Below are 60,948 nucleotides of genomic sequence, written 5' to 3'. Positions count from 1 at the left end.
ACATAAATCCATGTTGCATCTTTGCTACTTTATGCCACACACACACACACACACACACACACACACACACACACACACACACACACACACACACACACACACACACACACACACACACACACACACACACACACACACACACACACATACACACACACACACACACACACACACACACACTACACAAGACACTCAAGCAGAGACCTGGGAAATAACCTCAGATTGAAGAACAATAATGTATAAATTACCAGCTTTATTTCCTTAATCGTGAACTTTTCTTGATTAAATTGAGTCGTGTAAAGTCGAACAGGTCAGACCCCCGCCCCCCCATGCTTGAATTACACGTTCAGACGATCTTCCTCCTCGACAAGTGGCGTAGTCTGATCTATCTTTAGCGCTGCCCACAGGAGACGCCGTTACCTAACTCTACACACCGCTCACGCCTCGCCACGGCCCCGGGAAGAAGCCTCAACATCGTGTCCTGCGATTGATCCAGACACGCCAGTAATGGCCTCCGAGGAGAAGGAAGGGGGAAAAAAATGTGCAAAGGCAAGAAGATTGGCACCGTTGGTCTTGAGGAAAAGAGCTGATTGAACAGCAGCTGGGAAGTCACCCCCTCACCCCGCCATGTGGGGGCATCTCACCTGTTTCTACACACGGCTGCTGCTCATGAACCCCCCGGTTAGAAACCACTGTTGGGTTTTCACTCACTCAGGCACACCGTTGGTCTTGTATGGATTTAGTTTCATCCTGTGAAGAATGGATGTAATTTATCGGGGTGAGGATGTATAAACAACGATGATTACAACGTTTGTGCCTTGGGATTTATAGCACAAAAAAAAGTCAATGCGTTCTCAGAATTTACACAACTGTCATGCGAAAAGACGCCAAGAGTTTATTATTGTAGGTGTTTTACAGTAATGATGACAAAAAATGAATGAACGAATGAGTCAGTCAGTGAACGAATGAATGTGTGTGTGTATGTATATATATATTTATATATATAGAGTTGTGGAAAAATAATAGCCGAAAAAAAACAGGTGACCGCCCGCGGAGGGCGAAAGGGGAATTTATATATATAAGCAATGATATTTGTTAAAACCAACCAACCAGTCTCATAGAACCAGATCCTTTTAAACATGATGTTTGATTTCCATGTTTATGTCACTTCCTGTGTCGGTCCAGATGAGCCATCGTCGAGGTTTCGATCATCTACAGGGTATTGGATATATGTGAGTATGACAGGAAGTAGTGGTTGTGTGACGGCGGTCCGAGGTCCCGCCGTCACGGTCTATTCGTGGACTGGCCGTATTGTCTGTTCGGACCACGCGACACTCCGGGAGCTGAATCACGGTCGAAGATCACCCAGCTGCTTATTTCAGTCTGTGACAGCAGCTGCTGGGACCCTGAGCTCTGATTCGGCCACTGCAGATTCCATGGGAGCTGAAGCCAACGGGTGAGGGCGGGGGTGGGGGGCAATGTGGGGTTATATTTAGAGCAGAGGGGCAGGATTAAATTGCACTGTCTTCACACCGGGAACCTTTTCCACGCTCTGCCTTTTCCAGCCAGGACCGACTCCCCAACAGGACCCGTGGTCGTACCCGTCTCCTTCTTCTCCTGGGATTCTCCTTCTCGGCCTAAAGCTACCCCTCCCGAGTCACCATGGACCCCAACGCCATCAAGGAGGAGCTGCGCCTGTTCCAGAGCACCCTGCTCCAGGACGGCTTGAAGGAGCTGCTGAGCGAGAACAAGTTCGTGGACTGCACGCTGAAGGTGGGCGACCGCACCTTCCCCTGCCACCGGCTGATCATGGCCGCCTGCAGCCCGTACTTCAGGGACATCTTCTTCACTGAGGATGGGAAGGAGGTGGAGAACACCAGGGAGGTGGTCCTGGACGACGTCAACCCCGCCGTCCTCGACATGATCGTCCAGTACCTCTATTCGGCCGAGATCGACCTCACCGACGACAACGTTCAGGACATTATTGCCGTGGCCAACAGGTTCCAGATCCCGTCGGTCTTCACCGTGTGCGTGAACTACCTCCAGAAGAAGCTGTCGTTGGGAAACTGCCTGGCCATCTTCAGGTTGGGCCTGGTGCTCAGCTGTCCCCGGCTCGCTGTTGCCGGCCGCAACTTCATCGCGGACCGCTTCGAACAACTCTACAAGGATGAAGAGTTCCTCAAGCTGGCGCCCCACGAACTGTTCGCCATCATCGGCGGGGACACCCTCAACGTGGAGAAGGAGGAGCTGGTGTTCGAGGCGGTCATGGCCTGGGTCCGCTATGACAAGGACAAGCGCATCAAGGTCCTGAAGGATGCGTTCAACTGCATCCGCTTCCGACTGCTGCCAGAGAAGTACTTCAACGACCGCGTCCAGACGGACGAGTTCGTCAAGGCCGACCCGGAGATCCAGAAGATGATCCAGGTCGTCAAGGATGCCTTCAAGGGGAAGCTTCCCGAGAAACCCCAGAAGAAGGATGGGGCAGAGGGGGAGGGGGACGAGGAGGACAGCCCTTTCCCCGGCTTCCTCAACGACGGCCGCCGACATGGCATGTATGCGCGGGACTTCATCCTCATGATCAACGACACAGCGGCGGTGGCGTACGACGTCAGCGAGAATGAGTGCTTCCTGGCGGCCATGTCGGAGCAGGTGCCGCGGAACCACGTGAGCCTGGCGTCGCAGAGGAACCAGCTCTACATCATCGGGGGACTGTTTGTGGACGAGGACAACAAGGACGCTCCCCTGCAGTGCTATGTCTACTTGGTAAGTCTCTTTTTTTTCTTTTATCTTGAATTATCAAGTTGTTCCGGTACATTTAAAGCCACTAACATCCATTCATTAACAATTATTTTGGATGGGTTATAGAGTGATACCTACCTAAGGCAGGTATGGCCAAAGTCCTGTAGCCTCTGTCATAAATATCAATAATTGTGGACATACGCGCATACAAAAAGATTATTTTATATTTCGCCAGAAGATGGCAGTAAACCTGTGGTTGCATGGTTGTGTGATGCTTGCCAGTTTATTATTCCCATTTCAGCAATTAAGATTACGTAAGTAAAATCAAAAATAGTTAAAATGGAAAATCTGCAGGACTTATACAGTTGTATATAAGTTGTATATATAAGTAAGTAAGTAAATACAACTTTTTCCAACTCCCTTTTTTTTTTTTAGGTCCAGCGCGTTCATCCGGTATGACAAAATGAATAGATAATTGTCAAATCACACAGGAGAGGTTGTGCCAAACATTCAAGCGAAACAGCTTTAAATAGTTAAATATAAAGGTCAAATCAAAAGTTGTCCAAATGGAAAAATGTACCTGTCGACCGACATGTGGCTCTTTGGCCCTTTTGCAGTGACTCCCTGAAGCTTCCATGTGAAGTCACATTTTAAAGAGCTTTTAAGAAAGGCACAACTCAATGGCTAAATGGAGGGAAAATAGCTAAAACCACAAGAACCTGGGATAAAAACTGCTAAAACAGCTTTTGAAAATTCAAATTCATTACAAAAAAAGGGCCAAAAATGACGAAATTGTCAACAAAAATGCTGAAAAAGAAAAGTGAAACCTCTAAAATCAGCTGAAACAGCTGAAAATGTAGTGAAATGTCCAACATCCAAAATTGTAGTTGAAACTTCATGAATACAACATAAGACACAGCTTATAAATAAATCCAAACTACATACGTATGAAACTTGTCGGCCTCATCTTAAAGTTTGGATTTTAGTGTTTTACTGTCCATGTTTTAACAAGGACACATGGGATTTTCCTTTAACGTTCCTCTCTCTCTCTCTCTCTCTCTCTCTCTCTCTCTCTCCTCCCCAGCTGGACCCACTCTCTTCTGAGTGGGTCGCCCTGCCGCCGATGCCGTCGCCACGGTGCCTCTTCAACATTGGCGAGAGCGACAACCTGCTGTTCGCCGTGGCCGGGAAGGACCTGCAGAGCAACGAGTCGCTGGACTCCGTCATGTGCTACGACGTGGAGTCAGTGCCGTTATCGCTTCACTGCATTTATTGTTTATATCAGTAGTTTTTTTCATCTATATTGGTAGTTTTATCATCCATATTAGTGGATTTATGGTCAATATTAGTATATTTTTTCATCCATATTGGTAGTTTTATCGTCCATATTATTTTTTTCATCCATATTGGTAGTTTTCTCATCCATATTAGTGGATTTATGGTCAGTATTAGTACTTTTATCGTCTATATTGGTAGTTTTCTCATCCATAATAGTAGTTTTATGGTCAATATTAGTAGTTTTTCATCCATATTAGTGGATTTATGGTCAATATCAGTAGTTTTTTCATCTATATTGGTAGTTTTCTCATCCATATTAGTGGTTTTATGGTCAATATTAGTAGTTTTATCATCCATTTTAGTGGTTTTATGGTCATATTGGTAGTTTTTCCTCCATATTAGTTTATTTATGGTCAATATTAGTAGTTTTTTCATCTATATTGGTAGTTTTCTCATCCATATTAGTGGTTTTATGGTCAATATTAGTAGTTTTATCATCCATTTTAGTGGTTTTATGGTCAATATTGGTAGTTTTTCATCCATATTAGTGGATTTATGGTCAATATCAGTAGTTTGATCATCCATATTAGTGGTTTTATGGTCAATATTAGTAGTTTTTCCTCCATATTAGTTTATTTATGGTCAATATTAGTAGTTTTTTCATCTATATTGGTAGTTTTATCGTCCATATTGGCAGTTTTTTCACCCATATTAGTGGATTTATGTTCAATATTAGTAGTTGTATCATCCATATTGGTGGTTTTATCATCCATATTGGTAGTTTTCACATCCATATTAGTGGTTTTATTGTCAATATTGGAAGGTTTTTCATCCGTATTGATAGTTTTCTTATCCCTATTAGTGGTTTTATGGTCAATATTAGTAGTTTTTTCATCTATATTGGTAGTTTTATCGTCCATATTGGCAGTTTTTTCACCCATATTAGTGGATTTATGTTCAACATTAATAGTTGTATCATCCATATTGGTAGTTTTGTCATCCATATTAGTGGTTTTATGGTCGATATTAGTAGTTTTTCATCCATATTAGTGGATTTATGGTCAATATTAGTAGTTTTTTCATCTATATTGGTAGTTTTATCATCCATATTGGCAGTTTTTTCACCCATATTAGTGGATTTATGTTCAATATTAGTAGTTGTATCATCTATATTGGTGGTTTTATCATCCATATTGGTAGTTTTCACATCCATATTAGTGGTTTTATGGTCAATATTAGAAGTTTTTTCATCCGTATTGATAGTTTTCTCATCCATATTAGTGGATTTATGGTCAATATTAGTAGTTTTTTCATCCATATTGGTAGTTTTATCGTCCATATTGGCAGTTTTTTCATCCATATTAGTGGATTTTTGGTCAATATTGGTAGTTTTTTCCTCTATATTGGTAGTTTTATCGTCCATATTGGCAGTTTTTTCACCCATATTAGTGGATTTATGTTCAATATTAGTAGTTGTATCATCCATATTAGTGGTTTTATGGTCAATATTAGAAGTTTTTTCATCCGTATTGATAGTTTTCTCATCCATATTAGTGGATTTATGGTCAATATTAGTAGTTTTTTCATCCATATTGGTAGTTTTATCGTCCATATTAGTTTTATCATCGCAGTTGGTAGATTTATAGTCTATATTGGTAGTTTTATCTTACATATTAGTGGTTTTATGGTCCATATTAGTAGTTTTCTCATCCATATTGGTCATTTTCTCATTAACATTAGTGGTTTTATGGTCAATAGTAGTTTTTTCATCCATATTGGCATTTCTATCGTCCATATTAGTTTTATTGTCCTAATTTGTAGATTTATAGCTTACATTCGTAGTTTTATCGTCCATATTTGGACGATAAAACCCATCACCATCAGTGTGTCTGCTGCTGCAGTCTAAACATTTCTTTTTTGAACGACCAAGGTGTCATGTGAAACGTTGTCGTGGAAACGGGGCCTTAAATAAAAGCACTTTATTGCGACCTTTACGTTCATTTTGCTTATAGAAATGACGCCGTTCATAAACGACGGAGTGTTTTTCATGTTTTTCTCAGGAAGATGAGGTGGAGCGAGAGCAAAAAGCTTCCTCTGAAGATCCACGGCCACGCAGTCATCTCCCACAGAGGGCTGGTGTACTGCATCGGAGGCAAGACGGACGACAAGTAAGAGCATGTGTAGCGTGCGTGTGTGCATGTGTGTGTGTGTGTGTGTGTGTGTGTGACCTTCTGCCGTGGGCGGCAGCTGTTTGTGGTCGATCATGCTGCCAGCCTGCGGCAGCGCTCGGTGCGTCACGGACAACAATCACACTGCGGCGGTGGGGAAATGTCCCGAGTCGTTCTGCCTGTGGGTGGCGCTGGTCTCCAACACGTCTTCTTCCCTTTCCCCTCTCTCAACATCGTATAATTGCCATTAATTTTTTTCAATCGACGACAGGAAAAAAAAAAGAAAAAAAAGCAGAAACAGTTGAGTAACATTGAGATATATCATACATACGAGTACCGCCATTCTTGCATAATGTCAACACCACCATGCATGAACTACGACCACCACAACACTTTATGGAGGGCATTTGTCAATTGAACATGCAAAATTATGTTTATGCTTCATTTTCATGTAAACAGACCAAAAATAAATAAAAAATCAGTCTGACTTATGTATCATTTAAAAAGCCATCATGAGAAGGGTATTTGAATTGACTGTGGCTCCATGTATAATGGTGATAAAGGATAATAAAACGGCTGAGTGATCCAGGCCGTCGCTGGAAACAGGCCGTTAATCGGCAATAGGAAACAGGTTGCATGTCTTTCAATCTCCGCTGGGGGAAGGAAAGACGGGAACGCTCTCTCTCCACTGCGTCAACAGGCGATTAATAAGCAGCAGGAAATGTGTTCTTGTAGCCTCCAATGCAAGCAGTCTGTGCCAGGCGATGAGTCGCGGAGGCCCACAGCCACAGATGGAGTCGGTGTTTTACTCCAGGAGGCACAATCTAAAAATCGAGATACATCCCTGAGTCAGTCATTTTCATATTGAACTATATTTACTTCTTTTTGGTTGAATGCTGCACATTGCTATATTGGCCATATTATATGACATTATAAACACCTGTTGGGTCCACAAGTAATAAAAAGCAAGTATTTCCAAGCCTTGTTTTTAAAAATCCACTTCAATGATAGAGCTTGAAAAATATTTTGTTTTTCTCTCTTTAGAAACCACCGGAAATCTTTGCTTTTGTAAAACTGCATAAAGTATATATTTTTTTCTGTCTTTTTTTAATCTACATTCCAGCAAAGCTCTGAACAAGACGTTTGTGTACAACCACAAGCAGTCAGAGTGGCGGGAGCTGGCGGCCATGAAGACGCCCAGAGCCATGTTCGGCGCCGTCGTCCACAACGGGAAGATCGTGGTGGCGGGCGGAGTCAACGAGGAAGGCCTCACCGCCACCTGTGAAGCCTTTGACTTCACAACCAGCAAGTAAGACTCCACGTCAGAAGTTCAATATTAGTTTAGCTTGTTTTCTTTTATTTGCATTCCACACCGATGGAAGGGAAAAAAGAACAAAGGGGGGTAAAAGGAAAAAAAAGATTATTGAAAAAGATTAAAAAGCAAAAACAATAGGAGAGAAGGGGAAAAATAAGAAAAAGGCACAAGGGGGCACTCGGCGGCGCGCTAAGGGGCGCTAGGCAATGCTAAGTGGCTCTAGGTGACACTAGGTGGCACGAAAGGGGGCTAAGGAGCACTAGGTGGCACTAGACATCACTAAACAGTGCTAAAGGGCACTAAGGAGCACTAGGTGGCACTAGGCGTCGCTAAACAGTGCTAAAGGGTGCTAAGGAGCACTAGGTGGCACTAGGCGTCGCTAAACATTGCTAAAGGGCGCTAAGGAGCACTAGGTGGCACTAGACGTCGCTAAACATTGCTAAAGGGCGCTAAGGAGCACTAGGTGGCACTAGACGTCGCTAAAGAGTGCTAAAGGGTGCTAAGGAGCACTAGGTGGCACTAGACGTCGCTAAACATTGCTAAAGGGCGCTAAGGAGCACTAGGTGGCACTAGACGTCGCTAAACAGTGCTAAAGGGTGCTAAGGAGCACTAGGTGGCACTAGGCGTCGCTAAACAGTGCTAAAGGGTGCTAAGGAGCACTAGGTGGCACTAGACGTCGCTAAAGAGTGCTAAAGGGTGCTAAGGAGCACTAGACGTCGCTAAACATTGCTAAAGGGCACTAAGGAGCACTAGGTGGCACTAGGCGTCGCTAAACAGTGCTAAAGGGTGCTAAGCCTTGCTGAGGCGCACTAAGCAGTGCTAAGTGGCTCTAGGTTGCGCTAAGCAGCTCAGTCAAGGTTTACAAAGTTTAGAGTAAAAAGTGATGCTAAATGGCTATAGTGTTAGTGCCTGGAAAGCGATGATCATTTAGTATTTTCTAATGTTTTGGCAGTTTATGCCTCCACACTTCCTTTCCCCCACAAACTCTTCTGAAAGTCTTGGTCCTGACCTCCTCCTCTCCTCAAGGTGGGAGCCGTTCGCTGAGTTCCCTCAGGAACGCAGCTCCGTCAACCTGGTGAGCACCGGCGGCTCGCTGTACGCCGTGGGCGGCTTCGCCATGGTGCAGATGGAGAACAAAGAGGTGGCGCCCACGGAAGTCACCGACGTCTGGCAGTGAGTTCCTCGAATTTCCCCTGCCGCGGCGCTGGTCGGACGCGCGGCAGAACATGACTCCTTGTTCTCGCTCCCGGCAGGTACGAGGACGACAAGAAGCAGTGGAGCGGCATGCTGAGGGAGATGCGCTACGCCGCCGGATCCTCCTGCGTGTCCATGCGCCTCAACGCCGCCCGAATGCCCAAACTGTAGATGGCAGCAGTGACACCCCCCCCCCACCCTTCTCCACCCGTTTTCCCAAGCTCTGTTTACATCCTTTCTAGCTCTTCTTTTGTAAAATAAACATTTGTAAACTCCCGTCTGGTGCACTGCTTTTCAATTCTGTGTGAAACGATAGGGACAAGTAATGCTCCGGAGGTGAGCAGCAGTCCTGGTTTATTTTATTTCTTTTCTTTTCTCTCCTATTTTGGTTTTTCTTTTCTTTGTTTTTCATTTTTCATATTTGTTTTCCTCTTCTATCTATCTATCTATCTATCTATCTTGCTGTCAAATTGAACTCTTAATTAATTGATTAAAAACCTTTAAGAAAAAAAAATCAATGCAATCAATGCAGTTTTCTTTACTTCCGGTTTTGTTTTAGTTTTTTTAACTCCTACCTTTTGTCACATGAGCAGCCGTCGCAGCAGCACTGAGCCTCCCGGCTGCAGAGCAGCGATAAAAACCTCTTAATGATGGGGGGACAGTTTATAAGACAGAAAGTTTCACTTTTTTAAAAAGTTCCCTGATGGATCCCCGGAGAAAGTTAAAGTCGTAAATGAAATATTCAAATTCTCAAAGTGTTGGACCTGCACTGTTAACTTGGAGAGAACTAGTGTTCACCAAGCGAAAAGCAAGTGTTTTAATGTACTTATGTATAAATATGCTCATACATGTGTTGAGTCTACATTAAGTCCATGATTTTCCCATGAATAAATATTGATTACAAGCTTCTGTCTTAAGTAGAAAAAAAATGCAATTATGATCTCTGGGACCCTTCCAGGAACCGCTGGTGTGTGACGAGAGAGAAACACCAACACTTCCTCGCAATTGTCTCGACTCCCTCATGATTTTAATCACAAAGCCTGGTCTGTGTGCCAAATTTAGAGCGTCTGTCTGGCGGCGGCGACGTCTGTTTGAAGGAATAACAAAGACTTGGGCAGGAATCTCTTCAGGTGTTAAAATCAGAGCAGTGGCAGGAGCCGAGTTTACTAAAGAGAACGGTAAGTCGAATTGAAACTCTACCTCAATGGATTAATCCTAAATGAAAGTAAACGGCGTGTCAACCTGGCCGAAGTAGCTACAGCGGATTAATAGCGAAGGCCCGCCTTTTTATAAACGAAGGTCTCATTTACACGAAAACAAGCGTAACTTCAACACTTCCTTGCATTAGCGAGGCGGGTACGGACAGGCCTGCTGCGTGGCTGACGGTATCGGAATCATCCCTCTCCGGTGAGGTCATTTCACACGGGACGCTTCCAGAAGCTTCTTTTTATAAGTTATGACTAACCCCGAAGCAATTCCGTCAAACTTCTCCAGTTTGCCTTCGTCTGCGTTCTTCCACCCTGATGTGTAACCGGAGCCTCGAGAAACGTCGACAGACAACGTTTGTTTTTTGTTGAACTGGATTCAAACGGACCCCAAAAAAAAATCAATGCTGTACTTCTGAAGGAGGAAAAACAATGTTGTGAAGGTAGACACTAAAATAAAGTAGTAAAAATTCAGTTTGTTTTCTAAAGTTTTACACAGTTTTTACTCCTCGACTGATTTACCCTTGATTGTTTTCAGCTGTGCCTCATTGTAGATCGATATTTCCGATACCAGGGGTGGTGATAAGTGGGGCTAAGCAGCACTCGGTGTGTTTTTTAGATTGCCGATATCGACCTGAATTTTACTCAGTATTGGATTGGTATCGCTGGATATCATCCTGAATTTTATCCGGCTTCGGACTCGTGTCATTGGTATCGGCCTGAATTTTACTCAGTATTGGATTGGTATCGCTGGATAGCATCCTGAATTTTATCCGGCTTCGGACTCGTGCCATTGGTATCGGCCTGAATTTTACTCAGTATTGGATCAGCATCACCAATGCCGGCCTGAATTCTACTCAATGTCAGATTGGTATCACTGATATCGGCCGAAATTCTTTGTCAGTATCTGAATGGAATCAAATCGGTATCTGATCAGTATTGACAATACTGGTTTGAATTTGATTCGATATCGGTATCCGCAATATTGGCCTGAATTTTACTCAATATTGGTTCAATGTCGCAGATATCGGCCTGAATTTCACTGAGGATCGCATCAGTATTGCTGATGTCGGCCTGAATTCAACTCAGTATCGGATCTGTATCACCAATATCAGCCTGAATTTTACACAGTATCCGATTGATATCGCTGCTATTGGCTTAATTTCACTCAATCTCACATCAATATCGCCGATATTGGCCTGAATTTCACTCATTATCGAATCAGTATCGCCGGTATTGGCCTGAACTTGACTCAGTATCGGATCAGGACTACCAATATCGGCCTTAACTTGACTTGGTATCGGATCAGGACTACCAATATCGGCCTTAACTTGACTTGGTATCAGATCAGGACTACCAACATCGGCCTTAACTTGACTTGGTACCGGATCAGGACTACCAATATCGGCCTTAACTTGACTTGGTATCAGATCAGGACTACCAATATCGGCCTTAACTTGACTTGGTATCGGATTAGGACTACCAATATCGGCCTTAACTTGACTTGGTATCGGATCAGGACAACCAATTTCGGCCTTAACTTGACTTGGTATCGGGTCGGGACTACCAATATCAGCCTTAACTTGACTTGGTATCGGATCGGGACTACCAATATCGGCCTTAACTTGACTTGGTATCGGATCAGGACAACCAATTTCGGCCTTAACTTGACTTGGTATCGGGTCGGGACTACCAATATCAGCCTTAACTTGACTTGGTATCGGATCGGGACTACCAATATCGGCCTTAACTTGACTTGGTATCGGATCGGGACTACCAACATCGGCCTTAACTTGACTTGGTATCGGATCGGGACTACCAATATCGGCCTTAACTTGACTTGGTATCGGATCGGAACTACCAATATTGGCCTTAACTTGACTTGGTATCGGATCGGGACTACCAATATCGGCCTTAACTTGATTTGGTATCGGATCTGGACTACCAATATCGGCCTTAACTTGACTTGGTATCAGATCGGGACTACCATTATCGGCCTTAACTTGACTTGGTATCGGATAGGGACTACCAATATCGGCCTTAACTTGACTTGGTATCGGATCTGAACTACCAATATCGGCCTTAACTTGACTTGGTATCGGGACTACCAATATCGGCTTTAACTTGACTTGGTATCGGATAGGGACTATCAATATCGGCCTTAACTTGACTTGGTATCGGATCAGGACTACCAATATCGGCCTTAACTTGACTCGGTATCGGATCAGGACTACCAATATCAGCCTGAACTTGACTCAGTATCGGATCAGGACTACCAATATCAGCCTGAACTTGACTCAGTATCGGATCAGGACTACCAATATCGGCCTGAAATTGACTCAGTATCGGATTGGGACTACCAATATCGGCCTGAAATTGACTCAGTATCGGATTGGGACTACCAATATCGGCCTGAAATTGACTCAGTATCGGATTGGGACTACCAATATCGGCCTGAACTTGACTCAGTATCGGATCGGTATCGCCGATGTAGATATAGAAAAAAAATAAAACAGTGTCCATGTTCAAATAGCGTCATCCGACACTGCTCGTATGACATTTTTGAAGTTTGTTATCTGCAGGTTGCATCAGGAGGATTTGCAAGAAGAAGCAGGCACATGTGTAGACGTCACATCTTTTATAACGTTAACGTGCAGGAGAGGTACAAAGCAACATCTCTGCATTTCTTTTCTTCTCTTTATTGAACACATATCCTGCTTCCTGTGAACGCCGGCAGCCCGGTCGGAGGAGAAAACAGAAACGGTGTCAGATTGCACACGACACGGAGGATCGTCCTTCTCTGGATAAGAAACATTCACAGGAGGACGTTCAAAGCAACGGAGAAGAAGTACAGCGCTGCTCACTCTCGTTCATGTCGTCACAAGTAATGCGACTCTTCTAAATCACTATAATTAACCTCCAGGCATCGTTCTTTTGCAATTAAGTCTTTATTTCTGCTCCAAAACTGAAACTCTTTAAATGCCAGTTTTATCATCTATTGGTGAGTTTTGATTGTTTTAATTCAAATATAAAACGATGTGTTTCAATTATATAAAGAAATATTTCCTGCAGTTTTGTGTATTATTTAGGATAAGCACAAGCCTGGAAAAAGAAAATAAGATATGTCTTTTAATAAAAATTACAAATTAAAAAAACAATACAGAATGTATGATAATATTTTATAATAGCCTTGAGATTTTAAAATATTGATAAAATATAAAACATTAATTTAAAAAAAGAGCAAATGTTTTTTAAATTGATTTTTTTTTAAAAAGGCATTTAAAGAGTTAAATCGAGATGATTCTGAAATCATTATAAAATATTTGTATTATTCTTGCAGCATTTTGTTGGACCTGGACAGTTTGGTCTCTAACCACCTAAAATGACGCTAAACTCAGCTGATGCCTGAAGGTTAAGCCCATGTCAGAACACTTATTGTGAAACAGGAAATGCACCCTGGACGTAAAGATTTCAGTTTGGTCGTAAAAAGCTTTGGAGAGAACTCTAGTACCAGAAATGGTACGAGCACTTCAGTACCAGTAGTCCTGTACAGGAGATGGTACCAGAGGTAGTAGAGTAGTCCAGTACCAGAGGTAGCGCCAGTGCTCCAGTACTAGAACTCCAATACCAGAGGCAAAAAAGTACTCCACTACCAGAGGTGGTAGCAGAGCACTCCAGTACCAGAGGCAGCAAAGTACTCTAGTACTAGCGGGGGTACCAGTATTCCAGTACCAGGGGTAGAAGAGTACTCCAGTACCAGCAGTCCAGTACCAGAGGCTGTAGCAGTATTCCAGTACCAGAAGTACACCTTGCCAGTGCTTCACTACCGGAGGTATCCGAGTAGTCCAGTACCAGAACTCTCATACCAGCACTATCTATACCAGTATTCCAGTACAGGAGATGGTACCAGAGGTAGTAGAGCAGTCCAGTACCAGAGGTAGCGCCAGTGCTCCAGTACCAGAACTCCAATACCAGAGGCAAAAAAGTACTCCAGTACCAGAGGTGGTAGCAGAGCACTCCAGTACCAGAGGCAGTAGCAAAACTCCAGTACCAGAAATGGTACCAGCACTCCAGTACTAGAGGAAGTTGCAGTATTCCAGTGCCAGAGACCTTGCTATTGCTTCGGTACCAGAGGTAGTAGAGTCGTCCAGTACCAGCACTCTAGTAACAGAGGCAGCAGAATACTCCATTACCAGAGGCAGCATAAATGTATTTTTTGAAGTAACATACTAATAATAAGTGGACCGTCGTGCTCGGGGGGGTGGATGACGAGATTTACACCACTTGAGTTTAAATAATCCAGGGTACTTTTCATGTGTCGTTAGTGAAGACGTTGAAGAGAAGAAGCGCTTCGGAGCAGAACCGTCGATACATTTCAGCCAAAAATAGCCGTAGAGAGGGGGAGAGGAGAAGAAAAGAAAATGTCTGACAAATACATCCATCATAAATATTAAGACACCGTCGGGCAGGCGGACGGAGAGACGGGGGAGGGGGAGGGTGAATCACCACCGCACCACCTGGCTGCTGTAGTCCTCTGTGGTGGCTGCCACCTCTTCCTCCTCCACTTCCTCCTCCTCGTCCTCCTCCTCCTCCTCCGCCCCTCCGCCCAGCCTCAACAGCCGGCTCAGGTAGGTCCTGTGGCGGCGCTGGCGCTCCCGCCGCCGCCTCAGGCGCTCCTCCCGGTGCCGCCGCTGCCGGTCGTGCTGGTAGCGGCGCAGGAACAGCTCCCGGGCGTACTCGTACAGCTCCACGTCCAGGGCGTTCAGGCCCTCGATGCGCCAGCGCACCTTCTCGCCGATGCCCACGCTGGCGGCGCGCGTGCTGTTGATCTGCGTGAAGGCGCGGATGAAGCGCAGGCCGAACGTCCGCTCGAACAGGTACTGCGTCTTGCGCTGGAACTCGGTCAGGCCGTAGAAGGCCATGTTGCGCAGGTTGGCCTTGGCGCTGGCGAGCAGCACGCGGCCGCGCTCCAGCTCGCTCATGGACGACATGTTGTAGCAGCCCACCAGGCTGAGGTCGGCCAGCATGCGCACCTGCCGGTTGTTGGCCAGGTTGGACGGGCAGTTCATGAAGTCGGCCAGCGCCACGCCCGTCCAGTCCTCGCCGCTGTAGCAGGCGGGCAGCTCGTCCTGCGTGGGCGGGCGCCCGTCGCACATGTGCAGCGCCGTCTTCCAGGTGGCGCCGCGCTGCACGTGCTTCCACTCGCTGAGGTAGCGCGATACGGGGTCGCGGAGCATCGTGATGTAGTAGAAGTTCCTGCGGGAGACGGAAACACGAAACGGGGTTTAACCGTTTGTTTGAAGCATCGAGACACATGATCATTTTGGATTGAAACTGCAGATATACAAACATCTAACAGTTTTATTTTTATCATAACCATGGGAACGTGGAGATGGATAAACTAAAAAAATGTAAACGTACTATTTAATAGAATTATTTTTAAATTGTAATTTAGTTTAAGACATAAAATTGATTTTGAAAAATTTATAAAAATGTGCAAAACATAAACATTATTTCATAATTATTAATAATCAAAAGAACTTGCAGCGTTGACATTTGTGTTGCAACTTTTGCATTTTGTGCAGCTTTTGCTTGTGTTACAACTTTTGCAGCTTTAGTAGTTTTGCTGCAACCTTTGCATTTTTTTATTCCAACTTTTGCATTTTTCTGTTGCCGTTTTTTGCATTTATGTTGCATTTTCTGTATTTTCAGAGCACTTTTAGCATTTGTGTCGCAGCTTTTGCACTTTCAGTGCACATTTTGCATTTGTTTTGCAACTATGGCATTTTATTTAGCAGCTTTTGCATTTTTTTTTATGCAGCCGCTGCATTTGTGTTGCAGTTTTTTAACAAACTTGTCATCCAACTTTTGTATTTTTCTTGCAGCTTTTGCATTCGTGCAGGAAAACTTCGGTTCGTGTTGCAGCATTTTATTAAAAAAATCTCCCAGCTTTCGCATTTTTAATGCAACTTTTTATGCGTGGCGACGTCTCTGGACCAACGCTTCCTCTTTCGCTTTCTATCGAAGCACAGCGTGTAAATGAATCTTCGTGAATCCTCAAACGCGGCGTCGCCACCCCCCCCCGCCCCCCCCATCGTGACCTCACCTCCGTCCCTGACACCGGTAAGACGAGAGATCTGACATTTGCGGCTTCTCTGTCGATAGGTCACCATGAAAGCGCGGCCATATTGATCGGCGGTCATCCGCTACAGACACACGAAGCAGAGTCGTTTTCCAGGAAGTGCAACAAAGCGCCGCTGGTGTGTGTGTGTGTGTTCACTCGAGCCGTGCGTTAGACGGCGAGGTAATTGATTTAACCCACGCTGCAGCGGAGCATTATCTGTCTGTCGGCCATGATACCATCAGCAGCACTCACTTAAAACATGGCCGCTTGTGGAGATCCGTTGTCTGGATGGAATCGCTCTCAGGCTGAGTGGACTGCGCTCGCTTCACTCCGTTACGCTCTCAATTAATCTCATTTCTGTTTGCCAGCCACATTCAAACTGTTGCCATATGCTCCCCGAGTGGAAAACAAACTACAAGTCAGCGTCAGACGTCGCCAATTGGTATATCGAGTTGATTTCAGTAAGAAGATTAAAAGAGAAGATAATGCATTCAATCTTCAATTTTAAATGTAATTTTAATTCAAATCTGAACTTGAATCTACTACTTTGCATCTATTTTATGTCATGTCTGTGGAATTTCAATCTGGTTTGGTTGCCTTTTTTTTTTCCCCATGAGCTCCGGGACGGTTGAATTTCCATTCGAGTGGTTAATAAAGTACTGTCGTCACTGCGGTTTTCACTTCCTTCCTGTATCGCAGTACGGTTGCTAGGCAACCGTCGTCAGCAATGCCTCGTTTTGTTTGATCGCGTGAAAGCCGAGCGGAAGATGCAAAGTCCTGTAGAGAAATAAACTGTTTTAATTTGCAGTCGGTCCATTTGGAAGCGTATTTGGCAATGAAGTGACGATTATGGACTCATTTAAATAAATTGCGCTTATGCTAATTGCCCTCTTTTCCCGCTAATGCGCCGGATGGCGTTGAAGCCTTCTGGGGCCAGGGGCGGCAACGACGAGGGAGCTTCTTCCCCTGCTGCCCCGGACCTCGCCAACGTTTGAGTGAATCTGGTGAAATCAGTTTGTGGCGTTTGGCCGGCGATCAATACGACGCCTCGCCGCCGCTGCCCTTCCTGCTGCCTCTCACCTTTGTTCACACGGCAAGCCTGCAAACACCATCGATCCATTTCTCCCTCCCTCCCTCGTTAATTCACTCACCACCATCAAGGACACCGTCAGACCCGCGTTAAAAGCCTTGATGGAAACTATTTACTCCGCTGAAGAGTCGGCCCGTACAAACAGGGGAAAATAAAAAACAACCTCTGGAGGGACGACGGCTCGATTTATTCAGTTTTGTAAAGGAGTCGTGACATGAAAATCCCATGTTATCTTCGAGTTTTTTTGTTTGGGCTCTTTGTTCAAACCAGAATTGCCCACAAGGGGGCGTCACCCCAAAACGGGAGGTTTTGATTGTCGTCAACACCGGAGGCTATTATCATAAACCCACCTCTGCTATGTTTAGCAGCTAACTACTAACTGCTAGTTGCTCGCTACTAACCTCTAGCCACTAACCGCTAATGGGTAACTGCTAGCTGCTAACCACCTACCGCTAGTCACTAATCACTAACTTCTGCTGAACTACTGCTAACCACCAGCTTATAGCTACTTACCGCTAGCCACTAACCACTAACGAGTAACTGGTCACTGCTAACCACATACCACGAGTTGCCAGTCATTAACTGCTGGCTGATAACCGCGAGTCGTAAACTGCTAATAGCAAGCGGTACGCAAGAACACCAGCTGCTGACTCCTTTAAGGCACTAAAATGAGTCGAGGCTTGACTCGTTCGCTTCCCGACGCGAGTCCACACGGCGGGTCGGAGAGAAAGAGAAGAAGAAGAAGAAGAAGAAACCAGGAAGAACGAGTGCCGGGCGACACATGAACTTCACACCGGAGTCAGGGTGTTGATAACCAGCACAGCCAGAGAAAATCCACTTTGAAGGTGTCTGTGGTCTCGGCGGGGATCCGTTAACCGTCGGCCCCACCGGAGGAGTTCTGCCCGGACGCTTTCTGCACTTCATCCGTTCCTCCAAAGTCACGACTACGATTCTTTCTTCTTCTGAGAAACTCTCTCGATATGAAAAGTCGCGATTGGTCAAATAAGCCACGGCAACCTTGTGATTGCACATATTTACCCAAATTAAAAACTCTAAACAAAGAGTACATACCGAGTGATCGGAATCTTCTTAATTTGGGTCTAATCCCAACACTGCCCCCTAACGACTCGTGTTGGAACTCCAACGTTTGGTTTCTAGTCGTCAGCTTCCAAGATGAAATGAAAACGGAATATCAACAAATGTGACAAATGCAACGCATCGTGAAACCATCAAGCATTTAGCTCGGCTCTAAAGCACGTACCAGTCTTTATTCATTCATAATCTCAACGCTGCCCCCTTCCCACAACTGGAGGTACAGCAACATTTGGTCTGTATCCATGAGATCAATGTCATAAGCCTATAGAGTAGAAGTTACCAGTTTATTTTGTACAGGAGAGTAAGAATATGTAGAGAGAATTTGCCATCTGAAGATATCGTGTTTAGCACCAATCCCCAGCAGAGGAACAAACCGACATAAAACAGAAAAGAAAAATAGTTTGGCTAATACAAGCAAGGGGATGCGGAATGGCTGAGATCCAGAGATGGAGGGGAAAGTGGGGGTGTGAGAGGGCGAGCAAAGTGGGAGTGTCGTCACCTCAGTGTGCCGGACAAGCGGGATCCATTTACACTCGTCTGATTCTCCCTCTTTTGATAATTTAATCTTCAATTACAGGGGAAATGATCCGCAGCCCATCTGCACGCTGCGCCGCCAAGACAAACGGCATGTGAGAATCCGCAACGCCACGCACATGCTAACGCTTCCAATGACAAAAGAAACCAACTTCATTGGTTCGTTCATCACTTTAATTTAGCATTTAATTTTTTAATTTTTTATTTAATTTTTTCTTTTTTCTAATTATAGTAAATTTTTTAGCTTAATCCTTTATCTCATTTATGAATTCATCATCTTATTTACTTATTTTTATTGGTTGATTATTTGTACTTTTTATTTTCTTATCTTTTATTGATCCATTTGGTCTGGTCTGCCTGCGGGGGGCGTCGTCCCGGGGATCGTTCTGGCCTCGGTGGTGGAGCTCAGCCTGTGGTTCACTGACCGTGGTGGGGGCTCCTGGCCGGCTAGGTGGGGGTGGTCCCTGTGACGGGGCCCCCCCATAGCTGTAGGCTGTAGCTCCTCTCGGTGTGGACGGCCTCCTAGGGTGGTGTTTTCTCTCCTGGCTCATCGGTGCCTTGCCATTCTTACATCATTTTTAGATCAGTTTTTATATTCTGTTACGGGCAGTTGGGGTTGGTTGGTGGGTGGGTTTGTGTATGTGTGTGTGGTTGTGTGCGTGTGTGCGTGTTTCTCTTTTATTTAAAAAATAAATTCTCTTATGTGAAGCGCTTTGTGTTGCATATATGTATGTATGTAAAGTGCTCTATAAATAAAGTTTGATTTGATTTAAGGGATTATAATGCTAACGCCTACAGGCTAATGCTAATGTTCTTTCAACTTGCTATCTGTGTTTGCTCAGAGATAATGGCTTTGTTTAGGGATCGTAATGCTAATGGATACAGGCTAATGCTAATGGTAAAGGGTTATGCTAATGCCTACATACTAATGCTTCTTTCAAGTTGCTGTTTGTGTTTACTTAGAGCTATTGTCTGTATTTAGGAATGATTACACATGCCATGATAATGGCTACGGGCTAATGCTAATGACAAGACTACATACTGATGTTCTTTCAAGTTGTTGTCTGTATTCACTCAGAGGCCGAGGCTTCATTTACGAATTATAATGTTAACAGCTACAGGCTAATTCTAAAAGCTACAGGCTATTGTTAATGTTCTTTCAAGTTACTGTCAATGTTCACTGAGGGATAATGACATTGTTTCGGGATTATAATGCTAATGATTACAAGCTAACTCTATCGTAATAGGGTAATGCTATTCTTTCAAGTTGCTGTCTGTTTCCTCACAGATACTGGCTACATTTAGAAACTATAATGCTAATGGCTACAAGCTAATGCTAATGGCTATAGGCTAATGTGAACATTCTTCTTTTAAGTTGCTGTCTGTTAACTTGGGGATAAAGGCTTTATTTAGGAATTATAACGTTAATGGCTTCAGGCTAATGCTAAAAACAAGGTGCTTAAGTGTGACTGATTTGTTAAGGAATTTCCTTTATTTTTATCTTTTCTTAAAAAAAAATTCCCTTTCCCATTTTACATTTTTCTATCCCCTTTTTTCATTTCTGTTTTCCTTATTTTTGCTCCAAATTCAAACTATTTTGTGATTATTAAGACAGAACATGACTTCCCGTGACGATGTAAATTGGCGATGCACCATTTGAACGATTCTGCTGAAGTGTTCCACCGATGTGCCGAGCTGAAAGGAAAAACCCGAGGGAACTGCGTCGGGGCGTGAAGAGCGTGAACACTTTGCTTCGAGACGTTTCAGCAAAACAGCCTGCAGTTTGTTTGGTTTAAGAAAAAAAAGAGGAATTTCTTCTTCGCAGGTAGCTGCGTTCTTGCAGAGTTCTCTTTCAGAGCTGCCCACGAGGAGCACGCCGCCGCCGTGGACCCGCCGTGCGTGCAGCCCGAGTCTCTTTAGCGTCTTAGCCTTAACCTTTGCTTGACATCTTAATCTTGGCGGCTTTGTGAGGTGTCAGCCGGCGCGCTTGTTCGGGTCCGCATGGGATAAATGGAAGACGGTGCTCTGCGAAAAGGTCACGTCTGCCCACACGGCGAGCTCGGCAGGAATCTCTGAAAAGGCCTTTTAGAAATCTGTGAAGGCCGCAGCTTCCATTTCGCTCGGCAAAACCCGCACGCTTCCTGTATTTACCGAAAAGAAAATATCCACGACCTCGATAGCGCCTCTGATGCAGGAAAGTGATTTTCATCGCAGTTGAAACATTCTAGCATCGAGGTGAAAATCACCTGGGGACGTTTCTGAGACGCTACGAGTCGTACACCCAGGAGAGCTGCAGCCTTATTTTTTTTTTCTTCTTCTTACCCCTTGTTTTCCTTTTTTCCTGTTTTTTTTCTTTTTATTCCTTTTATCTTTTCAGCTTTTTTCTTTGTTTCCCATTTTTCTTGTTTTTTTTCCTTTCAGCTTTTTCTAATTTTTAACTTTTTCTTTTTCCCGTTTCTCATTTACTTTCATTTTTTTTCCCATTTTTCTTCTTTTTTTAAATTTTTTTCTTTTAATTCTCTTTTCTACAAATTGGAACAACTGTGATTATTACAGATACCACTTATTTTAAAGTAGGAGTACTAACCCTTATCCACTTGCTGATACGTTGAGCCTAAAACTCTTTAGCATGTAGCAGTTGGCAGGTAACCTTTTAGCATGTAGCATTGCTGGTGTGTGAACCCTAAAACTCTTTAGCATGTAGCAGTTGGCAGGTAACCTTTTAGCATGTAGCATTGCTAGTGTGTGAACCCTAAAACTCTTTAGCATGTAGCCTGGAACCCTTTCACATGTCGCATTGCTGGTGCGTGAGCCCTGAAACTCTTTAGCGTTTAGCCTGAAATTCTTTAGCATGTAGCGTAAACCTCTTTAGCATGTAGCATTGCTGGTGTGTGAACCCTAAAACTCTTTAGCATGTAGCCTGGAACCTTTTCGCATGTTGCATTGCTGGTGCGTGAGCCCTGAAATTCTTTAGCATGTAGCATGTAGCATATAGCGTAAAACTCTTGAGCATGTCTCATTGCTGGTGCGTGAACCCTGAAACTCTTTAGCGTTTAGCATATAGCCTGAAATTCTTTAGCATGTAGCCTAAAACAATCATATTTCCTGATATTTCTTGGCAGCGGCTCACCGGGGAAGTTTGACTCATTCTACCTGCTTCAGTCCATAATGTTTCATCTCTCATGCAAAGCACGGAGCGTCTGACGTCTCATCAAAACAGAATCCGTGAGCTCTTTAACGATCTGTCTTTCAGGATGTAGCACTCGCAGAAATCTCCAGGTTTCTGTAAGAATCTGGATTGTGGATTAACCCCCCCCCCCTCCCCCGTCCCTCCTCCTGCCTCGTATAATAAAACCTTGTCTTGGTTTGTCCCTAATCCCACTGAGGAGTGTGCAGATTACCCTGATCCCCGGAATATCTCGCATTTCTCACAGGAACAGGCGACCGAGTCCACAACATTTATCCGAGGATACGCTCTCGTCTGAACTCACGCCACGTCGCGTTTCCCTCGTTTTACTCAATCCTCCTTTCACTCTAAATGCAATGTTTAATCTGAGCTGGTGAAACCCAATATAAAACAAACACAAACAATCTTTTTTTCTCCAAGTTCTTGGAAAGATTCGATTGCACACATGAAAATTATGTAGTACATATGCCGGGCCTTTAAGTACTGTTGTTACGTTGCCATGGAAATACACCGAAAACAGAAAAGAAGACATAGAGAATACTCTTGCTTCTGAGAAATGCAACATGCGAAAATTAAAGTGACAAGCATCAGTAGCTTCTGCAGCTCCGCCTGGAGGATGCCGTCCGCCATTGTTGTTGTTGTTGTTAATTGATGTCACGAGGGTTGCAGGGTTATTGGGTCAAGAGTTGCGTGATGACATCATTGTTTTCAGCTCTTGTCCGTCCACACGTCAAAGCCGATGCAGCGGTTTTGGCCAATTTGGACACACAAAAAAGTATCTTGTACCCAATACTCAACAGGAAGTTGGCCATTTTCAAAAATATGGTGGCTTTTAGCCAGTTTTAGTCCAAATTTGTTATGAATGTAATTTGTTTTCTATGGCTGTAACAAGCAGCAACAATGAGTTCAGACAGTAACTGTTTTTTTCCTAATAAATGTTTGTTTTCTTTTGAGAAAGAAATCAGCTTTTGTACACTTGAAATGTCTCTGTGTTAATTTTGAGGACTGAACGTTTGCAATAATAATGACATAATCTGTTGGGCTTTTCCCATCGGACCTCACCAATCAGGAATCATGATCACTTCATTATCGTGTTCACATACTTGTTGGCTCTTTATTTTTACCGGCGCGGCAGCAGAAAGTGTGTGTGCTGCTGAAAGTAGATAATTACTTGGAATTTATGATAATTGCCATCAAGGATCTAAGTATGTGACTCGGTGTTCAAGCATCAAGTGGTCTTTTATGATGATAAAACTGCAAATATTTTTGCAAATACTGTTACAGAAAGTAACAGCGGAACTTGGAAGGACACTTTGTTGAAATGTGTAATTCCACTCCAAAAGGTATTTTCAGCCATTTGTTTGAGTATTTTTTTTAGCTTCTTAATTATTTTAGCTATTTCTTTGAGTAATCCTTCATGGCTTTAACTTTTTATTTTTTGTTAGTGTATCAAGTATTTTCTTTAGCTATTTTGAGTTTTTTTTTTTTTTACTAAGGTGAGTTATAGTGCAGGGTGCTAGGTAATAGCCTGGAGTTTTAGCATTAAGCATAATTGTTTTTATTAAAAACTACAGGTGAGTTATAGTCCAGAAAACATGGTAGTAGCCTGGAGTTTTAGCATTGTACACACAACGTAAGTATAATGCTAAAACTCCAGGCTAATACCGTACTTCCTGGACTACAACTTTTTATTTATTTATTTATTTATTTTTTACTAAATGCTTGTTAATAGCCGGTAATAGCCTGGAGTTTTAGCATTAAGCATACATTTTTCTTTTAAACTACAGGTGAGTTATAGTCCAGGAAATATGGTAATAGCCTGGAGTTTTAGCATTGCACACACAACGTTGGTATAATGCCAAAACTCCAGGCTAGTACCGTATTTCCTGGACTACAACTTGCTTTTTTTTTTTTTTTTTACTAGATGCTTGTTAATAACCGGTAATAGCCTGGAGTTTTAGCATTGCACACACAGCTTCCTTAAAGTTATTTATAGAAGTAACGTGAGTATAATGCTGGAACTCCAGGCTCATACCGTATTTCCTGGACTACAACTTGGTTGTTTTTTTGTTTTGTTTTTTTACTAAATGCTTGTTACTAGCCGGTAATAGCCTGGAGTGTTAGCATTATACACACAAGTTACTTTTATAAGTAAACTTGTGAAGTCACTTGGCGCACACTGATGACATCATGGTTGATTTCAAAGCGTAAACGCTTCTTCCACATGATACACATATACATTTCAACACCCCCCCCCCGAGCTATCGTCACCGAGCCGTGTGGTAGAACACCGGGGTCACGTTTCAAACGGCGTTTGGCATCAATCCCGGCGTGCCGAGTCGCAGTTTTAAATTCGTCATTTGCGGGCTGGCGGGGACGTGGTGTGTGAAACGATATAATCGCTTGACGTCCACGACACGTCAATAAGCGCCCGTCTCTCTCTCTCTCGTGCTGTGCTGGCTGAGATTCTGAAGAAAAGGACTAAACTCCGAAGCACCGCAGCCGCTACATTACAACGCATAGGATCCCTCAGAAGACCTGCACATTCACCCGCTACTAAAAATAAAAGTCCACTCTTCCTCCCACTCAAGGTGACGAATTCCAACTTATGAGACACAAAGTTTTACTCAGACATGAAGAAATCTAACTTTTTCCACTGAAATAACTCTGAGAATACACTTGAAATGTTGCTAAAATGTCCTTTTTTTGCCATTTCCTCTTAAAACGTACCAGCATGTGGTAGGAAAGGGAGCGAGCAGGCACTTTTTATAACTTCAGGTACTCTGTTAGCCACCAGAAGCTAAGTGATGCATAAATGTTGCATGTACGTCATTTAGTCCAGGAAGTGAGATTTTGCCAATACAGCCAATGCTACCTGGATGAAGCTAATGCTACAGTGATAAAGCTAATAGTGTTGTGATCGTGTTAATGCTGTGACAGAGCTATTGCTACTGACATTGATGTAATGCTACTATGATGAGCTAATGATACGATGTTAGCAAGCGCTAACATTACTGAAATGAAGCCGATGCTAATTGAGTATTTTTTTTTTGCCATTTCTGGAGTATTATTTAAGCTTTTTATCTCTTTTTTTATTGTCATATTTTTGCTATTTAGGAACATTGTTTTTTGGCATTTTTCTAGCTTTTAGCTTTTGGCTAAATGTTTAAGTATATATATATATTTTAAAGCTTTTTGTGGAATATTCCTGAGCTATTTTATTTTATCTTTAGCTGACTTTTTGAGTATTCTTGGCAAATTTTTTTTAATGTATTTTAGCATTTAATTTTTTACAATTGTATACTATCACAGCAAGTAAAACCCGTAACTCACCGCTGCCCCTCAGAGGTCAACAGTAGTATTACTGAAACCTCACACATTGTAGCTTGAACCCATTCACCACTGTGAGAGTCAGACTTGTCATTGTTCCTGATGATAAAACCAAGGGGGGGTTCTTGTTTGCATGTAGAATAAAGCCAGTGAGTTAATGTGAAATAACGAGGTCAGGAATATGATTACGGACTCTGACTGCTCAGCGTGGCTCCGGCGATGTCGTCCGGCGGACGGGACGGTGTGACGCGTGTCCTCGCAGCAACCGCAGCGCCCGCTGTGATGAGAATGGCGTGGCCGCCGCGCCGCGAGCCGAGCCGGCAGGAGCCCATCACACACTAACACACTTCAATTACTTCATGTGTCGGACGGATCTCCTGTATATGTTCAATTATAGAGTTTCACCGGAGATGAAGTGAGGAAGTGAATCATCTACACCCCCCCCCCCCCCCCACTTTGCTCGTCAAAGCATTTTCTAAAGGAACAAAATATCATCACTCTGATATTAAACCAGGAATGAAACGATAACGGAGATGAACCATTTTCCTCAGAGAAGTAAAGATTTTCACTCTGCTACTGAAGCCAAGCCAGGAGGAAACAAATAAAGGAACCAAAGGGACGACTTCAAGAATCTGAACACTTCCTGTTAATTTAATACATACTCAAGTAGCTAAAAACACGCCAAAATAAAGGCTTAAAAATATATTAAAAAAAAAAAAAAAACATAGCTAAAAGCTAAAAGGTTTCTAAAATACTTATAATATAGTTAAAAATACTTTAAATTGCTAAAAACAAAAAAAACTACAATAAAATTATGTAGCAAAAAATACAAAAAAGAAGCAAAATAATATTCAAATAAATAGCAGAAAAATACTCGAAGTTAAAAATACAAAGAAAATGAGCTGAAAATTCTGAAAAACTAAAAGAAAAAAAAAACTGTCTGATTATTATTAAACCAGAAATACCTTTATACTCTTCTCATAAATATATATATACATTTGATTTCAAACACTAGTTGACGACTCACACTTAAGTTTCCCTATTTTTTTTTAATCTAAATATATCTGTTTTATTCTGCAGGACCAGTGGACATCAGTCATTTACCCGGTTGAAATCAAGCCACTTCTCACAACATCATATTTCTCCGAGCTCAAGTGGCAGCAGAAGTGTTTGGATTACCAGTAATCTTGGTAACCGATGACGCAATTAGTGATTTTTCTTATTTATTTCTTTTTAATCCTTCCAGCACGTCTCGGGAGTTTTTTTGTGAGCCGGCCAGAATCCCAGCAGGTGATAAAATAATCATTAAGAAGACGAGCCGCAGTGGTACTGTGGACGTAGACGCCAGCGTTCTGAGCCTCCTGGCTGGCAGAGTGCGTAGGAAGAGAGGTGGTTTGAAGGTGACGCTGAGAAGCAGACAGATGGAGCTTCAGCATCCAGAACAGACCAGCAGGACCAGAAACATCCACCAAATGTGCTAAATATTCAGCTTTTTTTTGCTTCCCTCTCCCTTCCTGCAGACGCAGTAATGAGGTGACTCCAGGCAAAAGCCATTATCCATCACTGAGTGGCGTTATCATGACAGGGGGACGGATTCCGCCGCTGAGGAGAGGGATTGTGGGAATATTCTGTACACCCGGGGCACGTTGGAGCATTTTTAGTCGCACTTCACCTGGTTTCACACCCCCCCCACCCCCACCCCCTTGAGACGCAGGGATGTTTCATTAGGCAGCAGATGTCGGGTACAGTATATAGACGTATATCGAGAGAAACTCGCCAAGTCACCAGCGCCTGTGGTGGCGGAAAAAAAAAATCAACTACCTCATATGCAGTCGGAACAGAGTCCACACTGTGTGACGTCTGATTAGCAAAAACTTTGAAGGCGTCGTCGGCTGGTATTCTCACGTATCCAGTCTCTCTTCAATCAATTCTCATGATTTTTTTTTTTTTTTTTAGGGAAATAATCTAAACGCGGAGCTCATTCGGACTTCACGAGACTTTGTTTGGAAGTAGAGTTCAGATTAATCTTGGTTTCGATCAAATTCCTCAGAAAGATTTCATTTTGTTATGCGACCAGTTCAATTCAGACTAAAATTACTGGAGTTCAACAGGGCTTTGTGTCGGGACCCCTCCATTTTTGTCTTCTACATGCTGTATTAGATTATAGATGATACGTGACAAGGGTCTTCCTCCGACAACGTTGAGTGCTTTGTGAACTTTGCGATTATGTCCGAAGTTCAGGTGGCTGCAGGGAAGCAGAGCGGATTAGAGTTATTTGGTAAAGCGGCTCTAATGCTGTTTAAACTCTTAGGAACGTGGCAGTGGGGGGGGTTGGGGGGGCAGAGTATGTAAACAACAACAGAGGATTCATACAGCCGATGGGATATTTAAATTTCGTGATGTTTTATTTCTCCTTATCGAACCCATCCTGTAGTGCTGGGTACCCCCATCGGAAGGGTGGCGAGAGATCATAACCCTTCGGTGATTCAGCAGGTTTGATCCGGAACGACAGGAATCCCGCGTGTTTCCTCGTCCGTCTCTTCCCGAACGGCGTGCGGACTGATAATGCAGCGGACGTACCCCTCAGGGAGGAACTGGCATATTTGCGGCCGAGGAGCAAGTCATGACTCACGACTCGCCGGTCGATGACTCGGCATCAGACGGCAGATTCCTCGCTCGACCTTGAGCGAGACGGCGGAGAGGCGCTGACCTTTGGCCTCCGCCAGTGGGAAGTGGAGGATGACGGCTTCCTCGCCGGAGGCAGTGAGGATCAATCGCGAGCGGGGAATGATTCTGGAGATGATCACTGACGCGACACCCCATCCGACACTTTATACTCCAGAGACTCATTGCACGTTTCAGCTCAACCCCCCCCAAAACAAATCAACACATTTACACTCCAATTCGGTCATTTTTACATCAAAACAGCCCCAAACGTTGTCCTTTGGGGGAAAACAAACAACAAACTGCTGGTTATTCTAGTGAGTCGTCGCATGTTGACCGGAGTGTTCATTGTCAGGATTTAAATCCTCAGATTAGACGCGATGGATTCCACTGAGCGAGGTCACATGACGCGACGGTTTGGTGTCAGTGGAAGACGGACCAGTTCTGTATATAAGCTAATTACTGTAAATCTCGTTACCTGGATCCTCACATCGTACTTGTTTTTGTTTGTTTTTTTCCTCCATGTAGCAATGCTCCTCCTCTTGTTCAACATTTACACCAGCCATGAACGAATTAAACTAATTTGCCATTTTTGGTCATTTTTGACCTTTCGTCCATGCTTGATTGCACTTTTCTTTTCCACAAGTCTTTTATCTTTTCATTTCTAGTCCAGAGAATATGGTAGTTTAACTTTTTTTTTTTTTTACCACTAGTGCAATTTGACTTGCGAAAAGTAAACAAAAACTTAAGAATAAAAGGTGTTTGTGTTAAGATGAATGATTTCTCTTCTTGAACCTAATTTTTTTTTTTATTTAGAGACATTTATAAGAAATGTATAAATACATTGTAATTGGAGTTTTTCTGTGGTGCTGTAGCAGCATTCTGATGTCACACACTGACATCTACTGGTCCATGGTGATATTTACTGGCATATTTTGATATATGTGCCATTTGTGATGAAGAATCATCAGCAGCCACATCATTTTAAAAGTGTATAGTCCAGAAAATACGGTAGTTGAACCTGATATTTTTGACCACTATTGCGATTTGACTTTTGGTAAACAAACAAAAACGTGTTGAGTCGACGTGCTTGTGTCGAGAGAAGAGTGCTCTTTCTTCTTTTTTGCCTTTTCTGGCAAGTCGACGTACCTTTGACAGGTTGTGACGGCGTCTTCGTCATAAACGTCATCTGGTGGCGTGCGACCCGCCGGCAACAGCTGTTAAAGGATGCGTCATCCTGCACCAGGTGACGTTTATGACGAAGGCGGACGCACGCCATCGAGACATGTCAACGATGCACCGATCCAGCTATTTCAGTTCCGATCCCGATGCTGATACATGCTTGGCCTGAAAAGCTCTATGCCTTTACACTTAGGAAAGAAAAGTGGTACTACCAACACTTTTTAATGTGAAAAACATCAGATGTATGTATGACGTAGCTCGTGTAGCAATAGATTGAAAGGTAAAGGATTCCTCTACTTGGTGGAGCGAGTCCGACCTCAGGTGTAGGTCGCCTTTTCCATTATCTGATAAATCTGTTTTGATGGTATCGGGCCGATATTCGATCCATATGTCGGATCGGTGCGTCCCTGAAAGGTACGTCTTAAAAACCTACTTGTGAGGCTGAAGGCCCAACAATCCCCCCCCCACCTTTACCCCCTCTTACCATCCTTCACCCCCCCTTACCGCCCCGGTGGCAGATGGCGGTCTGCTCTTCCAGGTGTCCGTGAGGCAGATTGGTTGAGGCGGATCGGCAGCACCTCGGAGGAACCCTGACCTTCTTAAGTGATTTAGTCTGTTAAGCAGAGCGCCGTTTGCTCCGGTAATTACCGGGAACTGTAACACGCCCCAACGCGGAGGAGGGCGAGGCGCGACTCCTCGCCGGGACGCTGTTCACGGCGCCATGTGTTTACGCCACAGTGTGTACCAACACTGTCCATCACGCCCACTGGAGCCTTCACTCATTCATCCGAACCAACCGTCACCAGGTGAACCAGTGATTCCACTCCAGTGGGAGAATTGATTCAAATCAGTCGGATGAGTCCATTCATTCATTTATAAGGTTATTCCCATTACCCTCTTATAGATGAGTGAGTCTTACTCATTCATTCATGCATTTGTTCATTTCAAGGAGTTTTTTTCAAACAAAATTCTTATAGAAGATACTTTTTGAAAGGTCTGTCAAAACTAATGTCAAGATCTTACATTCATTCAGTTTTCTTTCTGGAATTATTGTTAGTCTGACTATTTCAACAATTAATTCACTCATTCATCTCTCCCCCTCAAGTCTCACTTTAAAAGAATGGATGGCTGCTGAATGAATGAGTTCACGATGGATGGGACGACAATGATGAATGAGTGAAGAAGCTTTCCTCTCCCCGGGCTCACCTGCGGCTCCTGGCGGGGGTCTTGCGGTCCCTCCGGCCCATGACGCCGGGCACGCAGGTGGTGAGCTCGGTCCAGTCGGCGTGCAGCCCGCAGCTCCAGCCGGTGGAGAACCGGGAGAAGAGCCAGGACTCGGCGCGGCCCGGCCGGTGGCAGGTGCACTTCCTCTGGCCGGGCAGGCAGTCGCACGGCCGCTCCAGCTGGATGTTCTTCACCAGGTGGCGGCCGAACGTGGTGCCGCCGGTCTTCTGGATGTGCAGGAAAACCATCACGTCCTCCCCGCGGATGTCGAAGTCCACGTGCCGGTCCAGGTCCCGCTCCGTGAAGTTGAACCGGGACGTGATCCGGGCCGGGAGGTCCTCGTCCGGGTCCGGGTCCGAGGAAACGAGCTGGAAGCCCGAGGAGGAGCGCTGGAAGAGCCCGCCGTCCTCCCCCCGCAGCGAGCAGCTGGTCCGATCCGTCGGGCACACGTACTGGTACCCGATGGTGAGGAAGAGGACGGCGGCGACCGGGATGAAGAGCAGCCGGTGGAACTTCTCCTCCACCATGGCGGCACGCGGGGACTCACGCACACGGTACCGGGATATCCGAGCCCTCCTGCCCGCGGAGCATCCTGCTGCAGCGCCGGCTCAGGGAGCTCCAGTCCCCGCGGCGGGTGGCAACATCCCCGGTACTCACGTTCCTCCGCGCGCTCACACCTGTCACAGCGTCACAGCGCGAGACTCGCTCACAAGCATCCCGCAGCATCCGCAGCTCGTCCCGCCAACTGCCGCTGGAAGTCTGAGCTGCGCTGCAAGCTGCGCGAGGCAGCAAGTCGCACGCAGGTAACCCCCCCACGTTTCCCGCCAAGACCTTCGAAATAAAACGCTGCTTCGCAGATTAAAGACCGACAAATAATCATTGTGAATTATAATTTAAAAAAAAACATTTCATTATTAGAATAATTTAATAAAATACTGATTAAATAATTACATTTCTGAGATTATTTCATATTTCTGAGATCAAACTAAGGATATTTAAAAAATAGTCAGATTTTTAAAAATAAGAATTGTAAGAATTTTTTGATAATGAAAAAGTAATTCCTTAAATCGTCATATATATATAATAGTGTTATTGATTTATTTTAAATATTCCGATTAATCTAATAATTGTCAAAATTCTAAGAAAAAAGTAACAAATTAGACGTTTTTAAGTCTGCATATTGAGAATCCAATAATCTTCAAAGATAAAATTAGAAGAGAGAATTCTAAACTCATAATTCAGAGATTAAAGTCATGATTCCAGACTGTTTTTGAAAATTGTTCAATTCTGATGTCGTACTTCTGAGAATACGTCCAAATCCTTCAATTATCCGTCTACATTCGGAGAAAAAAAGTCATGAATTGGCTTTTTAAAGTCTCCGAATTCAGACCTTTCTCTGAAATACATTTTTCAAGAATTATTTAACAAAAGTTAAAAATGTTTAGCTAAAATACAAGACTCAGTTTTTTTGTGTCCTTTAATTTTTTTTCAGTTTCCTCAAAACGTTTCTTGTTGTTTTGGCTGTTTTACTTTATATTAATTATTTCAATAGCAAATATTAATCAGTTTTCTTTGATAACATGTTTCATATTGAATTAAAATATTTCTCAAAAACTTTTTTTCCATTTAATCTGAACCCTGCAATTAAAGCACTTACCTCCAGCTCAGATTATTAATTTTACACAAACGACTGGCCCGTTTAATGCTCATCCTAATGCAGGTTGTTTTATTTTGAAAAGTAGGCGGAAGAAGCTCTAGTGACATTACTGCCAACTTACACACATTCATAAGCAAGACTTTAATTGAGTCTATTCATCTGTAACCTCAGAGGTCCGATTCCATTTTAAATGTTTATTCTACACGGAGTCCTTAAACGAAATGAAAACTGTTTATTGGCTTTGTGTGTTTTCATGTAGCGAACGAGTGTCGAGCATCCAGAGAGAAATCAGGAGGTCTGGGAGTGCTATGGTTAAACTGGACTGGACTGGGTTGGAGGTGTGCAGTAACGGCACTCCATAGCCTCGAGACCTTGAGCAAAAAAGAAAAACAATGAAGTTTGAATCAGGGTGGCGAACCCCAACGAAAATATCCGAAGGAAAACTATTCACCGTTAACCGTCTTGTAGATTCCCGTTTGCCTTCCAGTCAAACTTTGCTTCAGCTTTATCAGCGCAGCGTGACTTTTGTACTCTGGACAGTTAAATCCGTGACCTTGCGGAGTGCAGTAAAGAGTTGACGGCCCGGTATGGATCACGGATTTCCTCTAAGCCTCCCGCCCGATCAAAAGCTTTGGTTATTTTACCTAAGATGGCTTCCGTCCATTGAGGGATTCACCCAGGGTGCACTTTACTTTGTTCAATCCTCTTTGTGCACTCCGACTCCGACTTAATCGCCATGCGAGTGCAGCATTCAGCATTTCTATCATTTCTCCTTTTCTTCTTTTTCGGTTCCCCGATTCCTGAAGGTCACCCCTGTTTTTGTTGAGTTTTTTTTGTCGCATCGTCTGTCGGGGAGATCTTCACCTGGAGACAAAGATTGGTTCGAGATTTCGGTTTGTCTGTTTTCGTTCCCAGACATTGAAGAAAAGCGAAGCTGAAGATTCATTTTAGTTTGAAAGAATTGTCCAGATGTCCGTCGTAGCGCCGAGATGTATGGGCCTCTCGCCGCCACTTCTGAAGTGGGAGAGAAATTAGAAGCGGACAATAAAGCTGAGACACAAGTGTACGCTCATAAATCAACAAATACGCAGAGGGGTGTTTTTTAATATTGCAAGCTGATGTGAAACTAAAATACAGAATGAATGGCAAATGAAAGGGGAGGAAAATAATGAGAGAAAAAGGATTTTTTTTTAAATGAAAAATAAACAAATAGCAAAAACAGAATAAAAAGGGAAAGGGAATAATAAATGAGAGAAAAAGAAGACAAATTGATGCAAGAAGGAAAAAAATGGGAATAAATAACAGAAAAAGAAAAAAGGGACAAAAGAAAAAAATACAGGAAAAAATACAAAAAAAGAAATAAAAGAGCTGACAGAAAAAAGTGGGGGGAAGAACAAAGAAAAAAATAAGATTTTGTTTTTTACAAAAAACAACAAAGGAAGAAAAGGCAAGAGAGAAAAACATCAAAGAAAAGCAGAAATACTTAAATAATTGTTTTTTTTTTTTTTAAACAAGGGGGAAAATAAAGAAAACTGAGAGAAGTACAGTTTGAAAAAGAGTCAGAGTGAGCTCTGTTTTTTTTTTTTCGCCTAATATATTGAATTTAATGGAATTTCATTTGATTTAAAGGCAATTTGGGTGAGACTGGATACGTGACAAGACCACCTTTAAGACGTTCATAAAGAAACTGACAAGTAGAGACGAATGATGAAGAAACAGAAGAGCGTTCTGGGACTAATGACTTGAGTTTGCTGCAGTGGAGATTCCCCCGGTCAATAAGAGATGACCAGTGGTATTAACAGGACGACGTTTCCACTAATTCAGCAGCGTATTAAAGCAAAGTCTGGTTAAAAACCCTGGTGGACTCTGTCAGGATCACAGCAGCACTAATGGACGGCTAAGAAGATTGTTCTGGAAGATCAAAACTGGTGGAGGAGAATCAAACTGTTTGAGGAGATTAACATGAGCTGCAGGAGGAAGAGGAGGATGACGATGAAGAGGAGGAGGAGGAGGAGGACCTTAACCCAATCACCTCCTCCAGAGACTCTTGCAGTGTCTCCTAACGTCCAAAACACGTTTCTCCAAAACAAACCCGCCACGTGAACACACAGCAGACCATCATCATCATCCTCCTCCTCTTCATTATCGTCTTCCTCCTCCTCTTTATCATCCTCATCATCTTCCTCCAGCATCTTTAGTCATTTTAGTTTCTTTAGCCATTTTAACTTCTTTAGTCCTTTTAGCATCTTTAGCCATTTTAGCTTCTTCAGTCGTTTTAGCATCTTTAGCCATTTTAGCTTCTTCAGTCGTTTTAGCATCTTTAGCCGTTTTAGCTTCTTTAGTCGTTTTAGCATCTTTAGTCGTTTTGACATCTTTAGTTGTTTTGACACCTTTAGCCGTTTTAGAATCTTTAGCCGTTTTAGCTTCTTTAGCCGTTTTAGCATCTTTAGTCATTTTAGCATCTTTAGCCGTTTTAGGTTCTTTAGTCGTTTTAGCTTCTTTAGCCATTTTAGCATCTTTAGTTGTTTTAGTATCTTTAGCCACTTTAGCTTCTTTAGTTAGTGTCTTTAGTCATTTTAGCATGTTTAGCCATTTGAGCTTCTTTAGCTGTTTTAGCATCTTTAGCCTTTTTAGCATCTTTCACCGTTTTAGCATCTTTAGCTCTATTAGCTATTGTTGCTTCTTTAGGTATTTTGATTATTTTCATCATTTTAGCTGCTTTAGCCATTTTAGCTTTTTTAGCTTCCTTAGCAGTTTTAGTTTCTTTTAGCCATTTAGCTATCTATTATTTTTGCCATCAGACCCTTTTCCTCCATCTAGATATAAAAATAAACATTAGATCTCTTTCAGCTCGGTTCCTCAACATCTCCTGCTGCCAGAGGAGAAGAACGTCATTTGTCGGCTATATATTGATATAGAATTCCTCGGCAGTAAGGTTTAAAAAAAAAAAAAATTATGACCTGGTAACACTCACAGAAGACAATGAAAGGAAACTTGTCTTTTTCATCTGTGCTTCCCACGAGGCTGAATCACCAGGTGACCTCTCGCTGCCTCGCCGGAAATAGACAACAAAGAGTCTGAGATGAAACCCAGTGGGCGGTTCTGGACTCTTATCTGAGACGATTCCAGCCGACCAGTCCGCGTGTCTGGGTTTGACACCACAACAAACCCGCCGGGTCAGATTTAACAGTCCTGAAGTCACTTGTTACCATGGTAACGCTTGTTTAGTTCGCTTTAAATTGTGAAAACCTGAAGAGGTTGTTTCAGGGAGCCATGGGGCACTAAAAAAAGGAATTTTTGATATACTTTTTAGACGTAGGGAAGAAAAGTGGTACAACCACCGGCGACTTCGCTCCGTGAGCTCACGCAGCAAGACTGTAAAGGATTTCTCCGTTTTGTGCGCCGATACCTACCAAAAGGTACAGGTTACATTTTCCGAGACCCACAACGTTTGCAACCTTGACGTGATGGTTTAGCATCTGCTACTACCACTTCAGCAGTTTTAGCCATTTTGTTCCTGGCGGTACCGAAACTCTGCGCCACCGTCAGACCTTCGCCGCGGACTGACTGAGGCTCAGGATGCAGGCCGGTCCGGATCCCGAAGCTCCTCCATGAATAAACATATCCTCTCCTCTGCTTGTTACTGCGACTGTTATTTATAGCGGCCTGTCTATCTGCGGTGGAGGCAGTCGCTCTCCAGGGGTTTCAGGAAGTGGAGAAGATAAACCGCCGAGCAGCCGCCGCGCCAGATCAACTCATAAATCAAGACGTAAAGTGAGCGGAGGGCCGAGCTTCCTCATCTCGGGAGGAGCTGCTCCTCCTCTACACGGCCCGCTGACTGATCGTAACCTCGTAACTCTGAGAAGAGGAGGAGGAAGATGAGGAGGAAGATGAGGAGGAAGAGGAAGAACAAGTAGAGGAGAAGATCTCTGCTGCCATCTGCTGGTCAGAACTTGATATTTCATCACTGGAAAAATGAATCAGGGTTCCAGGATAGATAGATAGATAGATAGATAGATAGATAGATAGATAGATAGATAGATAGATAGATAGATAGATAGATAGATAGATAGATAGATAGATAGATAGATAGATAGATAGATAGATAACTTTATTAATCCCCGAAGGGAAATTGTTTTGTTGCAGCATTCTGGTTTATAAAATACAATAGAATAGAATATAAAAGTAGGGAATAAAAATATACAAATATACAACTATAAAAATATCTGGGTAGGACATAAAATATCTGGGTAGGACATACATTTTGTAAAACAAAGAACTGAACATGGGCACTTAGAAATAAGCGTGAGCAATTATGATGAGGCTCTGACGGAGGTAGACGTGTTAAAAAGTCTTATTGCCGTGGGGAGGAACGACTTCCTGTAGCGTTCCTTCAAGCAGCGGGGTTGAATCAGTCTATTGCTGAAGCTGCTCTTCAGCTTGTCCAGTGTTTTGTGGAGGGGGGGGGGGGGATTGTCCATGATTGCTAGCAGTTTTGCCAGCATCCTGTCCTCCACCACCTCCTCCAGGGTGACAAGCTTGGAGCCAACAACAGACTCTGCCTTCCTGATCAGTTTGTTCAGTCTGTTGGCGTCCTTTGCCTTGATGCCCGCACCCCAGGACACCCCAGGACACCGCAGGACACCCCAGGACACCGCAGCAAAAAAGATGGTGCTTGCGACAACAGACTGATAGAACATGTGCAGCATCTTGTTGCAGACATTAAAGGACCTGAGCCTCCTCAGGAAGTAAAGCCGGCTCAGGCCCTTCTTGTAGATGGCCTGTATGTTGGTGGACCAGTCCAGTTTATTGTCCAGTGTGACACCCAGGTACTTATAGGAGTCCACTAAGTCCACGTCCTTCCCACTGATGCTGACTGGAGAGGGCAGGGGCTTGTTCCTCCTGAAGTCCACCACCATCTCCCTCGTCTTCTCCACGTTCAGCAACAGGTGGTTCTCCCCACACCACTTCACAAATCGGTCGACCAGGACCCTGTACTCCGCCTCCCCCCCGCCCCCAACACACCCCACAATGGCCGTGTCATCAGAGAATTTTTGCAGATGACACGACTCAGTGCAGTACTTAAAGTCAGATGTGTATGTGGTGAAGAGGAAGGGGGACAGTACAGTACCCTGGGGGGCCCCGACGTTACTGATCAGACGACCAGATACAGAAAGGAGCAGGAAAATTAATCTGAAGGATGTCAATAGAATTTTTTTCTCATTTTAGGATTATTTTGTCCACGGTGTGCCTTTCTATTTATTGAGGTCAACATTTATCCCCCCAAAAAACCCCTTTCCTTTGTTTTCATATTTTTTCCTTTTGTCAATTTTTTTCTTTTATCTCAATTTTTTTCTTTCTTCCTCCCTTCCTCCAGTTCCTCTCGCATACTATGGGTTCGGTTTAACCCGAGCAGCAGGGGGTGTGACGTCATGAGTACCGGTACGAAAGCCAACCAGAAAGTTCCAGAAAAGTCACAAACATATTTATTTATATTATTCACTGGGCAGCATTGTGCAGCCCTTTTTATTGAAAAAAAAAAATGAATTTAAAATTATATTCTGTTATATTCTTAAATATATACAAGACAATATAATATAATATATACAAGTTTGTCAGGATGATTATCTTCTTTTTTTTAAGATTTCGAACGTATTTCAGTATGAAAACTTCGCGAAATTAACGAACTATTTCTACTTCCGGTATTTGTCTATGAATTTATGTCGCAAATGTAGTTATTATTTTAACCACTGATCGATCAGAAAATGTCGTTTTGTATCTAAAACAATCAGAAATGTGAGGAAAAAGCGGTAGAATGGCGGCAGAAAGTATACAAATAACGCGCTTTATTATAGTGGAGTGTTATTTCGAAGGACATTACCGGAAGTGGTTGTGTATAATTCACTCTTGACGTTTGGAATTTTTTTTTCTTCCAGATTTTAGGAATGTGGAGCCTCGAGCCATTAAACTCCACAAAAAACTTTCAAGCCGGCCACCAAACCTTCTCAGTAAGCTTCTTCTCTCTGTTGATACTCGTGAAAAACCCCGCGCTGCTCAGTTTGAGTACTTTAACGTGTATTTTAGACGATGTTTCAAAGTATTTTTCTCTTTTTACATGAAGTGAAAAAAACCTACCGTTAGCTCGGCGGCATGGGGGAGTGTTGAGATGTTTTTGAGTTTTATTCTTATATTAAACCGGGATTGAATGAGAGTGTTGGATGTATGGAGATCTTTGAAAGTGGTTGTTTATTGGGTTTTTTTCGGAGAAAGAGGTGAAATAACGAGAGAAAGACGGTGTGGTGTTTCAGATAATTTGGTTCCCGTGTTACTTGGTGACCGCCGCTGCTCGTAACATCGGGTGTTTAAAAGAGACGTCGAAACGCTTCGACATTTAGAAATGTTCTTGTGAATGCGGTTAAACTGCGTTTGAGGGGACAGTTACGGATTTTTAACATCGGCTGTTGCCAAGGACGCTGAACGACGCCTGTCACCAGTTAACACGAGAACCAGTTAAACCGAAACACGGGATTAAGCGTTGTCATGGAGACGCGGACGCTTGACGCTTGTTTTATCTCTTCGCCACGTTCCGGTTTCTGTGTGTCTCTACAGGGAGACGTTAGTCGCTGTGTTTTCACAACACTGCCGCTCCCGCGGGAACGCGGTCTCCATGGTAACGAGTCGATCTGCGGGGAGGACCAAAACGGGAGATGGTGAGGAGGCTGCGTGGCGACACCCCCCCCCCATAAATCCAGGGTTTGTTTGTGTTTTGAACGCGTCTCTTTGCAGCCATTCCAGGACGGCGTGTACTACCCTCTGAGCAGCGACGCCCACTCATCCGCCGGCATTCCCTCCCTTCTTAACTCGCCGTCCAGCGGCATGACGCCGTCCAGCGGGAACAACTCCGCCGCCGGCGCCTTCAAGTTCCGCCCGCGGCGGGAGACGGTGGACTGGCGGCGCATCAACGCGGTGGACGTGGACCAGGTGGCGAGCCAGGTGGACGTGGACGCCCTGCAGGAGCACGTGGCCACCGTGACGTTCTGCAGCCTGGAGGGCGAGCGCTGCCCGCGGTGCCGGGCGCCGGTCGACCCGGCGCTGGTCAAGCTGCTGCGGCTGTCGCAGCTGACCGTGGAGTGGCTGCTGCACTGCCAGGACCTCCTTGCGCTCAACCTGCGGGCGGCCGAGGAGCGGCTGGCGGCGGCCGGGCGGGAGCGTGACGAGCTGCTGGAGCGCCAGCGGAAGCAGGAGGAGCAGACACGGGCGCTCTCCGTCGAGCTCAAGCAGCGGAAGAAGGTGATCCGCACGCAGCAGACGCTGCTGGCGCCGCAGATCATCAGCCACAAGGTAACGCCGCTGTCACCCCTCCCCCCTCCCCCATTGTTCCCTCCATCTATTCAGGGGGAGGAATGCGATCCTTTTCTTCTCGACACTCGCCACAGCCGCCATTATAATAATCTGGATGAAAAGGATTTAAATCTGCCGAGCAGATGGTGGCGATTTGCCGCAATTAGCTTCTTTTATTTTTTTCTTCTTCTTTTTTTTCTCTCCCCAATCCACGTCTCAACCCTCAGCAGGTTATTTATAGCACTGATCAACCCCCCCCCCCCCCCCTCCGCTACCTACCAGTGTATGATACAGCTGACCTGGCCGGCCGGTTGCCATGGTAATGGATATAGTGTGTCATGAGATCAAGCGGTTGCTCGGTAAACCTGGCAGGTTGAATAATTGATGGCGTTCTCGCACGACCTTTGGCATTTGTTGTGGCACACACACACACACACACACACACACACACACACACACACACACACACACACACACACACACACAGTGTGAGTAACAGCTGTTACAACCGAGCATGAAGTCACAGGTGCTTGCAGACATACAGAAAAAACACAACAGGAAGTCTCCCATTTTGAAAAATATGGTGGCTTACGGCCCAAATTTGGACATTTTCTGGATTGAAGTCCTCTGGGGGGGGGGGGGGGGGGGGGGTAATTCCAAATTATTCCAATGTGTCCAGTTGGTACAAAAGAGATTGGTGAACAAAATGTATTAAAATGTTCTCCAGACGTCTGAGGGCGAAGCCACAAAGTTTTACGTTTCCATATGAAACAGGAAGTGCAATGTGAAACGGTCCGATCGGCTGCAAACTTGCCAAACTGCATCAGAGTCCAGCCCTCGTCGCAGCTACATCACAATATATAACGACTGACATTTACAGTCGGGGTCACTGAAGTAGCGAGGACCCGTTCAGCGCCGTACGCAGCTTTAGTTTGTGTGGTTTTCTCTCTCTCTCTCTCTTTCAGTGTCTGCACTGCGAGAAAAAATTCCTCAACTCCACGTTCCTCCAGAACCACATGCAGCGGCGGCACCCCGACGAGTTCAACGCCCGTAAGTCGGTCAGCAGTCGTCTGCAGCGCCTGGTTTTTGAAAGCGGGTCACTGAGGCGGTTTTCTCCTCCTGCTGTCTCGTGCAGAGCTGCAGTCCAAAGGGGACAAGTCCCAGATCGACGGCCTGAAGTCTGAGATCAGCGGCCTGAAGGAGCAGGTCGTCCAGCAGCAGCAGGCGCTGGAGGCCAAGGCGGCTCGGGAGGAGCAGCAGCAGGCGCTGCACAAGGACCTGCTGAAGGAACTGGAACGCTTCAAGGCCGAGGAGATATCCCGCATGGACCGCAAGATCGATGAAAGCCGGGACGGCATGCGCAGGGAGATGGAGTTCCTCTACAACCACAAAGTCCAGACTCTTACCGTACGGCCAGCAGCCTTTCCTCTGTACCTCTGTGACCTTGGCTTTTTGCCCCGCAGCTTCTAGCAACGTCACAAAACACATCAGGAACTTGGGACAGGGCAAATTAGAGTTGGTCCGAACCTGCTCAAACGTGTGGTTGCTTCGTGGACAGGAAGTGAACCAGAACCAGTCGGCGAGGCCGGAGAAGACGACGAGTCCAGAGAGAGACGTGGACAACTACCGGGACGAGCAGATCCACAAGCTGCAGCAGCTCATGAGGAAACAGGCGAGTCCAGAGACCAGGGGAGAATTCCGCAGACTGGATCTGATCCTGACGCTCTTGAACCTTCTCTTTCAGGACAGGAAGTGGGAAACCAGACTGCAGGAAGTGAAGTCTCAGCACGAGTCTGAGAAGAAGGAGGTAGGAGGCCCATCCTCTGGTTCTCATAGCATTGTCTTCAATTTTCAATTTATTCTTCATTTATTTCATATCTTATTAAAAGCATTTTTTTTATTTAGATTTTTTTTTTCATTTTACTTTGCAATATTCTTTATTTAATATTTATTTTAAAAAATATTTTAATTTATTTAGAATTTTTATGCTTCATTTATATAAAATGTTAATGAATTAAAAATGTCAATTCAATCATTGTAATTGTATTTATTTATATTTTGTATTGTATGTTTCTATTTTGTATTTATATATTTTTTTTTATCTTTGAATTAGGAATTTTTTTTTTCTAATATTATCAATATTATTGTTTCGGTTCAGAACACGTACACATCATTTCACGCTCCATCATACTGTGTATGATTATCGGCCTGTGCTGAATCAAGGCCTTGAGCCTGACGTCTCCGCTGGTCTTGTCTTGCAGCTGCAGGAGGAGCTGAGTCGGATGCGTCGCTCGGTGTCGGAGCAGCAGAAGAGCAGCAAGCGGCTGCAGCAGGAGATGAGCAGGAGGCTGCAGGAGAAGGAGCAGAGCATCCAGAGCATGACGGAGCAGAAGAACCAGGCCGCCTCCAGCTCTCCTCCTCACGCTGGACACGTAGAGGTCCGTTTCCACACAGTCAGGAAAAAGCATGCATATCAATTCTTATTCTTTTCAATTATAATGAATAAATCAGTGTAATTAATATAATAATTGCATTCAAAATCATTCCGAGTTTGGCTTCTGCACATGTGCAGTTGTCAACTTGGAATTAAATAGTTCCAAAAAATATATTTTCTCAATAAATATGTATCGAGAAAAATAATTAAAATGAGTAAATATTAAGAATAAATATTAACTGATCATTTTAAATATATTACAAACAAGAAGAGTTATGTTAAATACTAAGACAAATCTAACAATATAATGAATAATGTCAATAATGAAATATCAAGAATAAAATCATATGATGCTAAGATCAAATGTATATTAAATATACCAAGTATGATTATTAAACATAATTAATCCCTTCATATTAAATGCATAAATAAATAAATAGTATTTAATTATTAAAGAATAAATAATATAGTGATATAATAAATATATTTTATTTAATAAATAATAATATAAATAAATAACAAGAAATAATATTAAATGCTAAGGATATATTTCAAAGTTATTAAATACTAAGAAAGTTAATCATTGTTAAATATAAAAAAATATCAGATACAAAAAAATGTAATACTTAGAAAAATATGAAAACAAAAGAAGTTATTGATTGATTTGAATCATATAGAAATATTAATACATTCAATAAATACCACGACTTTGTACTGTGTATATTGTTAGTGCCCTTCCTGTCAAATTAAAGCTCTGACTGTCAACCGTTTTTGTCTTTCAGGTCAAGAGCGTCTCGGCAGAAGTTCCAGGTACGTTTCCACTTCCTGCCCCGCTCCACGTGTCTGTAGAGCCGCCGTGACGTTCGTGTCCCGAGATGTCTGACGTGTGGCTTTTGTCTTTTGCAGTGGCGGCCGCCGCCCCGCCGCCGGAGCCCCGGCAGAAGCGAGTGGTGCTGGGTGAGTAGAGCCGCGCGGGGTGCCGCTGTGTGTGATGAGCCGCGGGCTGACCTGATGTGTTCCTACTCAGAGGAGCCAGGCTCAGCTCTAAAGCTGGACCCGATACAGGAGCTGTCGGAGGAGGACCGAGGTAACGCCAACGCTCCTCCGCATGCCGCCGCCGCTGCCGCTGCCGCTGCATGGAGCGCAGGCAAAACCGTCTGTGGTGCTTCACACGTCTGTTCATCACGTGGTTGACGTGCTGCTCGTCCGCCAGCCTCGCGCATGTGCTGGTTTCCGGCAAAAAAAAATTAAAAAATTGATGGAAAAGAAAAAAAAACCCCAGAGAAACGACTAAAAATAGCCATAAAAGATAAAAACGTATTCAAATATATCTAAATTGTCGCTATAAGACTTGATGAATGCAACCTTACTTTTTGTATGCAAAGTATATTTTGGTTCGTTTTGTTTTGTGGCTGACGACAAATGATATTTGTTGTGAAATCCGGCTGTTTTGGTCATGACGGCTGCAGACCTCTGACCAAAGCAAGTCGATATCATCCGCCCGCATCCCGGTCCATCGCGTGGTCGCCGTGCACGTCGTCCGCCAATCCTCGTGCACGTGCTGGTTTTGGGGGGGGGGCCGCGGCGCTCCGTCTCCCCGCCGCTCACATGAGCTTCTCTCCGCAGACTCCAGCAGCGTGTCCGACAGGAAGCCGGCGGCGAAGAAGCCCGAGCCGGCGGCGGAGCGGAGGCGGCGGGTCAACGTGGACGTGCTGAAGAGGAACCCCAACATGAAGAAGGCCCTGCATCTGGAGCTGAAGCAGGCCGTGGGCAAGAAGCTGGAGAACCTGGGAGTCAGGCCTGTAGGTTTCACACTCCTCCCCAACGCTGGTTAGCATGTAGCATGTAGCTGTGGGGGTGTGGCCTGCGAGTTGAGGTTCAGTCTGTTGTGTTTCAGGATCAGAGCGGCCTGAAGAGCCAGGAAGTGAAATCCACCTGGAACAAGCTGCGGTCCAAGCAGAAGAGCGCAGCCAAGACGCTGCCGGATTACTGGCGCCAGCGGAGCCAGATCTGCGTCGCCGTGGAGGAGAGGCTGGGCTCTCAGAGGAGAGCCAGTGACCCCGCCCCCGACAGACGGGCCAGAGCCGGACACCAGGGTCAAGGTGGGTCTCGCCGCTGGAGCTGCTTTAGCATTTATAGCTTCTTTAGCCTTTTTAGCTCCTTTAGCCTTTTTAGCTGCTTTAGCCTTTTTAGCTCCTTTAGCCTTTTTAGCTGCTTTAGCCTTTTTCGCTTCCTTAGCCTTTTTAGCTTCTTTAGCCTTTTTAGCTCCTTTAGCCTTTTTAGCTTCTTTAGCTATTTTAACTTTTTTGATTTTTCATTTGCTGTCTTTAACTATTTTATCTACTCTTAGTCATTTTAGATTCTTCATCTATTTAAGCTGCTTTAGTTGTTTCAGTCATTTTAGCTCTCCGGTGCTCTGTGTGGTTAGTCTCTCTGTGTCTGACAGTTTGTATTGACACTCTGTGTCCCAGTGCTGCAGATCCGCCCGCGCTCCAGCAGCCTGCCCCCCCGAACGAGCCAGCAGACCTCCACACCAGCAGCCAAACAACCAAAGACCCCCCAGCCGGCCCCCAGGACCAGGATCAAGACCTCCACCCCCAACCCCAGGACGATCCCCACCAGCAGGTACGACACCGGCCGGCTTCAAGCCAGCAGCCAGAGTGAACGGATGAAGCTCAAAGTCAAACTCTTGTGATTTCAGTTCGCCTCCGTTCAGCTCAGACCAGGAGTCTGACGGCTGGTCCTACACGGAGGACGACGAGCCGTCGCCGAAACCCCGCCGGGACAAGTCCGGCACCAGCGGCGCGTCCAAACAGGGGGCGGCCACCAAGCAGAGCCTCGAGGACGAAGACGACGACTGGTCCTTTTCCAGTGAGCTGGAGGAGATCGACATCAAGCAGCTCGGCCACTACAGAGACCAGAACGGCAACGTGGAGACCAGGAACTCTGGGAACTCTGGGAAAGGTCAGTGGCTCCGTGTGAACAGTCACAGGATTCTACCAGAAACTGGACTCAGTAACATTTTGCCTTTCCCCCCCTTTTCATTTTTTTTTCTATTTCTTTTTGTTCCTTTTCTTATATCTCTTATTTTACCATTAAACTAAAAAACAAAAGATAAAAAAGGAAATTAATATTTGGAAAATGGAGAACAGGGAAAAAAAAAAAGAAAAGTAAGAAAAAAGGGGGGTAAATAATAAAATGCCACAGCAGTTCAACCTGCTCTGAGTGGAAGCGCACTGCGGTTGTAAACAGCAAAATGGCTAAAGCGGAAAGAAAAGATGATAAAAAATAGACACAAAAGCTAAAAACATAAAAAGACTTGCTGTCTTTCGCTATTTTATCTACTCTTAGTCATTTTAGATTCTTTATCTATTGAAGCTGCTTTACTTGTTTCAGTCATTTTAGCTCTCCAGTGCTCTGTGTGGTTAGAGTGTCTGTAGCTTTAACACTTAATGAATGCAAACAAAGTCAGTTGTTGTCTGTAAACGTTCATGTTTGTGTTTCAGAGAATGGAGTCAGTGAAGTGATCAGACCTGCGGTGAAGCCGTCTGCGCAGCGAGTGCTGAAGCGGCCAGCAGGGGGCGTCAGCATCCTGGTTGGGAAGAAGGCCGAGGCCCAGGAGCTGAAGGTGAGACGCACTTCCTGTTTCCCGTCCGGTCGCACAGAGGACGAGCGGTCCTGACGTTGTTTCCCGTGGCGACAGTACTCGGACCTGGAGGAGAGCAGTGACCCGATGGCCTCCACCCTGGAGGACAAGCCCGCCCCCCCGAGGAAGAGCCTGGACTTCCCCGGCACCGCCGTGTGGGGAACCTCCACCGGGAAGAACCCCGGGTCGGCTCACATCCTGGCCGAAGCCGGGACAGGAAGCACTCTGAAGAGCAGCCTGTGCTCCCTCAGTGACATCAGCGACTGGGACGACGAGAGCAGTGAACGCTAGCCGGGGAGCGACACGACGACCCGGGATGAACCTCCCCAGTAAAAGACATTCAAATCTCATCCGCTCATTCAAACATGTCCACCGGACTCAAACGACACTGTTCCAAGAGTCAGATTATTTCCCTGTTATTTCTGAGCTTCTTGCTCCTCCACATACGGTCTTGTATGTTTCTCCTTGTGCTGGAATTGTTCCTGAATGCCCAGACAGGTTTGTGTCCTCTCTTTATTCCACTTGCTCCGAGATCCTGGACACTATTGCTCCTTTTCAGCGCAAGTCCCAACAAGATAAGAGAACATCCAGAGTGGGGGTATCGCCCCCTGGTGGCCTCAGCGACTAACGACAGACACCAGCAATACTTTACAAAGGGAATTCACCTGAAGCCACAGTTTACCTCGACACTGAGCGGTACTAGTTTGTGTCAACTTTTCTACGTAACGTCACTTTTTATATATCTGGAGCAGAGACTTTGTATAGGAAATATTTATACAAGCAATAAAAGACATTCAAATATAACTCGGTCATTTGTTTGTTTGGTCATTCAGTCACATGCAGAGAAACAAGGAGATGGAAAATGTTTTGATGGAAGCTTTATTTATAAAGCAATTAAATCAAACTGTTCTAAAGTTCTCAGCAGGTAGTGTGTGTACATATGAAACATCAATTTACTGGATGTTTGAACATTGAACCAAAGTTTATCGAGGTTAAAACATCTGTAAACGAATATTTACAAGTTATCTGGCTGGAAGAGCACGATGCTGACTGGTTAGCTCTCGGATTAAAGGCTTTGTTTCCACTATGCAGTACGCCACGGTATAGTAATATACAACATGGTTTGGTAAGGTGCGATATGGTAGAGTCACGGTATGGCAAGGTACGGTCTGGGACAGTAATGACTCAAGAACCGACACTGGGTCTCGGAAATAATTTTACTAGTATTAATAAATAATGTGAGGTTCAAAGGGCAGCGGAACTAATGATAGGGGACAGCATTAAACGCAACACAATCCCTGCTCGAGTCGAGCATTTTTAGCAGCTGTTAGCATTGGCGTCACGGCTGCGTTTACCACATGGGGGGCGACTAAAGTGGGGAAAAGTGATATATTTATTCAAGTGCAGCTCCAGTAGCAGCTTCTCCTCTGCAGCAAGAAGGGCTCGGGGAACGAGGTAATTAACGTGATGTCTCGTGATTCTCCGTTCAGCAAAGTGATTCGCGGGCTTTAACGATCCGTTCAAACTCGCTCAGAATTCCGGCGGCAGTTGGACCGGCTGCTGACGCTGGGCCTGGACGAGGACCTTCACGTCCCGGTTCCACTTCACGGAGCCGGACCTGGACCTGGACGTGATGGTTTTCCTGCACGTCCACGGTTCTGCACGCCGACTGGACCGAGCTCACGAGCTGCGTGCCCGGCCATCATGGGCCGGAGGGACCGGAAGACCCCCACCATGGAGCCGCAGGTCTGCCCGGGTAGAGGGAAGCTTCTCAGTCATGCGGGGCTTTAAATGGGCCGGACTATGCATTAAACATGCATACAGAGCCACACAACTCCCACACTTGGGCCAGTCAGACCACCTCTCTCTGCTCCTCACCCCTACCTACACCCCGCTGAGAAGAAGGAAACCTCGGACCAAGACCATCACGACTTGGCCAGAGGATGCTCTTCACCTGCTACAGGACTGTTTCTCCCAGACGGAGTGGAGCACCTTTTGTCCTACATTCAGTTCTGCACCGGGACTGTAACTGTGGACAAGCGCATCCGGGTGTTTCCGAACCAGAAACCATGGATGACCAGCCAAGTCAAGACGCTCCTCAGAGACCAAAACACCGCCTTCAGGTCCGGAGACAGTGAAGTGTACAGCGTGGCCAGAGCTGACCTGAAGAGGGGCATCAGGCAAGCAAAGAGGGACTACAGGGAGCGAATAGAGACTCATCTCTCTAACAACAACCCCAGGCAGGTGTGGCAGGGTGTTCAGCAGATCACCAACTTCAGAGGGCAGTCCAACATACCAGGTGACCCAAGCACGGCGCTAGCCGAAGAGCTGAACGCTTTCTTTGCTCGCTTCGAGGTCCCAGGCCAGCAGTCTGCAGTCGCCCTGCCCCCACCCCAGCCAACTCCCAGTCGTCAGCCACTGACCGTTGCAGGTACATGAGGTGAGACGCACCCTCAGCAGAGCCAACCCGAGGAAGGCGCCCGGACCCGACGGTGTTTCTGGGAAGGTGCTCAAGGCCTGTGCAGACCAGCTCGCGGAGGTCTTCACCAAAATCTTCAACCTCTCCCTGACGCAAGCCTCCATCCCAGCCTGCCTCAAGTCCGCCACCATCATCCCGATACCAAAGAAATCTGCCACCGCCAGCCTGTCAGACTTTCGCCCGGTTGCACTTACCCCCATCATCACCAAGTGCCTCGAGCGACTTGTCCTCACCCATATCAAAGCCTGCCTCCCCCCCTCTTTGGACCCCCACCAGTTCGCCTACAGGAACAACCGCTCCACGGAGGATGCAATAGCCGTCGCTCTCCACACCGCGCTGAGCCACCTCGAACATCGGGGGAGCTACGTCAGAATGCTCTTCATAGATTACAGCTCAGCGTTCAATACCATCATCCCTGACCTGCTGGTCAGGAAACTGCTGGACCTGGGTCTCCCCGCACTAACCTGCGCTTGGATTAAGGACTTCCTTTCCAACAGACCCCAGACCGTCAGACTCGGCCCTCACCGGTCCTCCTCCAGATCTCTGAGCACGGGCTCCCCACAGGGCTGTGTGCTGAGCCCGATGCTTTACACCCTGTACACAACGGACTGCAGACCTGCGCACCCCAGCAACACCATTGTGAAGTTCGCCGACGACACTACAGTGGTGGGACTGATCATCAACGGTGACGAGTCAGCGTACAGGGACGAGGTCCTGCAACGGTCTGCCTGGTGCTCCACGAACAACCTGATCCTGAACACCGCCAAGACCAAGGAGGTCGTCCTGGACTTCAGGAGGAGTCGCACGTCGGACCCACCCCCCCTTCACATCAACGGCGAGCTCGTGGAAAGGGTCCACAACTTCACTTTCCTGGGCACCGTGATCTCGGCTGACCTCTCGTGGTCTGGTAACACCTCGGCCGTCGTCAAGAAGGCCCAGCAGCGGCTGCACTTCCTGAGGGTGCTTAGGAAGAACGACATCTGCCAGAAGCTGCTGGTGACCTTATACCGATCGACCATCGAGAGCATCCTGACCTACTGCATCCCCGTGTGGTTCTCCCACTGCACCGAGGCAGACCGCAGGAGGCTCCAGAGGATCATCGGCTGCCCCCTCCCCACACTAAAAGACATCTACATAACACGGCACCTCAGAAGAGCCGAGGCGATCATAGCTGACCACACCCACCCTGCACACCACTTGTTCGAACTGCTGCCCTCAGGACGGCGGTACCGGTCCATCAGGACCAGGACCAACAGACTGAGGGACGGTGGTACCGGTCCATCAGGACCAGGACCAACAGACTGAGGGACAGTTTCTGCCCTCAAGCAATCACGGCACTGAACAGTTAAACACTACTACCTCAGACTATCTACCTCATACTGTGTGCAATACATCAAACTCCATATTACTCTGTGCAATAACAGGTACCTTGTGCTCAACCGCACATACTTATTAGCCAAGGTACCCCAGGCAGCTACATTGGTATTTTACATAACTTATTATCGGTCGTTTCTTTGAACTTTTTACATTACTGCACTATGTCCTTGGGTGTGTGTGAGCGGGACTGTGTGAGAGCTGAATGTGTGTGTGAATGTTTAGGTTATTCTGTATATATGGTGATATATGCTGAGATTAATGCAATGCTGAATGTGAGAATGGCTGCTGTGTTTATTGTATGTCTACTGTGTGTTTTTAGCTACACCGCAATTTTGTTGTGCAATTTTATTGTACAATGACAATAAAAGCTTCTAATTCTAATTCTAACAGCCGCTATTCTTGTTTCACACACTTTGAACTCGGCGGCTTAAACAATGACGCTAATTTATGGATTTCTATGCTTAAACGAGCTTCATGCCGACGATACACGCGTGATGCGTTCAGGTGCAGCACGTAACTGTGCCTTCCGGGGCTGACTAGTCTTCTCCTCACAATCAGCAAATACTTTATGACCAGAGATTAAATCAGTGGGCGAGTCTGAGTTTAGGGCAAACCAAAGCGGGTGTATTTTCAAACAACACATCAATATATCTTTCAAAGCATTTTAGAATGTTTTAAAAGAAACCTCAAAAAAAGAAGTGCAAAATAAGCGGCTTTTTTAAGCTTCGATTTTCAGTCATTAGTAAATATGAGCATATCGAAACATTTATTAACTTCAACAAACCTGGAAACGTTTTCAAGATTCTTGAACACGTTTCTGTTTGTGTACATTTAAAAGTAACTATGATGGAGAAAGTTGAACCTGCAACTTTTCAGCCAAATGTCTCTTTTCAGATGGTAAATTAGAGGTGACAGTGTTAATAACCAGAGACTCGGCGCATGAAAAGGAAAAAAGGGGGGGAATGGCAAAATGTTACTGTGTCCAAATTCTGGAAGAATCCTGTGACTGTTCACACGGAGCCACTGACCTTTCCCAGAGTTCCCAGAATTCCCAGAGTTCCTGGTCTGGGGGGGTCTTTGGTTGTTTGACTGCTGGTGTGGAGGTTTGCTGGCTCGTTCTGGGAAAACCTTGTCCAGTTGAGACTGATGGAAAAAAAACACAGAGTAGGTGAGGCGTACGTTTATTTTAGGCTCAATCCCCAACAGAAACCCTCATTAACGTCTCTGCAAACTGCTGAATCCACAAATCCACGTTTTCAGTCTGGCCTTGGCTTTCTTGGGGATTTCCTGGCTGACAGTTGTGATCAGTCTCACAGATTACCATCCTTCATCTGGACGCTAATCTGTGAACCAGAGCCAGAGGTGGAGGTTAGGAGAAGCAGCGGACCGCTAATAGCATTGAATATGGAAGACGCCACCACACTGGAACACGTACATTTCGTCAATGAATTTTCTGTCCCCTGAGCCAGAAATGAATCAATCATGCTGACAGCAGCAAGACTGCTACACATTGTAGGGATTTCTTACCGCATAAGGATCACCATTTATGTTTTGGTTGGCTATCGATAATGATTAATAATTATCAAAGATAGTTATTAATAATGTTATTGAAATTTAATCTGATGTGTATCAGAACCTCGGAGCTCCACCTGTCTTAACAGGAAATGATAGCCAAGTCAGTTCTATCAGTCTCATAAGATATAGTAAACAGTTCATCAGGAATGCCCTTACCAAAAAGAAGTATACTTCAAGTATGTAATATCAAGTGTACTTAAGTATACATAGTATACTCTACCAAGTATACTTATATTTGCACTAGAAGTTTACTTACAAGTATACTCCTTGGGACTAAATTGGCCCACTTGTAGTATACTACAAGTATACTTTAAAGTATACCAAAAGTATACTTAAAGTAATCTTTTAAGTTTACTTGTAGTGTACTTCTGATATGATTGAGTATACTTTTATTTTTGAAAGTACACTTTTCAGTATACTTAAAGTAATCTTTTAAGTTTACTTGTCGTACTTCTCTCTTTGAAAGTATACTTTACAGTATACTTAATGTAAACTTGGTATTACTATTACTACCAATACATTTCAAGTCCACTACTTCGTGATACTTCACCTTTATGCTGAGAAAATAAAGTTAAGAAAACAGCAAAGCAATTTTGTTTACATTTATTCAACATATAGAGAATTGTAGAACTTGAACATTATAACAACAGATTTGTTCAACAGGAGGAAACAAACTTGAGAACACAAACTATTCTGAACATGTTTTAATTGTCTGTTTTAAGCATTCACTTGCTTGCTTGTTGATGCTTTTTTGAAGTTTTCGTTGTTGCATTTCTTTCTCATTATTTTTCTCACATCTTGAACGCTCATAGATGGAAACTTGGACTGAGCATGCCCTGTGAACACACACACACACACACCAAGAAATTAACACTTGTACTGTTAGGTGAACTCTGACACCACAAAATCTCAACAGTTCATACTTCAATTAATAATACTGCTGTGAATCATTTTTTGGAATATCAGATTAAGCAGACTTTTAAAATTTGATTGATCACAATAGATAAGTTAATTTTGATGTAATTAATTAACAATAGGTAAGCATATAATGCTTTAACTGTACACCCATGATGGAAAAAGGTATCGATTGTCAAATATGCAAAACCAGCAGCAGGGTTTATTAATTTTAGACAAGACTTCTATCTTTTAACACTTTTCTTTATAGCAAGTCAAAACGTCTGGATGTACAAAGTTAAAGTTAGTGCACTTTGAAATGCTTCAAATGGTCTTAGATTTTGTATGCAATGAAAGAAACGTGAGATTTCCATCAGAAAACCATCCATTGGTACTTTTGATATATATGTGTATACGTTTATAAATAATAAAATAATAAAATAGAAAAGTGCAACTATTTTAGTGAACTCCTAATATTGTATCATTGATATTTTCCTGACGACCTCCAGAAGTCCACATGCCAGTTTGATCCTCCTGGTTTAGACCAGTGGCTCTCAAATTGTGGCTCTAGGAGAACGTCTGCATGTCTCCTGTCACTTCTTCCTGTTCTCGCTGCTCCTCGTACACACAGTGACCAACACATGATTTTATGTGGAAAGCTTTTGTAGCCACTCACAGGTGAATTCCTCACACCTGTTTTTGCATTTTGACTTTTTGCTGCAGTTTTCCTTGCTGATTCTGGAGAGACTTAACCCTTTCCCTCCCGTGCTCCATCAAAACAACAATGGAGAACTCTTCCGGTCAAACTTGAGCAAGCGAGCGTTTCTCTGCCGAAGATAAGCACTGGTCGCATGGATGTTGATTGGGCAGAGGAAGAGCTGGAGAACGAGGAAAGCTGCTCAGTTATGTGTCTTAACTCTTGAACAACAGCTGGAAGCTCTGTAAAGAGAACAGAAACATTCAGCACATTTAAAATACTTCCGCCACATTATGAACAGCCAATTAGCTAACAGAGGGGTGGATCATATCCCCAGACGTCACCAGTAACAGGCAAACAGCCAATCATTCAGCAGCTGTGTGGTTAGGTTGCGCTGTAGTTGTTGCCATGCAGGGTTGTGTACAAGCGAGTGGCACACATTGAGAAACACACTGTTAAGCACGCAGGGAGAAGTGACAGGCCGGGAGGAGGGTAGAGGAGCTGCTATGTAGCGGTGGTTTAGCCCTACCTGGGAAAGAGGAAGTGACAGAGGTAGAGGGAACCATACTGTATGAATGAGTCAGAGTGCTACGGAACGCTCAGTTTTCTAATGTTACCAATTAACGACATAAAAAATGGCCATATGCACAGTATGCCTGTTGCAATTAAGAAAAGTGACATAAAAAAAAAAGATTGTGAATTTGTGCAAGTTTTAGAAATCTGAATCTTTAGGAAAAAAGTTTTGAATACTTGGAGGCCCAATACAGTTGATCCTGTTTTCACAGGATGCATTTTTTTCCCCCTGCAAACACAAATAGGCTTTTCCCCTGCTAAAATACACAACAACACAACTAAACGTACCCCTGATTGCTTCTATTGCTTTCTTTGAGCCTCTTGTTCTCTGCTCTTACTTGCTTGATTTGACGCAGTGTCCTGCTCCAGTGCCTGGGAGGCTGGTCCTCTTCTGATGTCTCCTCATGTTCAGAAGTTGACTACAAGACACAAAAACACAGGCACAACAACATCAAGATCTGATGACGACATCTATGGTCGAAATGTGCTGGCTTTTTAAATGTTATTGTGACGTGCAGATGATTCCTCAAGAAGTGTGTTTCCCCAATTGTGTCAGTACAGCATGGTGTTATGATCCACTATATGGTACTAGACAACTGCAACTTGCAGTGTAAAAAAAATGCTAATAAAGAGGTAAGCAAGCATGCTCACTGCTCAGTCACTGGCCGGTTTTTGTCATAGCTAAAAGATAGGTTAGTTTTGAGTATTTTCATTCTTATAGATATTATCTTGGATGAAAACCTGACTTTTTAAATATCTTCTGAACCCAGAAATCTCCACCTCTTTTACACACATAATGGATGAGGGCACATATCTAGGTTTGAAAAACATGATCTACTGTAATCTGCAGCCCCAATAGAATGCCAGATTATTTCCTAAATTAAACAAAAAATATACAAATTACCTCCAAAGCTTGCTGTTCCATTAGATCCTTCTTCAACTCTTCAATCATTTGATTTGCAGCCTCTTTTGCAGGACAGGATGAGGATGCTTTTTTTTGTCTTTTGCTGCCAAATAGATATTTTGCACGCTAGTATTTGGAAAGTATGAGTGACCGGCCGATATTATCAGCCGATTTTTGTAGTTATTACGTGTATCGGCCAATGCGGGCTGCTGTGTATGTCGATCTGCATTATTTACAGAGGTCTCCACAGGCAGCTCCATGTTGCTGGAGACGCTGCATGTGCAGTCTCAGACCATACAGAGATGACATGAGAGACTCAAAAATCACTTGAATATAGGAAAGATTTACTTTTCATTCTCATGACATGAGGTGTATGATTAATCAATTATAGAGCTTTGTATGTAGTCATACTTTTTTTTTTTTTTTTTAATGTTTTACCTGTTTTGAATGCCTTTCGGTCTCTTGCTCTTTCTCCATCCACTTGCTGTTGGCCGTTCTCTTTCGTTTCTCATTATCGTTTGGTCTTTTCCAGATATCTTCTCCTTTTATGAAGTACTCTCTCTTTTCACACAGGTCAGTGTAATTGTCTATGAGAAACATTAAAAGAGTGCAATGAGACACAAAAATGCACAATAATGAATATGTCAACTCAAATTTTTCACATGCAAGAAAACGTCACCATAAACTTGATCAACTGTTCACACATATAACTTTAGACAATCATATTGGTATATTTGATTAACTTAAACAGTAAAAATTATTGAGCAATGTCATAGTTTTCCCAGAAATCTACATTTATGCCAGTTTGAATGCTTTATAATGACATTTAAGGCCTTGATTTCAGCCCAAAGTGCAATTGACTTGACAAAAACCGTGTAATTAAGCCGAATACGCGGTGCTGTAACATATTTTCTTTCTTCCTTCACCTGCAAGAGCGCGAACGGTTGAAGGAGCGCGAATGAGCTATCGCGAGATCTCTATGCAGCGAAGTTGGGTCGCACTACGTGTAGTACCGCGAGACTACCGTGTCGAAATGAATGCTGGGAAACGACAAGGCAGAGAGAAGAAACGTGAAGCGTAATGGAGGATTGTCGTACATTTTTGTAGCGAAATCATGGCAAAACGTTCGGGACCGTACAAGAAGTACTTGGAGGATGGCACAGAACAAATCCCGAAAAGAACACGGAACAGATGGAAGGAAGCAAAGGTAAGTTATGAACGACAGGTTACTGTTGTCTTGCAACTGTGTAGCCTACTTTGTTTTTTACTCTGAAGCAAAGTTAACAAAATACGCCCATTTTTTTTATGTCGCAGGTTTTTTGGTCTAATATGTTCACAAAGTGTCCCCCTCCCCCGAGAAGAAGGCATATGTGTCAGGAGTCACACACCTCGCTCCAGCACCGGATCCTCTCTGGGACTCCTGCAGGCAATCAGCTAATTGATTGTCAAGCAGTCTTAAGCCCTGCAGTGAGGAGGGTCCGGTGCCAGAGGATTGTCTAGTCTTCACTCCGTGTGGAGGTGAGTCGGTGTTGTCCTCCCCGGGGAGTGAGTGTCCTCCCCGGGGTGGTTCCTGTTCCTGTTCCGACGCCAGTTCCAAGAAGTCCCCCCGGGTCCCGTCCCGGCTCCAAGAGGCCCCCCCAGAGATTCCCCCGGGTCCCGTCCCGGTTCCAAGAGGCCCCCCCCAGAGATTCCCCCGGGTCCCGTCCCGGTTCCAAGAGGCCCCCCCTGAGATTCCCCCAGGTCCCGTCCCGGTTCCAAGAGGCCCCCCCCTGAGATTCCTCCGGGTCCCGTCCCGGTTCCAAGAGGCCCACCCCAGAGATTCCCCCGGGTCCCGTCCCGGTTCCAAGAGGCTCCCCGGAGTTCCCCGGGTCCCGTCACCATTCCAGCTCCCGTTTCCCTGTTCCCTCAATAAAACATTTACAGTTTGCAAACAACTTCCTGCTTGAGGTCTGCTTTTGGGTTCTAGCTCCACGCGCCGGCTCCCAGCCGCGACAATATGGGTGGGATCTTCATTGTAGACTTGACCCTGGCAGGGCGTGTAGTTCAGTCGTAGCCTCGCCTTTCACTCTGATGCTTATGGGATGTCAATCAAAGTTAGACCCTCTTTAATATACAAGCATTCGAAAGTGTACCTTACGAAAACCCGCCTGGTTTCTTTAATTATACCTAACCCAGCATTATCACAGGAGCAATATAGCTGCAGAAAGTTAAACATTATTGGAAACCAGGTTTTACAGTTGTTTAAAACATGTGTAAGAGCAATGTTTTCTAATGGAAAACTAGCTTTTTCTGCTGCCATTAGATAAAGGTATTGCAGCAATGGCGGCTCCCTGCATTGTAGTCACGAAACTGCTCCCCACAGCCATTAGGTTGAACCGGTGGAGCTATGGAGCGCTTGATGGTTTCACGGTTTACTATTTAAAAAGCTTGATGCCATCCCTCATAACAAATTGACAGAATTAAATTCCCCATTACTTGTCTTCTTTCAGCATCAGGGCATTGTGACAAGAGCTACATGGCAATAAGTCAATGTTATTTTTTTTTGTTTGTTTTTATCCCTTCAAGTAACTCTTTCTCTCTTATAACACCACAGGTCATACTTGATGAAAATGTCACAGAACATGAAGATGAAGAGGACGATGAGGAAAACTTTTATAGAGGTTCTCAAGAGGTAAATGCATTCATGCACCATTTTTATTTTTGGTGAGAAAATTACAGATAAAGATACGTTGTTTGTTTGAGGAATGAGTTTAGTGAAGTGTCCTTGAGTTTAGTGAAGTGTCCTTGTTCTGTTTGAATTTGTGTTTCCCCAACAACATTGTTATTACACTGTTCAAATTTTGCTTTAGAAAATGTTTGTTTCTGGGGTTGTTTTGCTTGTTTTTAAAAATATGACATTAAATACGTTGATAGTTTGAGGAATGAGTTTAGTGAAGTGTCCTTGTTCTGTTTGAATTCGTGTTTCCCCAACAACATTCTGTTATCACACTCCTGAACCCTAGGGGGCGATAATGCTGCATTTAATAGTTGCCAGCCACTACAGTGTCGTGGAGTCTCCCAGAGCAAGTATTTCATCTCCATTTAGCAACGATGAGAAATATTCAACGTGTTTGACCAAGCTATTTTAATGTACGATGAGGCGCTTGCACGTCAGCGCAAACGGCTTCAACAGAGCAAACCTGGACTCAAGTTCCACAGAACAGGTATGGAAACGTGAGAATGAACACATGATGTGGCTGCTGGAGGATCGTTACGTTTCTTTTGAAGCTCGCAGACAGAAATTGAGGCTGCAGCCGGAGCTCTGGCTACTTATTGACATCCGTCTGAGCTAACATGCTAACATGACTGGTTTGTGCTGCTTCGTGTTTATAATGGAGACATTACGGTGACTCTCTAATAACAATAATGATAATTGGAGATGTTACGATTGACACTGAGGCTCCGAAGCCTGCTTTCATTCTCATGAGGCAGGCCGCTCCGAAACGCTGCGCCGAAGCTCGTGTCAAATCTCCACGACCACGTGACCAACGTCAATGAACCAGGGGGACTTCACTCGTTAAACTTTCTTTTTATTTATTTTTGAACAATTGTATAATACAATAACAAACATATCAAAGCAAATACAATAAAAACAATAATAAAATAAAACTAGGAAATTCCCACAGAAATGTTATTGTGCCTGCCACCTGCCGGCCCCTGCTGCCGCGGCGGGGTCAAAAGGCTGCTTCACTAATTCACATCAATTAAGGCTGACAGTGACAAGCCTGGGTTAAGGTTATAGTTGGGTGAAGTGAAAAAGATCCCGCTCTTCCTCCCTTTTTATATACTTGGGGGGCAGAGTCAATGGCGCTTCTGTATACCAATTTTTGTTGTTTGCTCTGCTTGTGTTTTGTACCCCCTGTCTTTTATGTGTATACATATATCCACAAGGGTCAGGGGGGGTGCTCCGTCCATCCCTCGGGCATAATACCTCCCCCAGTTCCCAAAATTTCCTCGGCCGTATTGTGGTCCAGGGCCTCTTTTCTTTCCATACGGGGTCCCCGTTTCTGCATCTCCCATAATGGACAGCTGTCCATTCCCCAAACTGTTTTTTTTTTTTTTTTAAACAGACTATTTTTATACAGCCTGGTTCAGGGAAGCAGGATTGTTTGATTTTAGTTTTATATTTTTTTGGTTGAAAAGAAATTGATTGTACAATATGTATACAATTTAAAAAAGGGAAAAAGAAAAGGATTTGATATGTACAATATCCTATATGTACACTATTGTATTTTTCAACCAAAAAAGATAAAAATAATAATAATAAAAAGGTCTAATTATGATATGAAAAATACATAACCGTGATCAGTTTGTGTTTAAACATATTTTTCCCAGAAACCAATCAGATTTAGGTTTTTTCAAATAAATAAAACAAATCCCAAACAAAAGAAAAAAAGAATAGAAATGAGTAAACCCAACTTGGGTCACTGAAAAGAAAAACGTGCCCACGTGAAACGTTTCGCCCAGCTTGGTCTTCCTCCTCAGGCACAACATGCACGTATGAAAAATAAAAAGAGTGGTTAAAAAAAATCTGCAAATGGCGGCTGTGTCTTGTCACGTGGTGTGTTCCGAGTCCTGGCTGAGCTGCAATGAGCGCGCGCAGCCTCTATTTATAGGGCTGAGTGCGTGGGTAGGGGAGGGGCTGCTCCCATGTGACAGCGAGCGTGTAAAGGAGGGGCTATTTTTAACCCTATAATCCCTGGATCTTTTTTGAGTACCTCGTTTTTTGAGAAGCTGTGAGAAGCCGTCCACTGCCGCCATCTTGTTTGGCCATTTTGATCCGAATCACCACCCCAGCGCCACTGTTGGTGGGAGGCTGCTTCATTCATCCAGTGACAATGTGTGGTGCATTAAGCAAAAACTAGCTACAAGAATGGAGAGTAACTGTAGTTACTTCAGAGTAAATGTCCATGACAAACCTTCAAAAAGTACAAATTGAGCTTATGTTACATAAAAAATCTCAAACTTGATTGATGAGGGTTTTTTTATCACCCGCTGGTCACTGAATGGCAACGTCCTCAGTTTGAGGTGCTGCTTCAGGGCAAGTGAAGCTGATGGCATCTTCCAGAGGTAGAGCCTATTTGAACGGACCCTCAACTGCATCAGATCATCATGAAGCTCTGAAGCCAAAGAGCAAAGAGAGAAGAGAGAACAGATATTAGCACAAGAGAATAAAATTACTAACAGCACAGTTTGTTTTACTCACCTTGAGCAGCTCTCTAGAAAAGACAGTGAGGATCCTCCTCCTCCTTCAACAGCCTCAATGATCCTGCAGAGAAAAAATACGTTGTGAAAACCAATGAAAAGACGCAGCAGGAAAGTTACATTTTGATTGAATTCAAAACTGTCTGGGAATTATTGTTTCTGTGATTTAAACAATATTAATCACCAACTGTAGACAAGATGCAGAATCAGTTGATATTTTACTTTGACAATGTGATCATCAAACTACTGTTGATGATTCAAACCCTTTATGAAAGTAGTGACCTCATCAAGACAGAGTGCAGAATCAACATCTCAGCCAAGTGGTTCAGTCATTTCTGCCATACGAGACACATCTATTAAATAATTGTACAAACTATTGTTGTGCTCTCATTTGTGGTGTAACATCCACAGCTGGATGACTCCTCCAGATGTTTGTGGGATTTTAAGGCACAACCAACATGCAGCAGCCTTTGCAAAGTTTTCACTGCATCAATTCAAGCATTTCTGTGTCTGGATTAAAACATCCTGCAAAACAAGAGATGTATTCACATTATTTTTGTTTAATTTCATTTAAAATAGAAGATTGCCTCTGAAAAAAGAACAAGCTAATCATCATCATTTATATTTGTTAGAACTTTCTGTTCACTTTACTGTGTTGATTTCACTGCAGTGTTTACATTATTTATCTTTTTATACTTCTCTTAACTTATTATGTTCATAGCCTGTGTATATGTTACGTCAATTATGTCTATTGTTAGTGTGTGAAATTCTTTTTCAAATGCAGATATGAAGAGAAATGCAATTTCAGTTCTCTATATGTGGCACAGACATAAACATTTAACTTTATTGACAAACATCTAAATGATTTGTTGCATTATGTTATACATTTGATTTAAAATTTCTCTCATAACCTTTAATAACTTTCTCATTTGAATGTGCTGATAAAACGTTTCATCCCAGATACATGCTTCCTATTAAGATGCCTGATTATAATAAATTAATTATTAGTCACATTTTGGTGACCGAGGATGAATAGTCCCGCTACGCCACTTCCCAGGTGTTCATGTCGTCTACGTACCTCCTGCATGTTCAGTCGGAACGTGACTAACTGTGGGTCGGCTTCTGTGAACGTAATTCCCTACGTTTTCAGTCCTTTACGTCCCTTCCTGTATGTCGCTTATTGAACGTCACTTCCTGTGCATCATTTCCGGTCACGCTTCCGCCTTGCTCGAGTTCAAGATGGCGGCGCCCGAAACACCGCCATCATGGATTCCCCACCGACATCTCTTGCGTTTTTTAGTATATCTCCTTTTCAATTAGTCCCAATTATATATTTATTTGTCCTTTGTCATTCATTTTTTAGTGTCCTTAGGTTTTAGACATGTTTTGTGAGTCCTTAAGTTTTAGGTGTATATTGTCCGTTCGTGTCTGCCCCACACAGAAGAGAGGACAGATCTCTTGGGAAGGAAGGAGCGGCGAACAGTAAATCATAGTTCTACAAACCTTGAGATTGGATTAACACAGTAATTTATAACAAAAGACAGAAATACTGGCCATCCAGAGAATCGCCTTATACTTAGCCGTTAACCGCGGAGTAAAACAGCTGAGGATAATTTCCCATTGGCCACCGCTAGAAGGAGGCGTAAGCAACGTGCTCTCCTATTGGCGGACCTTCACACAGACTGAACAAACTACGCTACCCATGATGCATTTCAGTATTTGTCCACCATCTACAGCTCAATAACAAAACAGTCCGTCGCCATTTTAACAGTTTGAATAAGTCCATGCGGGAAGCGTC

At 44.2% G+C, this 60,948-nt stretch overlaps 3 protein-coding genes across 4 annotated transcripts; 2 read left to right on the top strand and 1 right to left on the bottom strand.

The window, feature by feature from the left end:
* The first annotated feature begins 531 nt into the window (after positions 1-531).
* On the top strand, positions 532-8,970 carry LOC308147453 (kelch-like protein 41b). The gene is made up of 8 exons (XM_080519589.1): positions 532-681; positions 1,186-1,456; positions 1,566-2,763; positions 3,824-3,981; positions 6,078-6,185; positions 7,309-7,494; positions 8,527-8,673; positions 8,754-8,970. The coding sequence occupies exons 3-8, from the start codon at positions 1,663-1,665 to the stop codon at positions 8,863-8,865; spliced, it is 1,812 nt and encodes a 603-aa protein (XP_080375715.1). The 5' UTR covers positions 532-681; positions 1,186-1,456; positions 1,566-1,662; the 3' UTR covers positions 8,866-8,970.
* A 5,431-nt stretch (positions 8,971-14,401) lies between these two features.
* LOC308147534 (heparan-sulfate 6-O-sulfotransferase 3-B-like) lies at positions 14,402-30,856 on the bottom strand (the record flags this gene model as incomplete). Its single annotated transcript, XM_080519747.1, has 2 exons — positions 14,402-15,155; positions 30,312-30,856. The coding sequence occupies 2 exons, from the start codon at positions 30,854-30,856 to the stop codon at positions 14,402-14,404; spliced, it is 1,299 nt and encodes a 432-aa protein (XP_080375873.1).
* Positions 30,857-37,900: 7,044 nt separating this feature from the next.
* Positions 37,901-46,162, top strand: dzip1 (DAZ interacting zinc finger protein 1). Of its 2 annotated transcripts, XM_080519586.1 has the most exons (17): positions 37,901-37,994; positions 38,596-38,696; positions 38,773-39,327; positions 40,293-40,377; positions 40,463-40,734; positions 40,886-40,999; positions 41,072-41,134; positions 41,589-41,765; positions 42,544-42,571; positions 42,668-42,718; positions 42,789-42,848; positions 43,388-43,563; positions 43,659-43,863; positions 44,233-44,386; positions 44,463-44,725; positions 45,268-45,389; positions 45,465-46,162. In XM_080519586.1, the coding sequence occupies exons 2-17, from the start codon at positions 38,694-38,696 to the stop codon at positions 45,696-45,698; spliced, it is 2,562 nt and encodes an 853-aa protein (XP_080375712.1). In that variant the 5' UTR covers positions 37,901-37,994; positions 38,596-38,693; the 3' UTR covers positions 45,699-46,162. The 2 variants fall into 2 exon arrangements, with proteins under 2 accessions (XP_080375712.1, XP_080375713.1); XM_080519587.1 differs by lacking the exon at positions 42,789-42,848.
* The last annotated feature ends 14,786 nt before the right edge of the window (positions 46,163-60,948 follow it).

The sequence above is a fragment of the Blennius ocellaris genome (genome assembly GCF_963422515.1).
Source record: "Blennius ocellaris genome assembly, chromosome: 24".
Classification (NCBI taxonomy): Eukaryota; Metazoa; Chordata; class Actinopteri; order Blenniiformes; family Blenniidae; genus Blennius; species Blennius ocellaris.
Note: the sequence above shows the minus strand (reverse complement) of the source record. Positions and strands in the feature narration are given on the sequence as shown.

What these genes read in the sequence shown, in the direction of transcription:
- LOC308147453 (XM_080519589.1), top strand. Translation starts at nt 1,663, where the DNA reads ATGGACCCCAACGCCATCAAGGAGGAGCTGCGCCTGTTCCAGAGCACC. An exon ending in TGCAGTGCTATGTCTACTTG is followed by an intron (nt 2,764 to 3,823) that starts GTAAGTCTCTTT and finishes TCTCCTCCCCAG; the next exon opens with CTGGACCCACTCTCTTCTGA. An exon ending in GGAGGCAAGACGGACGACAA is followed by an intron (nt 6,186 to 7,308) that starts GTAAGAGCATGT and finishes TCTACATTCCAG; the next exon opens with CAAAGCTCTGAACAAGACGT.
- dzip1 (XM_080519586.1), top strand. An exon ending in CCCCGACGAGTTCAACGCCC is followed by an intron (nt 40,378 to 40,462) that starts GTAAGTCGGTCA and finishes TGTCTCGTGCAG; the next exon opens with AGCTGCAGTCCAAAGGGGAC. An exon ending in AGAACCTGGGAGTCAGGCCT is followed by an intron (nt 43,564 to 43,658) that starts GTAGGTTTCACA and finishes GTTGTGTTTCAG; the next exon opens with GATCAGAGCGGCCTGAAGAG.